Source organism: Capsicum annuum, chromosome 10 (genome assembly GCF_002878395.1).
Source record: "Capsicum annuum cultivar UCD-10X-F1 chromosome 10, UCD10Xv1.1, whole genome shotgun sequence".
NCBI classification, from domain to species: domain Eukaryota; kingdom Viridiplantae; phylum Streptophyta; class Magnoliopsida; order Solanales; family Solanaceae; genus Capsicum; species Capsicum annuum.
In genome coordinates, this window is record NC_061120.1 from 53889748 (window position 1) to 53961836 (window position 72089).

Here is a 72089-nt window from a genome sequence, read left to right on the forward strand (position 1 = left end):
TTCCATTACATCTAGAAAACCTTGAGGATCCTTCTCTACCTTAAAACCGATAAAGGTTGGAGGACTCATACTCATGAACTGGCCAACCCTTGTGGCCTCAGAATATGGAGTAATAGGTGCACCACGCTCAGCCTGAGAAGCCACCAACTAAGCAATCATATAAATCATCTGAAGAAACTTAACATTCATCTCGTCAGCTAGAGGAACTGGTGAAGGACTAGAGAAAAATGGTGTCACTTCAGAACTATCAGGAATTGGACCCCTAGACCGTTTAGAATCCATAAGTAGAGTGTGTCCCATCAATGTTGTCCTCTGTCGGGATCAAAGGGTTTACAGGAACTTCAGATCTTTTTGAAGGCATGATCTGAAAGACAAGTAAATAGAAATTAGAAGAATCCAAGACCTTAAACTTTATAGCTTGAAATAGAACCATAAGAAAGGAAAATATTCTTAAATACCTCATAGCCTCTCTCTTATGATTGTGGCATACTACACTCCTTTAAAAGAGACTACTCAACATGGCTTTGTAGAAACCAAACTGACCATGGACCTAGTCTCTAATACCAACTTGACATGACCCGAACCCGATCCATGTCATAATAGGCATCTCGAGCCTAATAAGGATCAGAGATCACCCTATTAACCCAATCCAATCATCACACCAATTCACAAGTGTCGTATGAACTCTGAACATATATCATGATAGAGGAAGCAAGAAAATTTAATCATAACTTAAGAAACACCTAATCAATTCATTAATGTCAACATATTAGACCAATATACCTAAGTCAATATTCATCCACACAGACTCTACAAATACGGAGACAATGATACATCGGGACATGCCCTTGACAATATCCAAAAACCAAGTCTAAAATAAGTCTATGAAATAAGATAGAAAGACCATGAAATGTATGCATTTTGATGTATGGAAGCTCACCACTTCAAAGTCAACATGCGAATCGCTCAAATATCTAGTCACTGTGCAGGAAGAGAAGAAGAAGCTCCAGCCCCTGTGTCGCATGGGGACACAATGTCCGAAGATGGTTAACTATTGGAGCACTAGTATGTAACTCAGGGTTAAGGATAAAATAGAGGCTTTAGTCAAAACCAAGTCAAACCATCATCAACAACCATATCTATATACATAGCCATATAAGTAGATATATAGCATCCATAGATGATTAGTAGTTGGAGCGCTAGTATGTAACTCAAGATAAGGATAAAATTAAGCCTTTATTCAAAACTAAGTCAAACCATCATCAGCAACCACATCTATATACATAGGCATATAAGTAGATATATAGATACATTAGGTGTTGGGAAAGGGAACAAGGCCTTAGTATATATTTCCAAGCATCCCATCATAAACAATAAAGTAGAGGACTCTAACCTCCCACTCACGTAGGTTAGGGAGTTTAAACTTCTCGGTTATATTGAGCAAGATGACTCTAACCTTAAGCCATTTCATAAGGATCCAAGACCTTAGACTCTACAGTCCGAAATAGACAATAAAAAAAGAAAACATTTCTAAATATTTCATAGCCTCTCTCTTATGAGAGTGGAATGCTACACACCCATAAAAGAGACTCTACTTAAAACAGCTCTATGGACACCTAATTGACCATGAACCTAGGCTATGATACCAACTTTGTCATGACCCAAACTAGGGCCTGACCTTGATGGGTATCTCAAGTCCCACCTGGACCAAGGATTACTCCTTGCCTAACCCAAACAACACAACACCCTCTATTATCGGATGAATTGCAAACATATAACAAGATAACTATAATGGAAAACATAATAATTCAGTAAGTGTATATACCATCCACCGATAACCGAACAATCGTCCATTATCAAAACAATATACCAAACCACCCAAGTCTATAATAGTCTAACAAAGCCTTTACAAACCTAAAGTCAATGAAATAATGGGCCATTTTACTGATAATAGGCAAAATGAATATCCCTAAAGATAGTCAAAACATAAAAGAAATGAAACCACAATACAAAATGGGGTCATCGAAAGGATTAAAGCTCGCCAGTTCAATCTGACTCTCTAGCTCATCCTAAATTGAAGTTATCGAGCACAAAATATGGAAGTATTACCAGTCCCTAGATCACATGGGGATACAAAATTTGAAGATGGTTAGCATTGGAGCGCTAGCATGTAACTCAGGGATAGAGGAATAAAATAATTCCATAATAACAGTTCAAAATTAGTACAACATCCAAAGCATAATATCATATGAAATATATATACATGTATAATATCACATGATAGGGTAGGGAACAAGTCTTAGCATGAACTTTGGAAACCTTAATATGGGTGTGTAACATAACTGTCATATAATAATGCACCCACAGGCTATATCAGTCCAGCTCTCACCTAGTTGGAAGGGCCCCAATGCATGTAGCTACATCAACCAGAGAATATTTATATCCATAAATTCTTTCTCAAGGCAATCGAACCTCCCGACATAGTTAAGGTGACTTAAGCGCCAAAGTATACGATATGAAGGACTCAAACCTCCCATTAATATATTCAATATGGGGACTTAAACCTATCGAACATTTTGATACCCATACCGGCTAGCACGATTTCCATTATTAGTCCTTTGTACTTCTACTTTCATGGCTCATCTATACATCTCACTCTTAAGCCCAATTTAAATTATTTAACATACATTAATATTTATTAACCAATTATACAAATAGGTACCCCATTAGTATCATCATAAAAACCCCACTTGAAAATATATATCATGCCATACCATGACTTGATCAATTTGGGAGTCGAACCCATTGTCCAAACAAGGTCATCAAGTTACTTCAATATTTGGGACTTGGACCCATTTAGCCAATTAAACCCAAGGTTACAATTTAAATCAATCTGTGGCCATCAAAGCCTTTTCAAATTCATTCATCAATCATTATCATTCTTATGCCAATGCCTTAGTTTAAAATACAATTTAGACTTGTGACAAGATCATTCTTATTGACAACTTCACAGAAAGGTTGTAGGAATGCCATTATCAAAGCCAAGAATCATAAAGTTTGGGGTTTAACCATGACCCCTCAATTACATCACCATTCCTGTGCAACCATATGTGCAAACCCATAATTAATATATGCATAATCAAACTTTAAATCATAGAAAAATAATATTTAATAATATGCATCCAAACCTCTCAACCTTGGTTTCAAAACCATCATTAATGACTTATGAACATTTCTTACATCATATGATTTTAGTGAAATAAAAATGAGAGAAGATTCATATGCCTAAATTACAAAGATTTACAAAGAATTTGACTCTTGAACCTTGAGATGACCACTTTTGAGAAACACTGCCCTATCTTGCTTGAGAGGATTTTGAGAGAGTAAAGAGGATGTTTTAATTTTGTAAAGTGTAGAATGAATGCCCAAAAGTTGCTTTAAGGTCATGGTGTATTAAGGGTTTTAAGTGGGACATATCCAAAGTATCCCACAGCTTAAAGTTGTAAAAAGGCTGCATGTGTTTACGAGTCGACCCCTTGACTTGTGGCCACAACATAAGACTCATAACCTCGAGTCGTAACCAAGATAGTGAGTTGGACACCCATACACTATCCACTTTAAGACTCCATTATCCTTCTCGTAACCTGACCATATGAATCATAAATTCTAGTCATATCTAAGACAAAACCTAAGGGATTAGATACTGAACAACACATGAATCAACCCTACCACTCGTAACATAGTTATACGACTCATTGTGAGCCACTCATACGTAGAGAAAAACTTAGACAATTCCATACTAGTTTGGTTATGACTTGGGTCCATTGAGCCATAGATACACCATACGACTTATATGGTGATTCGTTAACAGGGCAGTGCGTTCAAAGCTCAAGGAATTTTCAAGAACCGAAAGTCCAGGGTGTTTCAATAGATAACCCCAAAATAATCAAACACCATATTCTATAAGTATCCATAAGGCATACTATGTCTTCCATTATTCTCAAGGATTACTTTGAACATATGTTGGATCATCAATGCAAGCAGACTAATCAACTCAAATTTGCTAAGGTACTCCATCATATAAAAATCTATGCCAGAAGTAATGGTTCTTTTCTCAAATATTGGCAGCACCACTTTGTTAATAAACTCAAACACTAATTGAAACTCACCCTTAAGAAACTTAATCCTTAGACCAGCTATAGAAGTTCCTCCCACTTTTGAAGCATCAACCATGAACTCTGTTAAGGGCTGTTGTTTTGAGGCAATCCTTACACCTATAATGTGCACATCCAAAATTTTCTCATGAGATTCTTCATCTAATTTTATTTTTATTTCTTTGCACTATTATAGTTAGGATCTCCTTATCTTTAGAGAATTTCATAGTGTAGAAGAACTGCCTTACTTAAGCTTCATAGACAGAGGGAACCGGTTCTTCTAGGAGATGTAACCTGCCCTGATGTGTAACATACTTCACTAGTTGAACCATTCCTGGTTTTATAAAAATTTTAGAGTCAAAGACCCTGCCAGTCAGCACTTTTTGATTTTTGAGCGCTTCATTTCTCTCCTATCTAGACACAAACTTTTCTTTTTCATCCTTCCTTCTTCTTTTAGAACCATTGCTTTGTTCCTCCTCTGTAGGTTTTTTATTGTTGTAACTAGGTCCCTTAGAGACTTTCTTCTTCTTCTTCTTAACTACAATTTGTTTTTCTTTCATCCCAGGCTTTTAGACTTTGAAGCGGAGGACTCGGTCCTTCCTTCATCATGAATTTCTTTTCTTCTCTTTTTAGTTGTAGTAGTAACATCCGAATCAATATCTCTACCTTCTTCAACATCTAAAACTTCTACATTTTCATCCTTAACTACACTAGATTTCCTTATTCAACTTTTCTTAGTAGTAGATGATTTTTGATCCTTCATAGCATCCCTAAGCAGCTTCTTCTAAGAACCCCTAGTTAGTATATCCTAGTAATTTTCCCAACGGTATCACAACGTTCTGTTTACCTTCACTTATCATTTGTTTCTACACTAACCACCTCAGTGCTAGTTCGTCATCATTTGGCTCATCCTACTCATTTGAAGGTTGTACAGACACACCCCCTTCAGTATTATCTCTTTAAGAGAGGAGTCTTCTATCTTTTTACCCACCACTTACTTTTTAAAGTCAAAGGTACCTTCTCTAGGATTAATAGTAAGCAGAATTAAGTTTTAAGCCACCCAAGCATCACTAATGGAGAGATTAGACCTTTTTACTAGGATTTCTTCATTAAAAAATAGAGAAAATATGGGATTTGATTCTTAAGGAGTAGCAGAACCAGGTATGGTTAGGGTTTTAGAGGGATCAATTCTTTTAGGTTTTCTAAGGAAAAGGAAATTTGAGAAACTTTAGGTTTAAAAAGTGACCCTAAAGCTTAATTTTGGTCCACCGTTGATTCAGCAAAAATTTGCATGGTTCTTAAAGTTCCTTCTAGAGTAGGTTTATTTGAAGGAACATGCATTTCTAGAGAAGATGTAGTGGGTGGAGTAAACTCAAATTCTTGAGAAGTATTAGAAGAAGAGTATTCTACCGCTTTGGACAATGAAGGATCGAGATTTTTGATTTCTGGACTTTCTGATTAAAGTAACAGGGTTTAAATATTTTTTGATTCTTTAGTGGGCCTTGAGAGAGTAGGAATTTCAGCTATTTGGACCTGTAGTGAGAGAGGGAAAAAACTTTTTTCAAGAGGACAAGTTTTGAAGAAGATGATTAGAGAGTTAATTTGAGAGAGAATAGGATAAATAAGATTTTATTTTGAAATTTAAGGGAATTAATCATTGTCATTTTAGGGACCTTTTGGGGAAAATGAAGTGTCTGGTCCTAATCGGTTCAAACCTTCAGCTTTCTAGGGATTTGATCGATTTTACTTAGAGAAAGGTATGCAGCTTTTTTAGATGGACTTCTATGATTTTAAAGTTCATAGTTTTGGTACTAATATGAGAGAAGGGACTAGATCCCTCCTTTCTTATGTGAATTCTCAGAATTGTGTCTGACTTATCTATTCTATTTCAAAGAAGATCACCATGAGTGTATACCTGTAAAGGACTGGTACTAAGTTAGACCAACAAGTGTATACTTTATCAAGGATACATGTCTCCTATTCATAGCAAATTAGTGGAGGAAAATTGAACTATTAAATAGGTCAGTTCATTTTGATTAGCCCCAGCCTCAACCTGTTCTTCACAAATTGCTCCTTGTGAAGAGCCTTTGTAAATATATCTGCTATCTGATCCTCAATCTTGCAAAACATCATAAAAATAGCTCCTTCCTCAACATTGTCTCTCAAAAAATAATGACTTACATCAATAAGCTTACTCCGTTTATGTTGCGCTAGATTTTTTGCCATGTTATGAGCACTTGTATTGTTACACATCAAAGGGATAGTGTTCGAAACACTCCCAAAGTCTTTTAGTTGGTGTTTGATCCATAAAAATTGATCACAACATGAGGTAGTATCTATATATTCAGCTTTAGCTCTGAGTTCTATTTCTGAGACCCCCGGGAAATTAGGGAAGAACCACAAAAATGAGCCATTCCCAAGGTATTTTTTTATCCACCAAATATCCAGCATAGTTAGCACAAAATACTATTAGATCAAAATAATCTCCAAATGGATAGTACAAGACTAGGTCCCTGTACCTTTTAGATACCTGATAATTCTTTTTGCAGCTTTTAAATGAGACTCCTTTGGACAAGCCTGAAATATAACTCATATTCCCACACTTAAATATAATATTTGGCCTACTTGTAGTGAAATATAGTAGGATCAAATAATTCCCCTATACATGGTCTCATTTACTGAGGGACCAAGTTCATTATTATCCATCTTTGAACTGGTTCCACTCGGAGTAAATCAATTGGCTTGGCTTTTCCCATATTATATTTCTTCAGCAGCTCCTTGATATATTTTTTTTGATAAATCATTGTCCCTTGAGAGGTTTACTTGATCTGTAGTCCAAGGAAGAAACTCAATTCACCCATCATGCTCATTTCAAATTCACTCCCCATTAGTTTTGTAATCTCTTTACATAGGGATTCAGATGTGGCTCCAAAAATTATGTCATCAACATAAATCTGGACAATTAGCAATTTTCTACCTCTTGACTTCAAAAAGAGAGTATTATCAATTTTCCCTCTTTTAAATCCATTTTATAGAAAAAACTTTAAGAGTCTCTCATACCAAACTCTAGATGCTTGCTTTAACCCATAAAGAGATTTATCCAATTTGGGCACGTGATATGGACAATCTGCATTTTCAAAACTCAGAGGTTGTTTGACAAACACTTCTTCGTTTAGATTCTTATTTGGAAAGGCACTTTTAACATCCTATTTGAAAAAGTTGAAATCTATATAGTCAACAAATACAATAAGAATCCTGATAGCTTCTATCCTTCAAACTGGAGCAAATGTCTCATTATAATTAATTCCTTCCTCCTATTTATAACCTTGAACAACAAGCCTTGCTTTATTTCTGTTGATAGATCCATGTTTAACTTGCTTATTTCTATACACCATTTTAGTCCCAGTAATTGTTCTATGAAAAGATCTGGGGACCAAGTACCAGACTTTTTACTTCTCTTAAATTGTAGAAGCTCTTCCTGCATTGCATTGATCCAATTGCATCTTTAATAGACTCTTTGTAATGCCTTGGGAGTACACCCTGAACGCCACACGGTGCCTACGGTCATAAGTGACCCCAAGCTAACCCATTAGCTGGTACCTGTTGTGAGCACTGAATATACAAATAATACAGATACATGTGTGGAAAGAAAGCTAGATATGCCATAAGGATTAAATTACTAAAACAATCTCTAGAATAATGAGCCTGAAAACAACTTTATGAAAATAATACTATAAAAACTGTTAATAACAACTGAAAAACTGACTAACTATCTGAAAATATTTGAAAGCTTCTTACTGGCTGAATATAGAGTTGATGGGTCAAGTACTTAACTAACTTCGACTGACTACTGAACTGAAATGTTGAAATAAATATAATTGGCCCTCGAAATATGAGAAATCACTACTGCTACTGATGTTGATGCACTGGAATATCTAAGTGCGGATGGGAACCTGAGCGTTCAAACCTATTATATGAGACATCAATTCGCAATAAATGAGTATGCAGTTAGTACTTTGAATATACTAGTATGCTAAATGAGGTTAGGCTGATATGCATGGGCTTATGTACATGAATAGTAACTAACTGAATGAATAACATGAAATAACTGATGCATAGTATCCATAAAAGCTGTAAAAGCTAAGGATGCATGGCCAAGCATATAAATAATACTAAAATGGTCTATGAACTAAAGTCCTAAAATACTGATACCGAATAACTGATATTTGTATGCTGTGGTGAAAAGGGCCCATGAATGAACATTTAACATACCTTAAATCTTTAATCTTGCAAGAGAAATAACTTTCTTGAACGTTATTGGGTTGTAAATCTTGAATTCTTGAGTCCTCTTAAAGGAATAATGACTGAACTTAATTGATGTGGGTGGTGTCTAGGGTTTATTTTAGAGAGGAAATTTTGAATATAATGCCTTAAATGGTGAAAAATCCTGTGTTGTCACGAATTGGGGTAATAGAAAAAGACCAGACTGCCCCTGTAGGATTTAAATTCACAACTGAAATGAGAATTTGGCTACCACCGCGATGCGATGAACTCCTCATTACTATACCCATCGCGATGCGGTGTAATCGTGGGGAGTTTCTGGAAATAAAATCCAAATGTGCCTCAATCCTCAGCCAAAAAATTTAAAACTTCCCTGAGATATGCTACTAACACACCTAAACATGAATTAACTTCGAAAAAATTATCTCAGGGTTGGGAAGGTCACTTTAAAAATCATCAAAGTTAAGAGGCCAAAAATAAAACTAAGTCCCCAACACTTAGCTAGATTTTCAGGTGCTAAGCCTCTTATGCATGCTTTATGGGCTGAATTGGGCTAAGATTAATACGTGGTTTTACAATATCTCCCCCTTGGGAACATTCATCCTCAAATGAGACTAATTAAGCTAAGAATATTGAGGGGACTGAAATCACATACTGAACATGCATAACCGAAAACATGGTTACATGACTTAGTCTGAAACATGATACATGGCTGAACTAATTCATGAATGCATGCAATGACAGGAAGATCCTTATATAGCTGAGATTGAGAACAAAATAGAAAAATCTAAGAAAAACTGTTACCTTATATTGAGTATGAGTTGGCAGAGAAAAGATGAGGGTACTTGGTACGCATGTCCGCTTCTGCTTCCCAAGTGGCTCATTCAAAAGACTGATTCTACCAAAGAACTTTGACCAAGGGAACTTCCTTGTTCCTCAGTCTACGAACCTGATGATCAAGGAATTCAATTGGGACTTCTTCGTAAGAAAGGCTGTCCTAGACGCCTGTACTTTATAAAGGGACTACTACAGCTGGATTGTCAATACACTTCTTTAATAAAGAAATATGGAATACTGGATGCACTGATTCCAATCTCCAAGCAACTCAAGATCATAAGATATCTTCCCATAGTGACTCAAGATCCTGTAAGGGCCAACATATCGAGGGCTAATCTTCCCCTTTTTGGCAAATATTTTCACTCCCTTTATGGGAGAATTTAAAATAAACCAAGTCTCCAACTGCGAACCCGAGATCTCTCCTATGTATATCTATATAGAATTTCTGACGGCTTTAGGCCGTCTTAAGACTCTCTTTGATTAGCCAAACTTTCTCTAATGCATCAAATACTGAATCTGGCCCTATCAACGCGGTATCACCTACCTCAAACAAACTAATATGATATCCATATCTCTTTCCATAGAGATCCTCAAATGGAGCTATTTGAATACTTGAATGATAATTGTTATTGTAGGAAATCTCAATCAATGGAAAGTGATCATCCCAAATGCCCTTAAAGTCAATAACACAATCTCTCAATATATTATCTAGGGTCTATATTATCCTCTATGCCTGACCATTTGTCTGAGGGTGAAAGGCTATACTGAGATGAACTTGGGTACCAAGAACTTTCTAAAAAGCTTTCCAAAAATGAGAGGTAAATTGAGTACTTCTTTATGAAATGATGGACAATGGGACTCCATGCAACCTAACCAACTTTCTAATATAGAGCTTGGCATAATCCTCGGCTGAATAAGATGTATAGACTGGTAAGAAATAGGCTGATTTGGTCATTCTATCCCCCAAAACCCAAATTGAATCTTGCTGGCAACGTGAATAAGGCAACCCTATCAGAAAATCTATGTTCACCTCTTCCTACTTCCAAGTGGGAATGATGAACGCTAGCCCTCTGGTGCTCAACCTTAACCTGCTGATAGTAAGCACATTTAGCTTCAAACTCTACAATATCTTTTTTCATACCACTCCACCAATAGATGTCCTGCAGATCACGGTACATCTTTGTGGCCCCTGATGAATAGAATAACATGCACTATGTAGTTCAGTAAGAATCTGCTACCTCAAATAATCAACACATTGAACACACAGTCTACCGTGACAATGCAACACACCATCTCCCCCTTGGGAGAAAACCTTAACTTTCTGATCTCTTGTGGATTCCTTCAACTTAACTAAATTGGGATCCCTATCCTACTTCTCTTTTACTTCGACAACCAATGAAGATTTCAGACTACTCCGAACCCAAGCACTACCCTCAGCTGAATCAACCAACCGAACATCTAATCTAGTAAGCTGATGAACCTCCTACACTAATCTCTTTTTATCATTTCTCAACATGGGCATCACTACCCATCGACAATCTACTAAGGGCATATTCTACTATATTGGTATTGCCTAGATGATACAACACACTCATATCATAGTCCTTCAATAATTCTAACCACCTTCTCTGACAAAGATTTAACTCTCTGTGAAAACACATACTGTAAAATTTTGTGATTTGTGAACACATCAACATTTTACCCATACAGATAATGCTTCTGAGTTTTAAGGCAAAATAACAGCTGCTAACACAAGATCATGGGTAGGATAATTCTTTTCATAGGGCTTAAGCTATCTAGAAGCATAGGCTATGACCTTACTCCTCTGTATCAAAACACAACCCAAACCAACTCTGGAAGTATCACAGTAAACAACAAACCCATCTGAACCATCGAGCAACATCACAACTGGGGCTGAGGTTAGTCGAGTCTTCAGCTCCTAAAAACTATTCTCACAAGAATCTGACAACTGAAACTTGAATTTATTTTTAGTCAATCTAGACATGGGGGATGCAATAAATGAAAACCCTTCAACAATCATCGGTAGTAGCCAGCCAAACCCAAAAAACTCCTGATATCTAATGTTGAAATGAGTCTTGGCTAGTTTCTCACTACTTCGATCTTTTGAGGTTCAACTCTAATGCCATCTACAAAAATAATATGGCCAAGAAAATCTACAGATTTGAGAAAAAATTCACACTTACTGAAATTGGTGAACAACTGATAGGCACTAAGAGTCTGTAATACTATTCTGAGGTAGTCTATATGATCATTTTCATTACGAGAATAAACAAGAATATAATCTATAAAGACTATGATGAACATGTCCAAGTACTGCTTGAACACTCAATTCATCAAGTCCATGAAGGTTGCTGGGGCATTAGTTATACCAAAAGACATGACTAGAAATTCAAAGTGACCATACGAAGTTCTGAAAGCTATTTTTGGAATGTCACATTCTCTGACTTTGAGCTGATGATAGCCAGATTTGAGGTCTATCTTAAAGAAATAACTGGCACCCTAAAATTGGTCAAACAAGTTAGCAATTCTGGGGAGTGGGTACTTATTCTTAACTCTGACTTTGTTCAACTAACGATAATCAATGTACATTAGGAGAGAACCATCTTTTTTGCATGAAAAGAACTATAGTGCCTCATAGGGAAACACTGGGCCTGATGAACCCCCTATATAAGAGATCTTTCAATTGTTCTTTTAAATCCCTAAGCTCAGCTGGATCTATTCTATAGGGCAGAATAGAGATAGGCTGCGTATCTAGAAGGTTGCGTATCTAGAAAGAGGTTTATTTTGAAGTAAATATCCCTTTTGGGAGGAACTCCGAGAAGATCTTTAGGGAACATATCTAGGAATTCCCTCACTAATGAAATTGACTCAAGATTGGGAGGCTCTAAACTAGAGTCTTTGACTCAAACAAGATGGTAGACACACCCTTTAGATATCATTTTTCTCTCTTGAAGGCATGAAATAAGTTGACCCCTAAGTTCTGAAGTACTACCCCTCCATTCAAGGACTGGTTTATTTAGAAACTATAAATGAATGATTCTGTTTCTATAGTCGATTGAAGCATAGCATGAGAGGAGCCAACCTATGATGAGAAGGACATCAAAATCCATTATTTCTAACTCTACAAGATCAACTAAAGTGAATTTTTTGGATATCATGACTGGATAGTTCCTGTATACCTGCCTAGCTACAATAGAGACACCTGCTAGAGTGGACACAGAGAAGAGTGCTGCTAGACTGACACCAAAATTCATAGCTATATAAGGGTCACAAAAGAAAGAAAAGCTCTGGGATCTAACAAAGCATAAATATGTAAATTAAAGACCTACAACATACCCATAATAACATCAGGAGAGCTTTCATGATCATGATGGTACTGGAGTGTATACAACCTATTTTGGCGCTGAACGCTGGTGGCACTGGAAGTGGTGCCCTACTTAATTGAGCGACCTACTGGTGTTGCTGAAGAATTAGTCTGACCCTACTAGCTTGACACATCCAAAGAACATATCGCTGCCAACCCTACATACACCCTGATGATTCTTACCATAATTCTGGCAAAAAGGATTAGTCCAACTACTATTCATGCTACCATGAGTCTTAGAGCCTAGCGCCCTGTCCTTACTACCATTTTTGAACCTTATCACTGGAGCACTGGCTGAAGACAAAGCTGGGGCTGAATATTTCTAATGAAATTAAGGACGGTTAACACACTCCAACCTCTACTGAGCATAATTGAAGCTACTTGTTCTAGCCCTCTTGTTCTCCCTTTCTCTTTCCTTAAAATTCTACTCCTCAATCTGTTGAGCATAGACCATCAACCTAGACAAGTCTATCTCCTTAATCAGTATCATGGTCTTACACTTCTTGACCATACTATTAGCCACACCAAAGACAAACTTACTCATCCTAGGTCTATCATCAGACACCACATTAGGAGCATACTTGGCTAGCTAAGTAAAATTAAAAGAATACTCTTTCACATTCATATTCCCCTGGTTTAAATTAATAAACTCCTACACTTTAGCCTTCCTTAAATCCAAGGGAAAGAACCTATATAAAAAGGCTATAGCAAAATCTTCCCATTCAATCGGCCCTATTTCTGCGCCTCTATCTCTCTTCCACTTCTTATACCAGGAGTCAGAAATATCCTGCAACTGGTAAGCACCCAACTCTACTCTTTTACCAAAACTCATACCCATAATGCAGTTACCTTTTGAACCATGTCAAGAAACTCTTGCGGATCATCATTAGACTTGGATCCCGAAAACAAAAAAGGGTTCATTCGAGTAAAGTCTTGAATCCTAGTTGCGGTAGTATTAGCCACTGGAATGGCTGGTAAAGAAGCTTGCTGATTATTCTGAGCTATTACTGAGTGCGGTAAATTAGTGAATAAAGCTCTGAATTCAATATGAAAGACATGCTTGTTTAGGGGATCTTTCTAAACGGGCGGATATGCATGCTGATTCCTTTTCCTTTTTCCGTTATTCTTTATGAAAGGCATGTTCTATAAATAGAAAGAAGATTAAATTAGAAAGAGAGTTTGAATTGACCTCATGCTTATTTATTCGACCTGAATACTAAAAGAAGCAAAACTTTTCCTAAAACGTTGGGTAGCCTCTTGTCCATAAGTGTGGCGCGCTTCACACCCATGCACCAGACTCTACTCAATGCAAGTTTCAGACTCCCTAAGGAACTTAAAACCTTAGTCTCTGAGAGCAAGTTTGTAATGCCCCGGGAGTATACCCTGGATACCACATGGTGCCTACAGTCACAAGTTATCCCAAGCTAACCAATTAGACGTACCTGCTGTGACCACTGAAAAATACTGATAATAAAGATACATTTGCAAAAACAAAGTTGGATATGCCAAAAGTTTTAAATTACTAAATACAATCTCTGGAATAACGAGCCTTAAAACAAAAATCTAAAAATAATAATGTAAAGACTGCCAATAACAACTGAAAAATGGACTAACTATCTGAAAATATCTGAAAGCCTCTAACTGATTGAATATGGAGTTGATGAGACAAGTTTCCAACTAACTCCGACTGACTACTGAACTGAAATGCTGAAATAAATATAATCGGCCATTGGAATATGAGGACTCATTACTGCTACTGATGTTGATGCACTGGAATTTCTAAGTGCGATCGGGAACCTAAGCATTTAAACTTATGAGATGAGATATCATAGCATAAAAAATATGTATGCGGTCAGTACTTTGAATATACTGGTATGCTAAATGTGGTTAGGCTAATATGCATGGGCTCATGTACATAAATAATAACTGACTGAATGAATAGCATGAAATAACTGATGCATAGTATACATGAAAGATGTAAAAGTTGAGGATGCATGACCAAGCATATAACATGATACTAAAATAGTCTGTAAACTGAAGTACTAAAATGCTGATACTAAATGACTGATAGCTATATGCTATGGTCAAGCAAACCTAAAATTGTACTCTGTATTGAATACTGAACTAAGATTGTGGGAGTGAACTATAACTGATATGCCCTAATATACTGTCAGAGTCCAACTAGTAACCCTAATTGGAAGGGTGTCAGTATCATTCCACGGGTACTAATAATGATTACGTAGATCCACTAATATGATGTCCTGAAGGGTTAGGGTGTCAAGCCTAACTGATGGGGGACCCCTCATATCCTACACTATCTACGTAGTTCTAGAACACAAGGACTTCTACTAATGTCTCATGCCTACTGATGGGGGAGACAAGTGACTTATGCCTATTAATGGGGGAGACGCCATCCCTATAATTACTCAGTACTAAGGTTTACTCCTAACTAAAAGACACTAAATTCTGGACTGATCTAAGTTTAATTGGACCTGATATCTGACAGAACTAATGACGCTCATGGTTTATCTAAAACCATTCTGAAAAATATTGATACTATGTAAACAACTAAGTTTTTGGGTATTCATAATCCCCATGATTCGATAGAAATAACAATAAGAACACAAGAGCATTTTAAACCATAATAAGTAAGCATTACTACAAAATCATTACTTAGGCATTTCATCAAACACCTGTGGGTAATGAATTAAAGCATGAAATTGTTAAAACATGTGATGGTAGCATTACTTTAATACTAAAACCATGAATTAATGATTCAACATGACAAATTCCATCATTCAAACTTGTAAGGTTATTTCAATCGAAAATCACTTGTACACATCATGTATATTCAAAATTCAAAAAAGTTTCATGAAGATAATTCGTGTAAACATGTGAATTCATGATTTTAAACATGAAAGTAGGTTTTGGACTCCATGGGTGAAAAGGGCCCATGAATAAATATTTAACATTCCTTAAAGCTTTAATCTTACAAGAGAATTAAGTTTCTTAAACGATATTGGGTGGTGACGCTTGAATTCTTGAGTTTTCTTGAAGGGATAATGATTGAACATAATGAATGTGGGTGGTGGATAGGGTTTATTTTAGAGAGAAAATTGAGGAAATTTTGCATATAATGCCTTAACTGGTGATAAATTCCGTGTTTTCATGGAATGAGGCAATGGAAAAAGACCAGGCTGCCCCTATAAGATTTAAATTTGCAATTGAAATGTAGATTTGGCCACCATCACGATGAAATGAACTACTCATCGCTATACTCTTCATGATGCGGTGCAATCGTAGTGAGGTTCTGGAAATGCAATCCAAACGTGCCTTAATCCTCATTTAAAAAATCTAAAACTTCCCCGAGATATGGAAATAACTTCCGTGAACATGAATTAACTTAGAAACCATCCTCTCAGGTTTGGGAAGGTCACTTTAAAAATTATCAAAGTTAAGAGGCCAAAAATAAAATTAAGTCCCTAACACTTAGCTAGATTTTCAGGAGCTAAGCCTCTTATACATATGCTATGAATTGAACTGAGCTAAGAGTAATATGGGGTATTATGCTCTTTCATATATTTGGGATCAATTTATGATAAGAAGAATGAGAAGGCTATGAAATTTCTAGCTTGAGCTCTTGTTTGGCCTCCTGATTCCAAAGGAGACATCATATTTTCAAGAGGGCGAGAGGTTTTTGTGCTTCAATTTGTCATTCTAATTTGAGTTTTGCTTGGAACAGGTCCTTAGAGATTTTGACTAGAGCCTTTTTTCTCTTCTTCAATTGTGGTTAGAGTCTATAACTGAGATCCTAATTCAACATTAGATTCATCATTCTCAACTGTATTAGTTTGTCCTTGACAAATATGTTCGGCTATGTCATCCCTTAAAATAGGAATAAGTTCTTTTGTATTAGAATCTTTATTTTCAGCAAAATTCCTCAGATTTTTTGACTCATAAAAGATTCTGTATGCTTTACTTGTTGAGGAGTAGCCCACAAATGTTGCTTCATCACTTCTAGAGTCAAACTTTCCTAGCTTATTCTTTCTATTATTTAGAATAAAGCATTTGCACCCAAATGGTTTGAGATAGTCAAGCTTAGGCTTTTTATTGAACACAAGCTCATATAGGGTCTTGTTCAAGAAAGATCTGATCAAACACCTATTAGTCACATAATAGGCAGTATTAACAGCTTCAGCTCACATTTTTTTTGGAAGCCCACTATTAATTAACATGGTCCTGGCAATCTCTATGAGAGTCCTATTTTTTCTTTAAACAACCTTATTTTTCTGAGGAGTCCTAGGAGTAGAGAAATTATGACTAATTCCATTTTCAGCAAAAAATTCTACAACTAAAGAGTTTTCAAACTCAGTTCCATGATCAGATCTAAGTCAAGCAATTTTACAATTTAGCTTCATCTAAATTTTCTTGGAAAATGTCACCAGAACCTCATAGGTTTCATCCTTTGTTATTAAGAACATTATCCAAGTAAAAATTGAGTAGTCATCTATAATAATAAACCCATACCTCTTTCCACCTCTACTTTGGACTCTAATAAGTCCACACAGATCCATATGCAGTAACTCAAGTTGTCTAGAGGCACTACATTGCTTTTTTACTTAAGGGAGGATCTAGTTTTCTTTCCATTGAAATAAGAATCACAAACCTTGTTGTTTAAAAACTACAACTTTGGCATACCATGGACCAGGTCCTTTGAAACCAATTTGTTCAACAAAGTTGAGCTTACATGTCCTAGCCTGCTGTGCCAAAGATCAATATTTTCACCTTTTACACTCAAGCAGAATAACTAATAGTTAGCAATAGAATTCAAATCAGCCAAATACATGTTCCTGCACCATTTATCTCTGAGAATGACTTTTTCATACTTCAATCTTGACACAGTAGATCCATCAGACAGGACTTTACCTCATTAACTTTGTCATAGATTTGATATACACTTAGATGACCGTACTTGAGACCATCTACAAGATACACATCTTCTATTGCATGATCTACATATTTTCCAATATTTCCTACACCATGGATATAACCCTTTTTACCCTATACCTTGAAGTGTCTTGATATAGAGAAAATAGACAGTTCTCCTAATCATATGCTTTGAACATCTATTATCCATGAACTGGTTCTGACTGAATTCCTTTTCTCCTACCTATAAATAGAATTATTTGTTAGATTTGGGAACCCACTTGAGTTTTAGTTCCCAAAAGGAAGATAGAAGTGTGATCAAATATTTCTTGGCCCATCTAGACAGTGGGTTCTTATTCATATATCTCAAGGGTTTGGAACCTTTAGGACAAATTATATCTTGCTGGATGTACCTAGAACTGTTTATTTTAGCTCTAAGCAAACTTTGACATACCTCCTTCAAGTGCCCATCCCTTTAATAATGAGTACATAGAGGTTTATGAACCTTACTTTTAACACCATGACCATCCTTTCCTAGAGACCCAAGTTAGTGGGTTTTATACAGATATCCAAGGCCTTTGCCATTATTGACTGCTTGACTAGTTAAATTAGAAAGGATTTGTGAGGATTTGGTCCATCTTAGGGACTAGTTAAGATCTTATCTTATACGGACTAGGTTCTTTTCTAATTCCTCATACTTATGGAGTGCAGTCATGAGGTACTTTTGTGAATCCCACAATTTATCTTCAAGCTCTATTTGAAGCCTTGAGGGTTCTTTCTTTCCTTTACCATCAAAATCTTTTACTTTCTCCAGTTGACTCATTAAACTCAGATTTTTCAGATTTCAGTTTTGGTTAAATGTATAGTTAAAGAAATTAATTAAAGCTCTTGATTTTATGCTTTCTCTTCTAGATATTTTTCTCAGTAGTTAATTCACACATAGAATCTATCAACATATTTGCAAGTTATTTTTATCTTTCTAGCAGAGTAAGTATCTAAATTTTCCTTAATGTTAGAGAGAGTTACCTTATTTTATTCTTTATCTTCTATGTTTGCCATAAGATTAAATAAGAAATCATAGGTGACGTCACTATCTTCTACAGTTAGAATAGACACATCTTTAGGTTTTTCATCTTTATCATATTCACTGGAGAAATCTCCCTAGACTACTAAAGCTCTTTTCATTGCATAATCTATTGCAGCTTTTCTTCTTGACTTATTAGGGACCTAGTCCTTATTCCTTCCTTTATTATCTCCAAACTTTAGATATTTATGATATTCCATTTCGTGTAGTGGACAATAGTTGATCAAATACTTGGGACTTCTGCATTGATGGAAAACTTTATCAGTACCTCCCTTTTTATTATTACTTTCTTTTCTTTGAAACTGGTCACTTTTCTTCATTTCTCTCATAATTCATTTGGCCAAGTAGGCAACATCAGTGTACTCCTCACTTGATTCAAACTTTGATGCTTTTAATATAAGAGAATTTTCCCTTTTTACCTCCTTCTTCTCTTGCCCTTGCTGCTTCTTGGGTTTATGAGTCTTTAGATCACCAATAAGTTTATCCATAGTGAGAATATTCAAGTTTCTTGCCTCAGTAATAACATCTACTTTGCTTTCCAAAGACTTAAGAAGAACTCCTAGAATTTTCTAACTTGTTTATGCAAATGAATCACTTCTCTTAGACAGTGCAACTCATTTGTGATTGAAGTGAATCTAATGTGAATCTCTTTAATTGTTTCTTCATCCTTCATGAAAAATTTTCATACTGAGTAATCAACATGTCTTTTGAATCCTTCACATTAGTTGTTCCTTCATGAGAAATTTTCAAGCAATCTCATATTTCCTTAGCATTTTCACAAACAAAAATCCTATTATATTCATATGGTTCTATACCACACACAAGCAATTTCTTAGCCTTGTAATTCTTTACAACTTTCTTAAAATATTCATCATTAAATTCTTTTCTTGTTTTGACAACTATTCTTCTTATGTCTCCTTCTTTTATCTCTCTAATAGGCACATATAGACCATCAAGTATTATATCTTTCAGCTTACTGTTCTCAGCCATAATGAAGTCATACATCATGGTTTTGCACCACCCATAGTATTGCCCATTAAAGAGGGGTGGTCTAGTGGTAGATTTCCCTTCTTCCAAATTAGGTGGAGCAATTATGATCAAGAAATCATTCCAAGTGTGAACCTTTTAAGGTGTCCATGCTCTGATACCAATTTTTTGAAATGAGTAGGTGTACCACCGTTCTAGGGACCTGGTCCCTAAGACTATGATAAAGGTAATAAAATAGTAATGAACTAAAATTGGTAGAAAATAAAAGAACATAGTGACTTATGCGGAAACCTCCTTGCTTAAGGGAGAAAAACCACAACTTACCCTCACAAGCACTCAAACCTTACTATAATCAAAACTCATAGATTATAGACTTTTAGAACTTAACTATAAGTTCTAATGGTTGCAATAGCTCTACTAAAACCACCTCTTCTTACTTCAACAACCTCATAATTGACTAACTCTAATCGATTGACCTTAGGTAACTCTACCTAAGCACTCTACTTCCAAGAGAAAGACATTACTCTTATAAAATAAGTAATTTTATTACAAAGCAATACTTGACTCAAGAATAATTAACTTAAAACACACAAAGATTTGGTACTTGAGCAAAAGAGAGTTTTTTCCATTTTTTTGATTCACTAATATTGCAACAACTACTTGTTTAAGAGGAATCTCTTTCTATTTATAGTGGTGTATAAATAAGGGTTGAATTTAATTAGACCAAGTATCACAATGGGTATACTGCACTCCTGCATAGTTACTTGTACTAGCAGACAAAATTGTATAGAGATGTGACAGTTGTACCTCTTTATGATGAGCTAGGGACTGGTCAATTAAAGATAACTAATCATCATCAAAATATGAGACATTAATTTTTTTGTAGTGGATAGAGTGGGTCAGTATTGATATTTCCCTAGGGATCTAGTATTTGGGTTTGAGTCCAATTTATCATGGCATATTGGCTTTTTATGTCCCTAGAGTAGTACTTGTTGTTGATTTTCATTTTTGTACCACCTACTCATTATTGTTTTTATTATTTTCATTATTTTAACATTGCTCGACCATTGCTTGATAGATGATTGGAATATCATTACATAATTAGACTTTTTTTCCTCGTGATTCTCGTTTTTGTCCTAGATGGGTAGCTCGATTACATGGTTTTCTCACTTGTAATAAGGTGATTTAGTTGTTTACCTCTTATGTTGGTGATATTAGATCAATTGTTGAGTGGGCTATGAAAGTGTGGGTAGTTTAGCCTTCCATGATTCTATTATGGTTTCATAGAGTTGGCAATTTAGTTATATTACACATTTCTAAGTTTGAGATTCTAGGACTTACCTTCTGGTTTGTTGAGATTTTTGGATTGGCTATCTTTCTTTATAGCCCGCTTATGAGGTTGATATAGGTATTTGTGTGGAGTTTGATATCCCGTTCTTTATGTGGTATGTTTCTTTATTTAGGAAACACCCTGAGTTTCTGGCCCTTAGAAAATTTCCTGGATTTATGGTCTTTGGAAAGGATACGACTAAGTGAAATGAATTGTACACTGGTATACGAGTGGTATGGGTTAGTCATATGCTGACTAGTATTAGTTGGTGGGTTAGATTTGGGTTTTAGAATGGATATGACTTAGGCGGTACGAGTCATATTAGTGGATACGAGTTGTTTGGTTACTTCAGTTAATATTAATCTTGGTAACTTAAGTTAGATCTGAGTTCGAGTGGCTCACTAAGAGTGGTAAGCCAGGGTACGAGTCATACCATGGGCTCGTAAGGTGGTCAGTGTTCAATCCTTTTGGGATTCTATTCTGCCAGGGGTATGGATCATGGAAACTAGTCATATACTTGGATATGACATGGTTTGGGGTGATTCGTACCTTTGATAGTGTTGGGTCTTAGGGAGATGGCCTTGGGTACGAGTGATGGGTATCACTCGTATTGAAGGGTACGACTGGTATGGATAGTCGTACCTACTTGAGGGATTTTTTGGGAGTTTAAGTGAGGGCAATCTGGATATTTCCGCACTTAACCTAATAAGACTCACGACTTATATTCCTATTGGGAGGTTATTTTCCCTATTAATCTATACATTAACACATAGAAACTTCTCTTAAACACTCTACAATTCTCTCTAAGGCTTTTGGGTAAAAAAATACTATGATTTCATCTTGATGATTAATTTGGGGCTTGTGTTGGTGATTTCTCTCCAGCATCCTCTTGGTTTAAGGCATGTTCTCTTTCCTCATTGTTAGTTCCAACTAAAGGCATGGTTTTATACTATGTTTTCATGGTTTGATTATTGTATGGTTTCGGATTTTCAAATATGATTTGGGGGTTTTGGTTATAAATGCTTGGTTATGGGTTTCCCATGTTTTAGTTATGATTTTATATGCTTTAATGGTGGTTTTGGATAATTAGTTGTATGGGAATGGTTATTTGGTAATTGGTTTTGGTTTTATAAATACTATGCCCCCAATATGTTTGATAATATTCCTATGAGAATGTTTTCACTACATTATTAGATTTTAATGGAACTATAGCAGGGTTTGAACTTGGTAATGGAACCCTAAATGGTTTAGAATTCATAAATGAAATCGATTGGTTTAATAAACATCCTTGTGGGGTACAGTGAAATTCGCCAAGTAAACTTGTAAATGAAAATTTTTTGGGGTACAATGGAATCCCCTAAGCAAATATAACGGATCACATGCGGGGTACATAGGACACTACCAAGTTAACTTAGTAAATGGGTACATGGGAATCCCTTTGCCTTAAAAGGTTTGGCTAAGGACAATACTTGCAAGTTATACTTGGTATGATGATACCACTATGTATAGCCTCGGTTAATAAAAATGGTTTTGTTGGATGGAAGTTGTTTTAATTGGGCAATAATGTAGGGGTGTGATAACTAACCGTGAAGGTGAGAGTTCAATGAACGAACACTGGAAACTCATGCTTGCTGGTATAAGAGGTAGGGTATGGCAACCCTTTTATGATGCTATAACGTATGAGGGAATTCTCTATGTACATTGTACATATGTATCATGGAGACTGAGGGTACTTGGGAATCCCTTACTCTAATGGTATCTCTAGTTCATGTAGCTACATACATTGAGGCCTATTTAGAGAGGTACACTAGACCTATATAGCTCGTGGGTAGTTAAGGATGGTTAAGCTTTACATACCCAGGTAAATGATTTTAAATGCATGCTAAACCTGATTCCCTTTCCCAACATGCTTATATATATCTGTATGGTTTGTATGTATATGGTAAGTTTACTTGGCTTTTCTAGTTGGCATTATTTTATCCTTATCCTGATTTTATGCTAGCATTCACCCACTAACCTGTATTCTGGCGGATGTATCCCCACGCGATATGAGAACTGGCCTTTCTACTTCTCCTGCTTAGCTATCGAACATTTGAGATCAACTATTTGATTAAAGTGGTGAGCTTCCATCTTTCTGAAAGGCTCCATTTCATGGATGTTATTTCATACTTTGATTATACTTTGGAGATTGGTTTTGGCTACTGTTGGGGCATATCCCAATCAGATTTTGGTATTCTTTTGGTTAGAGGATTTTGTGGAACTACTATGTGTTGGTATAGGTAGGATTGGTATTGGTATCATCCTTGGTATTGGGACTGATACCGTAGGACTAAATTTCTCACTGTTCTATCCTCTTTTATTATAGGACTATATATAATTATTATGGAACTTATATAATTATGGTTTGTCATTTAGTTTGGCTATTGGTTGGGTTAGGATGGTTGGACTCGGTTGGATCGGTCTCTATAATAGACCTATCCCAGTATTTCTAACCTGGAATGTTATGCTATCTTGTTATTTTCTTAAAATTCATCAAACTCAAGGTAGGCGGTTGGAGGTTGGGTTGGGTAACGGGGGTAGTCTCTGGTCTCAGTCACACTTGGGACATCCATCACGACAAGGCTCCAGGTTGGGTCATGTTAAGTTGGTATCAAAGCATTAGGTTTATGGTCAATTGAGAGTCTATAAAGTCATGTCTAGTTGATTCTCTTTTAGGGGTGTGTAGCGTCCCACACTCATAAGAGAGATAGGCTATAGGGCATTTAGGAATGTTTCACTTTCTTGGTAATCTATTTTCAAGCTTGGAGTCTAAGTCCTTGTATTTCCTCTATTCCTTGTTTTTTTGCTTTTCAAATCATGCCTCGTCAATATAGAACAAAAGAAAATCCTTCTGTCCTATCTGGGGAAGATGTTGCTGGAGTATGCCCTACACCTACAGTTTCCACTCAATCTTAGGAACCTATCATCAAGGTGAAGTGACTAATGTGGAATTTTGTCAGTCAATTCATACTATTGCTTAGTTTGTTGCTGCTCAGGCTTAGCGTGATATGTCTGGTGTTGTATCTGCTGAGGCCACTAGGGTTGGCCAGTTTATGAAGATAAACCCTCTTAATTTTACTGGTGTGAAGCTGAAGGTGGATCCTCAGGGTTTGTTTGATGAAATAGAGAAGATATTTAGAGTGATGCAATCCATGTGTAGATAGCCAGGAGGTTATCATAGAAGTGATGACCATCTGATGTGAAAATTACAGAATATCTACCAAAGTGATACTAACATCTTTTAGGTCTATTAAAAAACTCAAACTCACTCAACTCACTCTTGAATGCTTTGGGGATCTTTACAACCATCCCCATAACTTATAAGTGATATAAATATACAATGGGGAAGACAAAATGGTCAAAATACAATAAAAACTAAAAATACTAATAAGTGTTGTTAAAGTTTGGGTCATAATGCTTTCGGTTTGATTTTGAGCATTTCAATGAGATATTGGAAATTTATATCCTAGAGTTGACTTTGGTCAACATCTACTAATAACGATCTTCATATGTGAATATGATGGTTCCATTAAGTCTAAAATATCAATTTTTGTTTAGTGGAATAGTTGGATTGTGTTCACGGGGTTCTAAATGAATCTCTAGGGTTTGTTTGGGGATTTCTTTTTATACTTGGACTTTTGATTTTGCTGCTTGCTAGTGCCAATCCATCCCTTCTTCACATTCATGAACATTCCATCATATTTGCAATGAAGGAAGACTCTATGCAGTGCTACATGGAGGGACAATCATAATTTTTAAGTATAGCCCAATCTAGGTTAGAGTTCCTTCACCATTTTCATTATAAACAGTCCACGTTCATGATGGGTAGTGGGACAATTCAGTAGTCATGTCACGACTCAAGACTACCCCTAATCATAACATGATGCTCGAAGTTACAATTGACCCCAAGCTAACCCACGTCCTGACAAAATACTAAGAATACTAAAGCATATGATGATATACTGAGCGTAAACTAAAATAAAATGACATAATCATAATAAAGGAAAATCAATACTTGATGTCACACTATTGCTGATATAATGCGGAATCGTACTAAGAGCAATTTGGATTCTGAATGTTAAAACCTATAGTATAAGACAATATAGCCAAAACAAAGTACACGATCAACACTTTGAATGTGCTAAGTATGTAAGATGGGAAATAACTGATATAGGCTGAAGCTAATGCATATGACATAGTAAACTGATGCTAGACCAAGTAATACACACGTACTATATAATAAACTGAACAAATGAATACAAGGTCATGCAAGTATCTAATTCTAAACTATGAACTGTGGGACCTACTATTAACCAACATACCTTAATCTGATCTAATCAGGGTCCAACTTATAACAACAGTTGGATAGGTGTTCAGTACCTTATCGAGGGTACAAATACTGACTAATGTGGATCCACTAAACTAATGTTCAAAAAGATAAGGTGTCAAGTAGGGTCTGATAGGTGAACCCTTAGAAGATACAACAATGTTGTAGTTTTGTGACTGAGGCACTTCTACTAAAGGTATTAACCTAATTGACGGGTAATCCTTCATCCCTGTATCCGCTCTATGCTAAGTAATATTGAATGACACTAATAAGTAAAAATGCTTAATAATAGTAATGTAAAAAATAAATGTACTACCTAAGGGAATTCAACACATGTAAACTGGAGTACATAATAAATATAAGTATATGCATGAAATCCTAGGTCATGGTAACACCCCAAGAGTACACCCTAGGTGCTACACGGTGCTTACAATCCTGAAGGACCACAGGTTAACACATGACTGATATCTGCTGTGAGCACTGGATAATAATACTAAAATAAATACGGAATTAGGATGGAATTCCATAAGGTTCAAAATCTAAAATAATGATAAAATATAACATCGAAAATAACAATCTATAAAACTAAATGCTATTTGAAAATCTAGTCTGAAAGCCTCTAATCTGAACTGTCTGAAAATGGAGTTAATGGGACAAGCCCCTAACTAACTCCAACTACTAAAAGAATGAAACTACTAAAATAAATCATATCCCTGATAGATGAGGACTCACTACTAAATTTGCAACTACTGACTGGATCTGTCTAAACGCGGTTGGTATCTTGGGCGTCCGAACCTATGATATGAGACATTATGGTGCAAAGAAATAGTATGCAGTCAGTACATAAAATATACTGGTATGCTAGATGAGGTAAGGCTGAATGGAAGGGTTCATATACATGAACAATAACTAGCTGAATGATATAGAGTAACTGAGTATAAAAGTACATGGATAACTGATACTACTGAAATCACTGAGCATGCAATACTGTACATATACGTATAGACTGTAACTGAGATTTTTTGAAGCTGAGCACTGAGTTTTGATAAATGAGTAACTGATATATGAAGTTACTGATAACTGATTTACTAATACTGATTGATTGTGTCTAACAGTCTTGATTTTGTAAAATAAACTAAGTTCTAAACTACAGACTAAAACTATGGGAGGTAATCACCTAACCGACATGCCCCAAATAAGATAAGATAACTGAGTTGGGGTCCAATCTGTAACCCCAATTAGAAGCGTGTTAGAACCATGCCACGGGTAATAACAACTACTGTGGAATCAGTCCTAACTAATGGGTGACCCTTGAAATTAGTCCTAAGCTAGTGGGTGATCCCTGAGTATGTCAGTCATATCTAACGGGTGGCATCTAATAACCTATGCTAGATACGTAGTTATGGAACTTAGGGATTGCTTCTAGGGACCCAGTACTAACTAATGGGTAAGCCCTCATCCCTAGGCTTGCTCGGTGCTGAATCCTATCCTAACTGAAAGACACTGAATTGGAATGGACTAATACTGAGTTTTCCTGAGTTCTATAACTAATCGAGTTCTGTAACTAATTAAGAGTACTACTAGTCTTGACATTACCAATCCTATTCTATAACTGACACTGGATCTAGGTAAACAACTAAATTATCTGGTATTAAATACACCCAGGACTCGATAGTATGAAAAGTAAAGCATCACATGATCTTGCAAAGCATAACAATGTACACATGTTCATATTTCCTCTATAGGGATATTTTATCAAACACTTGTAGGACATAATCTTGTACATATACTAATATGTCATGATTTCATCACTTTATTCACATGGACATTCTATCAAACACTTGGGGAACACAATTTCATGCACTGAATCATGGATAACATATAAACATGGCAACTGCAATGCCCAAACTTACAGTTTCATGGGTTTAGCATGAAATTCACATAATTCCCCATAAAATACTATCTAATTTCATAAATCATATAATAATTGCTATGGCACTGGAAATTGACATCTAAGAATTTGGTCTGTGATGCGATGTGACACAATTACGGTCCCTCACTGGAAGCTGAAAACTGGGAACTGGGACATCAGCACGATGCGGTGGTATCGTGAAGGAATACTAGAAATGACAAATATGAACTGAGCCTATGGCGTAATGCTCCAATATCGCGATGGAGCATTGGAAAGTGACAATTTCCATTTGGCTTGGCTCTGCGATGCGCTGACGTTTCAGGTGATACACTATCTTTCAAAAATAGCTCTAACTGCTCTAACTTTTCACTCGGGTATCGAATTTGGGAAAATTTTGTATCGTTGATGAATACGGTAGGTCGGTTGGTAGAGCGGAGGACTGTAGTTATTGCTGAAATCCTTAGGTCACTGGTTCGAATCTGGCTGGTCAAATCCTTTATATTTTGTTAATAGATATGAAATCAAGAGATGATGTTTCTTAGATATTTCAGATCTATGGAATTGACTAGTTTTCATCTGTCAACCTATAACAAGAACACATTAGGAATGTACCTTTAATTGTGTTTTCACCTTTTTAATTTAGGAATACATAGTGGTACTAATCTATAGCTAGATTCAACCCATCATTCTAAAAAAAGGGAAAATGCAGTAAAAGGAAACTCAAATACTTATCTTAGATGAGGAGGGTACCGAATTTGATGCTATGAAGTTTGTGGATATGTTTCTTGCACCAGAAAAGAAATAATGCAAGTGACATAGCTAAAGAGAACTGACCGACCGAGGAATGGATCATTCAAAGATGATAATTTAAGTTATTAGGGTTCGTCGATTGAATGAAGAAGGAAGGGATGCCTGAGCTAATGGAGAAGATGAGAAGCTTCTACAAATGGTCACTTTACTCTTTTAACTTTCCTATTCTGTTTTTTAATTTTAGAAAGATTACATATTTGCTCAAGGATTTTATGGTTTAATCCTTTCCGATTTGATTAAGGCCTGGTCACTTTTGGACTAGGCCATTGTAAATTGTAATATTTCACTTTTAATTCAATAAAGGAGGTTTGTGCTCCAAATTTAAATTAAAAAAAAATTTACTACGCAATGAAAGTCTCTAAACTGAATAATACTGAGCATTTCAAATTTTTTTATATAGAATAACTCATGGACTGAGAGTTAATTTAAGCTAGGGAAATATAGGGTATTACAATATCCCCCCTTGGGAATATTCGTCCTCAAATAAGACTGATTAAGATGAGGAACACACTGATAGACTGAGTTTACACACTGAACATGCACACTAAAACATGACTACATGACTGAACTATTGAAAAGCTGATTTCTTATACTGAACATGCATATCTGATGCATGAAATACATGACTAAAGCTACTGATAAGTTGAGTTTCATACTAAACATGCATATCTGATGTTGGAGTACATGACTGACCTGATTCATGAATGCATGACTGAATATGCAACAGTAATGGATACTAAGTTTATAACTGTAACTGGATCATGGAACTGAGTAACTCTAAGGAAAACCGTCACCTCAATTTGGGAATACTAATGAACCTAAGATCAGAACATGTATGAATGGGAACATGACTGAGTTTGAAACATGATACATGAACTGAATAACATGAACTGATTCCTTGAATATATATGCCATGCCATAAGAATGTTCATATGACTGAGATTGGAACAAGAGAGTCAACTTATGAGTACCCGTTAATCTAAACTGGATTCATTATGTGAAGAGAAACTGAAAGGTTTAGGACATGAAAGCTTGGGGGTTATAGTGCATCTCCCCCTTGTGACATATATCCCTCAAAGAATGCTGACTTGGATGAGATCCTGAGGAAAACTGAGACGATGCACGGAGCACCTACGAACTGAATCGTGACTGAGTATTTGGAATCTAAAAATGAGGCACGACACATGAGCTGGGCTAAAATCGTAACTACTAGGATGGTCTATCTTGGAAGGTGAAAATTTGGAAGACTTCAGATAGGGTGACTGGGCGAAAAGATGGGAAACCATGCGAACTTGTCTACTTGACTGCTAAACTAAATTCCTGGCTTTACAGACTAACTCATACTAAAAACTTATACTCAACTGGAGAATTTCTTGACACTTTTTCTATAAAGTTCTACTGACTTTAGGGAGCAAGGAAATCTTGGCATGGTCTGAATGAGAAATCGCATGGCTAAAATTTTGTAATATGGGCACTACTAACTCTACTTACTAAGGTCTAATCTATACTGAATTCTCCCACTATGTTCAAGCCTACTCATATCTCCGAAATACATTTAGCTACTTACACATCAACATTCAAGCCTATCTTCATAACCACAGCCTCGTGTAAAACTAGAATGTAACAATATTTTCTTAACATGAAACATTTACTCTCTCCCTTCTAAGAAACTTCTCATCACTACATTATTTAATAAGCAGAGTTCACTGAAGGTTAAATATAAGGACCTGAAACATGAATGACACTATACTGAACTTGACACTTAACTGAGGCTTGAGGAATAAAATATAAACCTCATGGATTTATCAAGAGATCTAGACTGAGGATATACATGACATAAATCTAAATTTAACTGATCATTAGGAGTATAGCATGTCGTAGAAATTGAGCATGCTATAAGACATGAGTCATGAGCTGCATGACTTGAGTTTGGAGTTTTTGTATTTATGAAACATAATTCATAATACTGAGGAAACTGGAACTTTTTATACTAGAAACTATAAATATACATGATTTTTGATAATGTGCAAAAATAGGAACTATGATCATAGAAGTGACATATACTGCGTAAGTAGATATCATGATAGATGAAGTACAGTACTTTGCACTGAGGTAAGGACGGGTTAGGCATCAATCTCTCCCATTGCTTTTCTACACATACTGATATTACTACTAAAATCTGAAGGCCTAACTTTCTAAGATATCATAATTGGACAGTTCATGTATACCTGGTGGGCTATGATAGATTGACCCACTGGGGTGGAGACTGAGAAAGGTTCAGTTAAGGTTTTTTCATCTGACTTTCAAATTGACTGCTATGTAAGGAATTACAAAAAATAGAGAAGCTCCTGGGTTTAATAAGATAAAACATATAAATAGAAGATTCGTAACGTACCAGTAACCATGTCAGGAGAACTTTTTTGATCTTTTCTGGACTGAACTGCATAAAGCCTATTTTGGCGTTGCCCACTGGCGGCACTGGAAGTAGCACTCTGCTGATTCAGGCGACCAATCTGAGCTGAAGAACGGTTGTACTAACCCTGTTGGTGCAAATCTTTTTCCCTCTTAGCCATAACTCTACACTCCCACATCCTGTGTCTTGGCTTACCACATCCAAAACATACATCACTGCCAGCTCTACAAGCACCTAGGTGATGTCTACCATATTCTTTGCAAAGCAAATAGGTACGACCATTGCTCATACTACCCTGGGTTTTGGATCCTGGCGTCCCATCATGACTACCAATCCTGAACTTTGATACTGATGCACTAGCTAAGAACAGAGCTAGAACTGAAGATTTTGGATGAAATTGGGAACGGTTACCACTCTCTGACTTAGGCTAATTGAAATTGAAACTACCTATTCTAGCTTTCTTGTTCTCTTTCCCTTTCTTCTTAAGCTTCCGATCTTCAATCTATTGAGCATATACCATAAGCCTAGATATGTCTATTTCCTTAATCAACATCGTATTTCTGCACTCCTTAACAATACTATTTGACACCCCAGGCATGAACTTGCTTTTTTTAGACCTATTATCTGCTACAACATGGGGAGCATACCTGGATAACTGAGTAAACTTAAGGGAATACTCTTTCACACTCATACTTCGTTGCCTGAGATTAATGAACTCTAATATCTTGGCTTCTCTCAGCTCTACGAGAAAGAATCTATCTAGAAAAGAAGTAGCAAACACTTTTCACTCTACGGGCTCTGCATCTGTGCCCATGTCTACCTTCTACTGCTTAAACCACATATGATCTATATCTTGTAGCTGATAGGTAGCTAAATCAACACTCTCACTGTAAGTCACTCCCATGATATCTGTGACTTTCTTAACTTGATCAAGGAACTCCTATGGATCTTCTTCTAACTTAGATCCTGAGAATAGGAGAGGATTCATTTGGGTGAAGTCCCGAATCCTGGCTACAGCAATATTGGCCACTAGGTTGGCCTGAAAAGCAGCTGGCCATTCAATTTAAGTTGTTATAGAATTGGATAGAGTAGTGAATTCCACTCTGAATTCTGCATGGGAGATATGCTCATCCAGGGGATCTTCCTAAACAGGCTGAGGTGCTAAATGATTTCTGATTCTCCTTTTATTAGTCCTTTTAGGAGGCATGTTCTATAAATAAAAAGGAGGAAATAGATTAAACTGAGAGTTTAACTTGAGCTCATGCTTACTCGCATGACATGAATATTGAAAGCAAGGAAATATTTCCTAAAACATCTCATAGCCTCCTGTCCATAAGTGTGGTGCATTATACACCCATGCACAAGACTCTACTTGATACGACTTTCAGATTTCTTAGGGCACTGTTGAACCTTAGGCGCTAATATCAAGTTTGTAATGCCCCGAGAGTACACCCTGGGCGCTATACGATGCTTACGATCTCGAAGGACCACAAGCTAACCCATGACTGATATCTGTTATGAGAACTGGATAATAATACTAAAATAAATGCAAAATTAGGCTAAAATTCCATAAGGTTCAAAATCTAAAATACTGATAAAATATCACATCTGAAATAACAATCCGTAAAACTAAATGCTATCTAAAAATCTAGTCTGAAAACCTCTAATCTGAACTATCTGAAAAAGGAGTTGATGGGATAAGCCCCCAACTAACTCCAACTACTGAAATACTGAAACTACTAAAATAAATCATATCCTCGATAGATGAGGACTCATTACTAAATCTGTAACTACTAACTGGATCTATCTAAACGCGATCGAGATCTTGAGCATCTAAACCTATGATATGAGAAATCATAGCGTAAAAAAATAGTATACGGTTAGTACGTGGAATGTAATGGTATGCTAGATGAGGTACGACTAAATGTAAGGGTTTATATGCATGAACAATAACTGACTGAACGATATAGAGTAACTGATTATAAGAGTACGTGGATAATTGATACCACAAAAATCACTGAGCATGCAATACTGTATATTTATATATAGACTGTAACTGAGCTTTTCTAAAGCTGAGCACTGAGTTTTGATAACTAAGTAACTGATATCTAAAGTTACTGATAATTTATTTACTGATACTGATTGACTGTGTCTAACAATCCTAATTTTGTAAAATGAACTGAGTTCTAAACTGAAGACAAAAACTAAAATTGTAGGAGGTAATCAACTAAGCAACATGCCCCAAATAAGATAAGATAACTGAGTTAGGGTCCAATTTGTAACCCCAACTAGAATGGTGTTAGCACCGTACCATGGGTACTAATAACTACTGTGGAGTCATTTCTAACTAATGGGTGACCCCTAAGATCAGTTTGAAACTAATGGGTGATCCCTGAGTATGTCAGTCCTATCTAACGGGTGACATCTCATAATGTACGCTATCTACGTAGTTATGGAACTTAGGGATGGCTTCTAGGGATCCAGTCCTAACTAACGGGTAAGCCATTATCACTAGGCTTGCTCGGTACTGAATCCTACTCCTAACTGAAAGACATTGAACTAGACTGGACTGATACTGAGTTTACTATGTTTTCCTGAGTTCCGTTAATAACTGAGTTCTACTAAGTTCTATAATTGACTAAGAGTACTACTGGTCGTGATATGGATGATACTATTCTGTAAATGACACTGGCTCTAGGTAAACAACTAAATTGTCAGGTATTAAATACCCCAGGACTTAATAGAATGAAAAGTAAAGCATCATATGATTTTGAAAAGCATAACAATGTACACATGTTCATATTTCATCTATAGGGACATTTTGTCAAACGCTTGTAGGGCATAAGCTTGTACATATACTAACATGTCATGATTTCATCACTTTATTCACATGAAAATTCTATCAAACACTTAGGGAACACAATTTCATGCACCTAATCATGGATAACATATAAACATGGAAACTACAATGCCCAAACTTACAGTTTCATGGGTTTAGCATACAATTCATATAATTCCCCATAAAATACTATCTGATTTCATAAATCTTATAATAATTATGGATTAACCCAATTAACATCATAGACACATTAATCACTTTGTAAATTCAAGGGTTTATCAAGATAAACACATATTCATCACACATGCTATTCAATTTTCAAAAACTTGTAGTTAAATCATGGATTAAAACCCAACTAATATCATGAATATGAATTTAATCTAATTCAAACATGGAAATCATGAATCTAAGATCTTGTATGTTTAAAAAGGGTTTTTGGTCTTTATGGGTGAAAGGGACCCATGAATGAACACCTAACGTACCTGAGAAGAAGAGTTCTTGAAGGTTCTTGAAGGACTTCTTAAGGATTGATCTTGATTCTTGAAGCTAGGGTTTTGTATTGTAGAGAGAAAACTCTTGATTTTGGGAAAAATTGAATAATTAATGACTTAAAATATTTTTAGGGTTTTAATCCCATAGCTGGACGTAATAAAATCATGGGAAAAGACTAATTTAACCCTTCAAGAAACTTTGGATTTTTATTAAAAATTTTTGAATTTACCCCTTGGCGTGACGCGGCGCTATCGTGCCGTGTCACTTGAAATTGACATTTGAAAATTTGGCTTGTGGTGTGACGCGGCACAATTGCGGTCCCCCATTGGAAACTGACAACTGGAAACTGGGACATCGGGGCGACGTGGTGGTATCGCGAGGGAACACTAGAAAATGACAATTATGACTGAGCTTATGGTACGATGCGCCAGTATCACGATGGAGCACTGGAAAGTGACAATTGCCATTTGGCTTCGCTCTGCGATGTGCTGACATTCTAGGTGGTACACTATCTTATAAAAATGGCTCTAACTCTTCACCCGGGTATCGAATTTGGGCGAATTTTATATTGTTGGAAAGCTAATTAAATTTCCTATGCAATAGCAGTCTCTAAAATAAAAAATACTGAGCATTTAAATTTTTTTTTATATAGAATAACTCATGGACTGAGAGAATTTAAGCTAGGGAAATATGGGGTATTACAGTCATTTGGTGTTCATAACCTACTATCTCTAAAAAATGCAACCAATATGATAGTTCTTTAAACTGAACGTATTAAGAAATTTCATAAATCAAGCCCAAGAATCAAGAATTTATCAATATTTTGAGAGTTCATAGTCATGGTTATGCAAAGATGCTTAAATTTATGAGAAAAATATATTCATGGTTTAGTCATTGGAAGAAACTGAAACCTAAAGGAATTCACACTTTTCATGAAAAACCTAGGTTGAAAAATGGATTAAACTTGAGGGATTGAGTTAACTTTGGGAATCAATGGATGAAAGGGTACCCATTGATGAAATCCAACGTACCCGAGGTTGAAAACCTTGATGACACATTTGAATTTGGAGACTAAAGTTTGAGAACCTTAAGGTTTGCTTGAATGAGAAAAATCACACCTTCTCTTTAAATTTTCTAAGTCTCTAGTGAAATACGAGAAATGGGGGACCTAGTGGTGTTTTATAATTATTATTAACAAATTTGGTAGCTTAAACAACTTATTTTTAGGGTTAAAAGAGTGGAAAAAGACCAAATAAACCCTTTAAAATCGTCTAAAAAATTTGTAGAATCAGTGTCGACGACCTTCGTGATGACTCGTCGGGTCTGCGAAAAATATTGGCCAGGGCCGTCATTCGGGGATTGATCTTTTCTTGGAACTCATTGACCACAAGTCACTTGACATCTTATTAGGTCTCCTGGCGATCGTCAGGTCTCCTGATGACTCATTATTGCCGACAGCTTTGATATATGATAGTAAAATAGGAATAACCTTTTACTCTAACATCAAATTTAGGTAAAAATGGATGAGCTTGAAACATAATTCAAATATCTATCATTTTATGGGTTTTGAGATTAAAAATACCTCATAATAAAGGATTTATACTCATTTGAATGTAACTATAGCAAGATACTTCATAAGAAATCAACTGATAAGGGAGGTTTCGACTACATCTATGAGATAGAATTTACTTGTGGCCTAATATATTTTTAAATCACTTCGACTACATCTATGAGATAGAATTCACTTGTGGCCTAATATATTTCTAAATCACTTCTTACGCCATCAAACCATGATATTTGATTTTACAGATACCTTAAGCATGGTCCTAATCTTATCTTGGATTTTTGGGGGGTTACAAGTCGCATTAGGCCCTTCTCGAAAGAAGAAATGACTTTGACAAATTTTAAATCCTGCTTATTGTTCAAAATCCCATAACTCAATTTTTGAATCATAGGAATTCATTTTAGGGAGATTAACAATGTAACTTTTGATATCTCTTCATTGGGTAAGTTCCAAATCAATATTTTAACATACACCAATGATTATTTTGTAATTTCATCTTCAAATCTTGGTTGTTCAAATTGGAATTTTAAGATTTTTGGAAAGGTTAAATAATGATAACTTGATGATTTCAAGGTAAATTTTAACTCCATTTGAATAAAATTTTAAATTTAAACTCCTTAAGATTTGGGTAGCATGATTTTTCAATTAAATACTAATTTTGCTTTTATGGGCATGCAGTTGGCTTTTTGGACCCAGAATCTAAGTATAGCAATATGGGTGTCTATGAATTTATTTTCTTACTAAAAATATGTATTTAACTAAATTTTGATGATTTGTAGATTCCTTAGAAGGGAGAGACTTTGGTATGGCTTTATGGGCATTCTTTAAAGGAAAGTTGAGGTTCCTTTGACTTTTTTAAGTATTTCTATGCTAGTTATATGTATAGGGAGTAATCGAGATTTGTGGGTCTCGTATAGATGAGATGAAAAAGCATATATGTGGGTACTGGCATAATATAAAGGTTTAAAAGCAATTATCTGACTTGTTGGATTCATTTTTCCTATTTGCTATCATGATTGTTATGTATTTTATTTGAATTTGAATTATCAAGCATGCTAGTTGGTGATTTTACATATCACGATCCAATTTCACAGGTCATGATGGCACCTATTATATCCCATCAATAGGTAAGCCAATCCATAGTTTGGATAGATAGCAGCGCACTAGCAAGAGAAATAAAAGAAAATAGTAGAATAATTATGATAAAAGACTAATGTGTATAAAAAGCCCCAAAACTTGGTGAAATAAGTACATGAGGTTTTAATACTATAAAAGCACAAAGTAAAATACTGAATAAATATACATGTATAATCCATCTCTGAATACAACATAAAGATCAGTCTAATCAAGAAGAGAGAAAGTAGTAATGCTCCGAACATCAGGAGCTCACCCTGAATCTCCAGTCCATAGCAACTCTGTAGGATGCACACAACAACTACAAGAACTCATACTATGATCTGCAGGTTGCAGAAGTGTAGTATGAGTACCAAATAAGTGTTACTCACTAGGCATCAACCGCCTGACCTTAAAAGATACTGCAAGCATAAATAATATGTAAATAAGGGATATAAAGTATAACCACACATTCGAGAACCTAAACATAAATATGTTAGTGGTCCAATAAGGATAAACTATCCTATACTGATAGTACTCAAGATCTGATGTGCCACACCGTATTCACTCATCAATATATAAAGGAGTGAAAAAAAGTTTTATAATAGTATACACAACCAAGAATGTATAAACTACATGAATAAACAAGGAAAAGAGGGATATAAAGTGACACCACATATATATATATCAAGAGAATACCCTAAAGAACCAACCTAACATCTCAAGGCATTTTAACCAAGTTATAAAGCTAGTGCTGGCATAATCAGGGTCCCTAATCATAATATCTAACCATGAGATAACTATCCATAATGTAGTTTACCATAAAAAGGAAAGGGGTCAGAATTATACCGCCAACCTCAATACCAGTCCATAATTTGCCTGCTATAAACTAACCATAATAAGTATAATGAAGTAACCAGCTAGTTCAAAAAAAATACCAAATTTGGTCCCATAAGCCCATAAGGTTCAACCAACACTCAGCAAATAACAATCATAGCCTATACCTATGGAACCCCCATAAAGCCAATAGATATAAGCACCAAAGAACATATTGGTGAGAGGAAATGCTCATGAATAAATGAATGCCAAGTAAATTTATAGTATCATCTCTGGTCCATATTCCATAACTTACCAAGTGTATACAAATCCTTTGGATTAATATCTTGTAAAGGCACGACCTATGATGACCTCTCTTCTTCTGTACTATCACTCACGGTTGAAGGATCTCTCAGGGGATTTGAGAATATTTGTATACATTATGTGGTCTAAATATAGGCTATCAATACTTCATTATCATTAATCTACTACCTCCAGTATTAGAGATAAATATATAATAAGTGCACGAAATCATCCATGGCTTAAAAAGTGTCAGCTTATAAATCCACTGCCCAAGATCAACTCGAGGACTAAATCGATATCATATAGTAGAAAGGGATAAAATCTATCTCAATAAAAGTAAATAATAGTGGTTAAAGGAGTTGATAAACCATGGAATGGAGTCAATCATAGACAAATTTCAAAAACATCATCTTTAGATTCAAAATCTCATAAATTAGTAAATAACTTGGTATAATCCCTATTATAAAAGAATCTATCTTACGAGTGAGAAGTAGGAATAAATCTCTTTTTATAGAGTAGTAGTAAAATCATGATTATGGTTGGAATCTGAAACACCCCAGGTGTTGATTTTTGAGAAAATTTTGAAATTTTATCCTTACTATCTAGGATAAACTTAACCTACGAGCGTAGAGAGGTTTGATGAGTCATTGGACCCTCATAGCCTGACTTGTCTATGTGGATATGTCTTCTACTTTGAGTATGAGTGTCTCACTATGAGTCATGAGGAATCATTATAGGTCGTTATTTGCATATCATAGGATGTCTAGTGTATATTCATATGGTGTTTTGGTTGACTACAACAGGACCTACGAGTCGTAAGGTCCCATTAAGATGAATGGTATATGAATCATAAGGTCAATAGTGTGTACCTGGTGAAACTATATTGAAAATGAATCATAAAGATAAGTCATAATGAGTCATGATGAATCTTTATGAGACTCGTAATGACTGACGATTCATTTCCTATCATTTAAATAGGGATATTTTAGACATTTCTCTCTTATCCCAATAATAACGCATGACCTATAAACATACTTAGGTATCTATTTTCAATTATAACACACTCCAAACATTCTTTGTTCTCTCTTAAGTCTCTCAAGTATTCATACTTAGGGTTTCCCAAAGAAGGGTCAGTGAGAGCTTTAAGGGTTGAATTCTCTCCATAATCTTAGGTATTTTAGGCATGTTACTCTTCCTTAGTTGTTATTTTGCAAAAATCATGTGTTTTAAAGTATTATTCATATGGTTTTGATGTTGGTTTGGAACATGGGTTGAGGGTTTCAAATATTTGTGATTGAACAATATTTTCCCATGATTTATATATAATTGTTCATGCTTTAATTATGGTTTTTAACTTGTGGGTTGCATAAACTAAGGTATTCTAATTTCCCCTAATTTGTGAATTTTGACAATTGAATTGGTTATGAAAAGTATGTACAGTGAACAATTCTTGAACTATTGCATAATGTGAAAAGTTAATGAAGTGTAATGATTTTGAATTGAAACTTATGGGGTTGTTTAATTCCCCAAGTCAATGTATAACTGAACTAAAATAGTTGTGAATTTCCCAAAGTAATGATAATTGTTTTGGTATATTGATGTCACCTTGCAAGTGTAGTTGGTATGGTGATGCCATAGTTATATCTAAATGTGTATCATGGTTCAATGAATATGAATGTGTGTTAAATACTTTAATTGGGATTTAATAGGGGTTGTGTAGTTGAGCCATCAAAGTAGAGGTCCCAAGGGATCAATACTTGAAACTGTGGTTATCGATACGGGGGTCTAAATGATTGGGTGGTTTGTGTCCCCCTTATTATTATCTCATGATTGGGAGGTTAGAGTCCCTTATATCACCTTACATGATTATGTGTTTTAGTCATCTTGGTATGTCGAGAGGTTCTAGTCCCCCATGGTGCATATGTATATCCTATGGTTTGTGTAGCTATACGCATTAGAGCAGAGTTGGGCCCATATAGCCATAGGTGCCTTCTTATTTTATGATGATTATGCTATACAATCCAGGCTAAAGATTTAAAGTACACGCTAAGCCTTATTCCCTATCTCAACATATTATTTATATGTGTAATATGATGTGGTTCGTATGGAATTTGAAATGGTTAGACTTGACATTATTTTTTTCCCTATACCTGAGTGCCATGCTAGTGTCCACCTTACTAACCGTCTCTATATGATGTATCCCCATACGATGCAAACACCTAAGATACTTCTATTTTTTTTGCATAGAGTTAGGTGGATCGACTCGATTCGTCCATTCATTATGGTAAAGTGGTGACCTTCCATTGTTCAAAGATTTAGACATTTCATCAATTCCATTCATAGACTAAAATTGAGGGTTCACATTATCATTGGCATTGTCATTGTCATTGTCAGAGTCGGGGACATATCCTGGCCAAGAATGGTTTTGGGTTCTTTTTGTATTGAGGCTTTATTATATTACCATGGACTTGTGTGGTGATGATGGTTAGTGGTGTTTGATCAATTAGTAGTTATCGATTATAGGCATATCTTAAATTTCTTTGACCTTATCTTATGCTATCTTGTTATATGTTCAAAATTCAGCCATTATTGAGCAGTGTATGGTGATTTGGTTAGGTATAAGGGATGGCCTCTAGTCCATGGTGGACTTGGGATACCCGTCATGGACATACCCTGGTTTTGGTTGTGACAAAGTTGGTATCAGAGCCAAGTTTGGTATCATTTGGTATACACAAATCCATGTCAATTAGATTCTCTTTTATGGATGTATAGCATGCCATATTTATAAGGGAGAGACTATGAAACATTTAGAAATGTTTTTCTTTCTTATTGTTCTATTTTAGGATATAGAGTCTAAGATCTTGAAATCTCCTCTAATCCCCCTATGTTTGCTTTTCAGATCAAGCTTCCCAGAAGACTTGGTATTTTTGAAAACTCTGTCCCATCTTATAATGTGGATGAATCACATACTACATAAGATGTTCAGACCCTGTCTAAGGTCACTACTTCTGATTGCCCTAGTAGAGAGTTCAAATGACTCCCCCTAGCCCTCCTCAGGCACCTCAAGTTGGCATATTTAATCCTGAGTTTCATTAGTCTATCCATTTGCTTACCCATTTAGTGGCCTATCAGACTGAGTATGTTACTTTTGTTGCTTCATCTTCTAAGGTCACTAGAGTTGGCCAATTTATAAGGTTGAGTCCTCCTACTTTCACTGGTTCTAAGTTGAGAAAGATTTTTAGAATTTCATTGATGAGATAAAAAAGATTTTTCATATGATCCATGCTAATGATAAAGAAAGTGTGGAGTTCACTGTATATAAATTGAAGGATATGATGTATCAGTGCTACGAGAAATGGGAACAGTCTAGAGGTGTGCTGAGTCTACTTTGTGGGATAACTTCTCTAGTACTTTTCTTATTTTTTTCCTCAGGAGTTGAGGGAGGTGAAGGTTGAGAAATTTGGGAATTTGAAGTAAGGTAAGATGTTGGTAAATGAGTATGCCTTAAAGTTTCACTAGTTATCTCGGTATGCTCCTAGGTTAGTATATATCATAAGATCTAAAATAAGGAAATTTTATTTTGGGTTTTTTTCTGAGTTGATTTTGGAGAGAAAGGTCGCCTTTCTAAATAATGATATTGACATCTCTAAACTTATGGTGTATATTAAATAAGTGAAAGAGGAAAAAAAAGAAGAAAGTGAAGATGAGTGAAAGGCAGAATAAGGATTTTTGATACTCGAATTACGGTGGAGGTCAGCAGTAGAGTGGTAGAGATGTCAGAAAATGGTCTAAGTAGAAGTGGAACAATACTGATTCCTATTCTACGGCTAGTTCTCCTTATCTAAAGCTGTTAGGTGATTGTCATTTTCAAAATAGTATGGGTCCAAGGGTATAGGGTGCCTAGCCTCAGGCTAGTGAGGTTCAGTCAGCTCCATCACATTCCCCTTATAGATTTTGTAATTGGTGCATCATGGTGTTTGTGAAGAGGGGAGGAACAAGTGTTTTAAATATGGTCAGATTGGTCATATGCAGAGGAATTTTCCTTCTAGGGTTGCTTCTGGGGAAAATAATATTCCTGTTGATACTTCATCAACTTTTGCACCAAAGGTTGCTACTTTTATGTTGGGCTTTGACACTAGATGAAACCGTCTGTATGCTCTTACCACTAGCCAGGATTATGAGGTATCCCTCGATGTTGTTACTGGTATGCTCAAACTTTTCTCTCTTGATGTATATTATCTAATTAATCCCTAGCCTACCATCTTTTATGTGACCCCCTATGTGGCTATTCATTATGGTTTTGATCCTAAGTGTATTCCGGACCCCTTCTCTATGTCCACCCCAATTGGTGACTCTATTATAGCTAGAAGGATTTATAAGGGTTGTATGATGACGATCTATGGTAGGGAGACCCTAGTTGATCTGATATAGTTGGACATGTTAGACTTTAGTGTGATTTTGGGGATGGATTGGTTGCACTCATCCTATGCTTTTCTTGATTGTCGAACTTGAAGGGTCATTTTTCACTTCCCTAATGAGCCGATGATTGAGTGGGAAGGTAGTTCCCTAGTTCCTAAGAGAAGGTTCATTTTGTATCTTATAGCACAAAAATTAGTTTCTAAGGGATGCCTCTATCACTTAGTGCATGTTAAGGATTCTAAATTTGAAGGTCCTTTTTTGTATACTGTCCCTGTGGTTTATGAATTCCCTGAGGTATCCTCTAATGATATTTTTGGTTTTCTCTAGATAGGGAAATTAATTTTGGGATTGATCTTCTTTCAGACACTTGTCCTATTTCTATGCCTCCTTATAGAATGACTCTGACTAAGTTGAAAGAACCCAAGAAGTAGTCCAAAGATCTTCTAGATAAGAGTTTTATCCGCCCTAGTGTTTCTACTTAGAGTGCTCTGGTTCTATTAATGTGTAAGAAGGATGGATCTTTTCGAATGTGCATAGATTACCACAGATTGAATAAGGTGACCATGAAGAATAAATATCCCCTTCCGAGGATTAATGATCTCTTTGATCGGCTTCAGGGTGCTAAGTACTTTTCTAAGATTGATCTTCGGTTTGGGTACCATTAGTTAAAGATTAGGTAGGAGGATATCACTAATACTACTTTTCGAACCCGGTATGATCCATTTTGATTTTATGAATCTTATGAACTGGGTATTTTGTCAGTTCTTGGATTTGCTTGTAATTGTATTTATTGATGATTTTTTGGCTTATTCTAAGAGTGAGATGGATTATACCGATCATCTCCACGTGGTTTTGCAAACCTTAAAAGATTAGCGGTTATATGCGACATTCTCAAAGTTTGAGTTCTGGTTAAATGTTGTGAATTATTTGGGTCATGTTATTTCCAGTGAAGGGATCATGATGGATCCATAGAAAGTTGCAGTGGTTAAAAAGTGGCCTAGACCCACAACTCCAACTGACATTCGGAGCTTTTTTGGTTTAGCCAGTTATTACAGAAGGTCTGTGGAAAGTTTTGTTTTATTGTTGCCCCATTGACTAAGTTGACACAAAAAAAGGTAAAGTTCTTATGGTCTGATGCTTGTGAGGGTAGTTTTGAAAAGTTGAAGGATAAGTTGATTTTGGCTTTGGTCTTTACTCTACTTGAGTGTACTGATGGTTTTGTTGTCTATTATGATATGTCCCGAGTGGGACTGGGTTGCGTGTTAATGCAGCATGGAGAGGTGGTTTCATATGCTTCAAGACAGTTGAAGGTTCATAAGGAGAGTTATCCTACTCATGATTAGGAGTTATTAGCTGCAGTATTTGCATTGAATATCTGGCGACATTATTTGTATGAGGTCCATGTGGATGCTTATTTTGATCATAAGATCCTTCAATACGTGTTTACTCAAAAGAAGCTAAATATCAGGTAAAGAAAGTGTTTTGAATTGCTAAAGGACTATCAAATGAGTGTCCACTATTACCCAGGTAAAGATATCATGGTTGTTGATGCTCTTAGCAGGTTGTCCATGGGGATCTTATCTCATGTGGATGAGGAGAAATGAGATTTGGTGAAGGATATTTACCATTTGGCTAATTTTGGAGTCCTTATCTTTGTTCTGAAGATGGTGGTGTGATTGTTCAAAAGGTCACAAAGTTATATCTTGGTGTGGAGGTAAAGAAGAAGCAAGTGTTGGACCCTATATTGATGCAGATCAATAAGTATGTAGGTAGATAGAAAGTGATGGCTTTTGAGATTGGTGGTGATGGTATCTTGAGGTGCCAAGGTAGATTATGTGTTCCTGATATTTATGGGTTGCGAGGAAGAATTTTAGCTAACACTCCTGAGTTGCTTTATACTGTTCATCCTAGTTCAATGAAGATGTATCGTGACTTCACAGAAATTTATTGGTGGAATAACTCAAAGAGGGATGTGGCCAATTATGTGGCTAAGTGCATAGTAATTCAACAAGTGAATGTGGAGCACCTAAGGCCGATGGATTGTTTCAAGAAATTGAGTTGCTTGTATGGAAATGTGAAATAATTAATATGGATTTTGTTACTGTTCTTCCACGGTCTCTCTATCAGTTTGATTCCATTTGGGTCATCGTGGATAAGAGGACTAAGTCCACTCACTTCATGCCAATGAGGACTAACTATTCGGCAGAGGATTATGCTAAGCCCTTCATTGAGATGATCGTGAAGTTGCATGGTGCCCTAGTTTTCATTATAACTTATTGAGGTACTCAATTCTCATCTCACTTTTGAAGTTCCTTTTAGAGAGGTTTGGGGTCTATGGAGAGCCTTAGTACCTCTTTCCTCCTACAAGAGGAAAGACAAGTGAAGAGAACATTTCATACATTGAAGGATATGCTTAAATCTTATGTGATTGACTTTGGTGGTAGTTGGGTTGACCACTTACCTCTCATAGAATTTGCCTACAACAACAATTATCACTCTAGCATTTATATGGCTCTATTAAGGCATTGTACGGTAGGAGGTGTAGGTCTCCTTTTGGGTGGTTTGAAGTTGGTAAAAATAGGTTATTTTGTCCTGATTTGGGTTACCAAGCCATGGAGAAGGTAAAGGTGATTTAGAATAGGCTTACACTACCCCAAGTTTCCAAATTTCCTATGCGGATGTGAGACGAAGGGAGTTGGAGTTTAATGTTGGTTACTCGGTGTTATTAAAGGTGTCTCCCATGAAGCGTGATGTGGTTTGGGAAGAAGGGGAGACTCAGTCTCTGTTTTGTTGGTCTGTCATTTTTATTTTTGAGTAGGGTTAACAATGTTGCTTATGAATCGGAGTTCTCTTCTAGCTTGAGCTCTATTCATCTAGTCTTCCATGTCTCGATATTGAGAAAGAGTATGGATGGCCCTTGGTTGGTTGTTTCTTTGGATAGTGTGGGCATTTTGAATTCCTTATCTTATGAGGAAGTTTCGGTGGAGATCTTGGATCGATAAGTTTGTCGGTTGCGGATGAAGGATGTGGCTTCAGTAAAGGTTATTTGGAGGAACCAAAAGTATGAGGAAGCTACTCGAGAAGCTGAGGATGAAATAAAGTCCAAGTATTCATTCCTATTTCTTATTCCGAAAAATCCTGATTAAGGTATGTGTAATTTTAACATCTTTGTTTTCTATCTTTGTTAAGTGTAGGTGTGTTTTTGTGTTAAATCGTGCTAAGGGATGCCTTGACACATCATTTGAGGATGAATGATCCGAAGGAGGTAGAACGAAATACCCCAAGCGTTGATCTCTGAGAAATTTCTAAAATACCATCCTCACTGTCATGTCTACGGCTTACCCTATGAGTCGTAGGGAGTCTTGATAAGTCATTAGACCCAAATCATAGCCTATCCAGTGTGCGTGGCTAATTCCTCTGGTCTGAGTACAAGTGGCTCACTATTAGTCATGAGGACTCATTACGGGTCGTGTGTAAATCGTAGGATATCCAGTGTTTAGCAAAATGGTTTCTGTGTTGACTACGATTGTACCCTATGAGTCGTAGTGTCCCATTATGCGATTCATAAGGTCAACAGTGTGTGTGCTTGGTGACACTATCTTGACAATGATTCATGGAGACTAGTTGTAATGAGTCATGGTGTGTCTTAATGAGACCCATAACGACTGGCGATTTATTTCTCAAATTTTTAATGGGGGTATTTAGACATTTCCCTCTTATCCCAATAATAACCCATGACCTATTATTTTCAACAACAATACAAGCCAAACATTCTTTCTTCTCGCTCAAGTCTCTCAAGCATCGATACTTAGGGTTTTCAAGAAGAGGGCAAAAGAGAGTTTCAATGGTTGTATTCTATCCATAATTTTGGGTATTTCAGGTATGTTACTCTTCCCTAACTGTTACTTTCCTAAAAACATGTGTTTAAAAGTATTATTCATATGTTTTTGATGTTTATTTTAGAACATGGGTTGGGGGTTTCAAATATTTATGATTGAACAATGTTTTCCCATGGTTTTCTTATGATGGTTCATTCTTCAATTATGGTTTTGAACTTTTAGGGTGCATAGGTATGGTGAATAAATTGAGAGATTGTGACTTCCCAAATTTGTGAGTTTTGACAATTGAATTGGTAATGACCATAACTCCTATTGTGAAATTTGTTTTGAATATGAAAAGTATGCGCACTGAACTACTCTTGAACTATTGCATAATGTGAAAAGTTAATAAAGCATAATGATTTTGAATTGAACCTTATGGGTTTGTGTAATTCCCCAAGACAATGTCTAATAGAACCAATAAGGTTGTGAATTTTCCCAATTGATGATAATTATTTTGGAATGCTGATGTTACCTTGCAAGTGTAGTTGGTATAACAATACCAACAGTGTATTCCTAAATGTATATCATGGTTTAATGAATAGGAATATATGTTAAATATTTTAATTGGGCTTTAATGAAGGTTATGTAGATGAGCTGTGAAAGTGGAGGTTTCGAGGGACCAATACTAGAAACTGCGGTTGTCAACATGGGGGTCTAAATGATCGGGTGGTTCAAGTCCCCTATATTATTATCAAATTATTGAGAGGTCCGAGTCCCCCATATCACCTTACATGATTTGGTCCTTTAGTCACCTTGGTATGTTGAGAGTTTAAGTCCCCCATGGTGTATATGTACATTCTCTAGTTCGTGTGGCTACATGTACTTGGGCCCTTTTAGCCGGGGGAGAGCTGGGCTCATATAGCCTATGGGTGCCTTCTTATGTTATGACGGTTGAGCTACATAATCCAGGATAAAGTTTTAAAGTGCATGATAAGCATTATTCCCTATCCCAACATATTATTTATATATGTAATATGATGTGGTTTATATATGATTTTAAATATTTATACTTGACATTATTTTGTCCCCTATCCGTGAGTTTCATGCTAGTGTTGACCCCACAAACCATCGTCAGACATTGTATCCCCATGTGATGTAGGCACACCAGAGATACTCCAACTTTTCATGCATAGATTTAGGTGGATCAGGTAGGTTCATCGGTTCATTGTGGTGACATGGCGAGCTTCGATTCTCTAGTAGACTTAGACATTTCATCAGTTCTTTCATAGACTAGATTTGACTGTTTATATTATCATTGTCATTGTCAGAGTCGGGGAAATATCCCGACCAAGACTGGTTTTGGATCTTTTTGCATAGAGGCTTTGTTGGATTACTGTGGATATGGGTGGTGATGTTGGTTGGTTTTGTTTGGTCAATTACTGGTTATCGGTTATAGACATGTATTAAATTTCCTTGAGATTATCTTATGCTATCTTGTTATATGTTCGAAATTTAGCCATTGTTGGGCAATGTTTGGTAATTTGGTTAGGTATAAGGGGTGATCTCTAGTCTATGATGGACTTGGGATTCCCATCACAGCCAGATCCGGGTTATGATAGAATCATACCACTACGTATGCATGAATCTACTATAATCTTTGCATTCCATCACCTGTATCCGGATACCACAGTAATAATCGTGTAGGAGTATAGACTAAAGCCACGTCCTTTATATGGATAGATTGCTAATCCGGAGTCCAAGTGGTATCTTAACCATGGTCTCATCCCAACAATATATAAATATCACATCATTAATACTATAAGTCGGTAAATATGACCCAATTCATTAAGTCAAGTAGTAAACCTTATACTAAAGGGACCTTAAAATCAGGCTATGCTTAACATACTTATAATTATAGGATGATAGGATTTTACAACCATAACAGGTATTTCATCTTAAGGACCAGGCCAATCCTTCTATCCCAAAACTCTTAAATTAGGCTAAGTCATGATATTTTAGTCTTAATCACATCCTATAGTCCCTACTTAGAATGCCATCTACATCTACACATACAATAATTCATAGAGAAGATTAGATCGAAGCCTACTTCGATGCCAAATTAAAATCCTTGAATCATCCACGATCCTGAAATGACGCCATGCTATCAAGCTAATAATCTACAATCATTAGGAGTAAAATGAGACCCATATTTCTATATAAAAGGTCGGATCGTAATTTGGGTCAAGAATGGGCCCGCAGAGCCTGCTAATGGAATCCAAAATTGAATCAGTCATGAGGTTTCTCAAAGGATAAGGAATGTGTGCTAAAATGTTGAGAACAAATGGGACATAAATCTGGGCCCAAATCAAAAGTTCTAAGGATTTAAAGTCCTAATTTCCAAGAATTTCTAATGAAAAAAGATGGAATTCGGTGGGAAAAATAATGGAGAATAACTGATGAGTGTTAGGATATCTTACCTCGGCTTCAATGGATGATTTCCCATACTTTCCATTTCCTATGATCTCAAAATAACGGAAAAGGATTAAGAAAAATTAGGGGAAAATTATATGATAAAGGGGATTTATTCCCATGCGAATGACGCTAAAGCGCCCGAGTGATCGGGTAAACAATCACCGGCTAAAGTGACCAAGTGATTGGTTAAGCGATCACTGGTTAAGAGACTGCTTAAGCAGTCAAATGATTGCTTAAGTGATCCTGTACAAAAAAACTTACCTCCAATTAAGAGGTTGAGTTTTGCTTAAGCAACTCCGCTTAAGCAGCGAGGCCATCACTTAGTTGGGCGGCGTCTAAGGTTGATCGTTAAAGTGATACCCTACTCTCTTAAGAGACCACAACTTAAGTGACCATCTCTTAATCGACCAAAGGTCCACTTAAGAGGTTTCACTAGATGATACTAGACACCTGATTTTTCTAAGTCCAAATGGACTCTGACCAGGTGCTCAAGATTCATTGGAACTACGTGTGAGTAAATGAACTATGCTGCCATACAAAATTTGACATTCCGGACTTAAGGTAACTATCAAAATGTTTATTCAAGATCATTTCAAATAAATGTGGGGCCTACACCTATAGTTCCATTTTTCATATAATCAACCTAATTGCCCAAAATAAGTACAGAATCCTTAAAACCTAAACTAAGGGTCCCCATAGCCTAATATCAACATTCCAACGCTGATGACATTTTTGAAATTCTAATATGTTGTTTTTTACTTAGAGTTTTAGTCCGAGACCAATTCCTTAAAAACAATATCTCTAAATTGGGAAATAAGCCTAAAGCCTAGACGAACTGTCCGATAATCGAATCTACAATTCCAGAAAGTAACAAATAACTTGTATCTGTTGTAGGAAAGCTTGAAAAGCCAAAAAGGTGCAAATATCGTTGAAATGACCTAGAGGGTCATTAAAATATCCATTAATAAAGGACTTTCATCCACAAAAGTCAATGGATACGGAGAGCGCGAGATCAAAAAGACATAAGGTATTGGGCTCTCATACCTCGAGCATGACTCTCAAATAACCTCTACGGAAAGTCAATGTTTTTAAGGGATTTTGATAGAGGTATCCATTTTTTAGGCAACCTCCATACTTCACGTTCTAAAAGTCAAAACTCAACTTCAACAACCAACTATCCCCCAAATGAATCTACAACAGTTGAGGCATGAAAACCCCAACCACAACATACAAATATCATACTAATACAAGCACAACCAAGCAAAAATTCTACCAAGTCAAAGACAATACGATCCATGAATTGTCACGAACCAGTTTCTTATGTCATGATGGCGTATACTATAACCCACCAGTAGGCAAGCCAAACCTGTAGTCCAGAACAACTTATAATGGACTACCAAATACATAAAGAAAAGAACTGTGGAATAGATGAAATAAAGAAGCTATTACGTAATATAATCCCAAAACCTGGTGGTATCAGTTCAAATGTTGCTTGTATAATAAGAGTACAAAAGTGAAATATCAAAAGAATTACAGTGATACAACTTATAATAAAACATAGAATCTAGTATAACAATAAGAGAGAGGTAAGTAATACTCCGAACGTTAGGAACTCACTCTACATTTCTAAACCATGGCTGCTTTCCACGATGCAAACATCAATGACGATAACCCATATTATGATCTGCTAGCTATAGTAGTGTAGTATGAGTACCAAATGAATGGTATTCAGTAGGCAACTGCCAACTAAGCTCCAAAGATAAAGCCAATATATATAACATATAAACAGAATGGAAACTACACCCAAGTGTTTAGTAACCACATAAAATAACCAATGAGATGGTAAGGATAACCTACCCAATTCAGGTCCAAGGGACTAATATAATAAGGCTACAAAAGTATCAAGGATGAACTATCCTATTTCATCCATACTTAGAAATCTCAACACGATGTCATATATCCTTGGCTATATACAAGGCCATGGAAGGAATATACAATATGAACAAAGGAAGAAAGGGATATATGGGTTTATCATAGCTACATACAACTATATATATATATATATATAACGTAAACCCGAAGTACAACCTAGATCATCATATTTTAGTTTAAGGTCTCATTATAATCCTATAAGGATTTAGTACTAAAAACTCTGAGTTTTTAATCCATTTTGTCTCATCATGAATTAATCATGCACAAGAATGAAATCATCAGATAGAAGAGGCCAGAATCATACCTCAAATCTTGATATTGAATCAATAACCAATCTATCATAAGCTAGACATAACAATGATAATAGGAATATCAATAACAACATGAGTAACCGACTATTCTGGATAACCAAAAACATAAACGATCCTATGCACTCCCCCACCACCCCAGGCTCAAAAGGTTCAATCAGCATACCATAACACAAGGCATAATCATCCCCCATATTTATGAAACCTTCTTATGTTAGCTGATAGACATAGATGCGTACTGGTGATAGGCAATGTATATGTAAGAATGAATGCAAGTTACAAAAATAATATCCTAATCTTGTTATCATAATCATCTCCATCATAACCGTCATCATCATCATAATCAACCTCCGACCGTGATGGGTATATATATATATAGTTTCCATACATAGGGCTAGCAAAACTTGAACCGATAGATGTAATATAGGAAAATCCATATAATCATTCTCTGGCCTTGTCATGTATCAATATCATCATCACAACATGCCCCGACCTTGTCGAATATTATTACATTATTATAACATCTTTTGATCTTGCCAATTATCATCATATAATCATATATCTAAGTCAATTTCAATAATAAAGAGCAAACCCCATAAGGGATAAAGTAAAGAACAAGTCCCACGAGGTCTAAAGTAAAGAGAGATATCTCTAAGGGCGAAAGTAAATAAACATAAGGAGAGAGAATAGAGGGAGTATATTTCCATAAGTCATCGCTCATCATCAATATCATATTATCAATCCAGCATCTTCCTTCATCCCTTACAGGAGAGATGTGTATCAGGATGTGATAGGTGCACGGGCTCAAGTCGTGGCTAAAAGAGTATAAACCTGTAAATTTGTTGCCTGAGTGAACTTCGAGCTAAATCATTATAAAGGAGTGTAAAGGGTCAAAATCTCTCATGACCTAAATAATTAGTAGTATCAAATCAGAGACTAGAATCTATCTCGATCACATATTCAAACATTATTATTATTCTCTTTTACATATAAGTTATTCATTAAAATAGGTGTTTATTATTATGGAGAAATCCATTTTAAGGTGGAAAGTGTGCTTTAACCATTTGTTAGTGAAAACAATAATAAGATTATAATCTAGTTGGAATCGTATCAATCATTAATGCAACAATCATGAATGTACTGAATCTATGCATTCCATCACCAGTATTCATACAATAAAACCATAAGCATTAATATATCAATAAACTACAATCACATCCTTTATAATGATAAACACGTTTCAGTTGGTTAACTCATATCATAATACGACCTTGGACCTAATAATGTGTTCAAAAAAAATATAATATCATAATCACAACCTTTTGACCACATACATATCTGGAACCCATATCAACATCATATTTATAAATCATCTCATTTTAAATAAGCCATAGCATAGTTATGAGGCATAACATCCCCATAAGCCATAAGACATATCTATAATCATCCCACATATATGAGGCATAATATATCGATAAGCATCTCACATCTAGGAGGCATCCCACTTCTACAGGTCATATATCATGACTATGAGGGATATCATCTCTGTAGGCCAAATATCATATCTAAGAGAAATTAACATCTCTAAAGGCCATTAATCATTATTTAGGGAAAGTCATTACAATTACCAAGTCTCAAAGTAATATTATTCTAAAGGCTCAATCGTCTCAACTAGGCCTAACACTTGCAACAAAGTCCACATTCACAACTAAGTCCACAAGAGCTAAAACTTTAGCCTAAGGTGGGACGAAATAACCCACTTCTAATCCTCAAATTCCATATTTAGGCAATTTATTGTAACACGCTGATTCACTGAACCGGAATGCTACACAGTGCTCATGACCCCGAGGGACCACAAGCTAACCCATGACCAATATCTGTGCCTGTATACTGCAAATCATGATATAATAATGCGAGATACATAGAACTGTGAGGCCATGAGGTTCAACTGAATACAATCATATGGGTGAAAATAACCAAAACAACTCAATCTGAACGTAAATTTGAACATAAATCTAAAAGTCTCTAAACTATTTGAATAAGGAGTTGAAGGAACATGTCTCCAACTAACTCCATAAAACTGAACTGAAGAAATAATTAAATGAATCAAATCATATTGTCCTCGAATCAATGAGGACTCACTGTGTTTCTGTGACTGGAATGCTACCGCTACTGCTGGGCTGGAGATCGTATCTCGGAACCTATGGTGTAACATAAAAAGAAAGCACCATAGCGTAAATGCGTCAGTACAACTAGAGTGCTGAGTATACAAGGAAGGTAGGATGAGCATAAAGGGTTTCATACATGAACAACACTAACTGACTAATATGAACGTAGGAGTGCAAACACACATATATAGAAACTAGGATCGTGAATACATGATAGCATGACCTGTAAGCTAATACATGGTTTACTAATAACTGTCATGACTGATACTAAAATTGATAACATGGATAACTATATCTGACAGTCTTGTATATACTAAAATTTGAAGAATGACCTAAGTTCTTTTACTGAGACTGATACTAAAACTATGGGAAGTAGTGTTTAATCGACGTGCCCCATGTATGCCGTTATGGCTAAGCTGGGGTCCAATCTCTGCACCGACTGGAGGGGTGTCAATACCGTTCTACGGGTAAGGATAGCCTGTGAGTGACCCTTATCTGGTAGGTACAAAATGAGAACGGTGGGAACCCTAACCTGATGGGTTAAGCCACCTCATCAACCCTAATCTGATGGGTTAAGATGTCTCAACCTACACTAGCTAAGTAGTTCTGGAACACAAGGATGACTACTAAGAATCACACCCTGAACTGGCGGGTGAGTTCCCATCCTTGGGTTCACTCGATGCTAATATCTACTCCCATATGGAGGGACTGGACATGAATAACTAACTGTGCATGACTTAATCTTACTGAATTTCGTTGACTGGCAGAATGTTACTGATATCTGACAACTGACTAAGATCATGAGGTTTTCCTAAGTCACATGACTGACTGAAGTCTATGAAATCATAGCTTGAGTTTGGATATCATGAAACATGACATAGATCTAGGCACACAGCTATAGTTTTTGGGTACAAGTACCCCAGGACTCGATGGAAGGAAACTGACACACATAACTGACTTGATCATAAGAGTAGAGTCCATAATTTATAATATCATAAGTAGGGATCTCATACTAAGCATGGTTATCAACAATGTATTGCATGGAAAGGATTTCATATCACATGGAAGTACTTGCACAATCTTAATAGCATGTTCATTGCATAATCATATTGGTAACACATACCAATAGCATGGAAGTTCATGTGGATTGTATGGTTATCATACATCTTGTTCATAAGTAGGATTTGCAAGTAAAGATAGCATAATCTCATAAGAATAGTTCATGAGTATTCCAACAACATTTACAAGGAACATTATCAACATAGAAGTCATTGGAACATAAGGGCATATCATGAATTCTTCACTTAGTCACAATTTAGCTATATTGCATGATTTCTAGTTTCTTAGGCATTTTATCAAACACCTTACATGCACATCTTAAGCATAGGTGAAATCATCAAATTATACATCATTAACAACCAAATTTACATGTTTCCAACTTATATGATATCATGAAATTCAAAAAAAAAACATATAAAGATTCCATCTTGGGAATCACCCAATATAAACAATATAATCATCAACACCCAACAATATAGAAATCATATTTTATAATGAAAAAGAGGGTTTTTGAGCTTTATGGATGAAAGGGATCCATAAATCAATTCACGCATACCTTAGAAGGAAGATTCTTGATGATTGACGGAGGAATTTCCTTGAAATTGGATCTTCAAGCTTAGTTATGCAACCCTAGTTGTTTTTCTGTTTTAGTGCTCTTGGATGATGAGCGTTGAGATGATAATAGGGTTGTAATATGTTTAGAAGCTATATATTTTGTAGGGTTAAGTTTAGGGACGTGTAAAGAGTGTTAAAAGACGTAATTACCCTTAAAATAACTCAAAACGGAGTATTTTTAGCACCTGTAACTGACTTAGGCGGTGCCCAAGTGATTGCCTAAGCTATGTTGGTTGGCGCCTAACCAATCGCCTATGTTTGTGCTGGGCGGCACCTAACCAATCGCCTATCCTTACTGTCTCTCACAAAAATGGGAAAAACTTTTTGCTCGGGTATTGGATTAAGGTGAAATTGGTATCATTGGAAAGCTAATTCGATTCTCTACACTTTAGTGGGTCTAAATCAGCCAACATACCACATTAAAATTGATTTATACTCATTCAAATATGACCCTTGGAAAATTGAACACTAAAACGTGATGGATTCAAAAACTCTTATCTTGTATTATCTTAAGTGACTCATATGAACATGCTTAATGCATCATAAGCTATCCTATCACTAGGATATTCATTGTAAGTCATGTACTCAAGTATGAATCATAGGATAGGATATTCCATACATAGGAATACTTATTCACTTCCTAGCTTAGAAATATGCGGGGTATTACAATATCTCCCCCTTAGGAACATTCATCCTCGAATGAGAATTTACTGAGAAGGGATACATGACAATAGAACCTGAACTGAACATAAAGAACTGAAACTTGATCTCATGACTGATATGCTAAATATACTGAACTTGTGCATATATGATGCACGAACAACTGACACATGAATGCATGACTGAGTATGAAATTGTTAATAGGTACCAAGTTTATACTGGAAACAAAAACGTGAAATTGAATAAGATTAAGGAGAACTGTTACATTAAGCTTGATCTGAATTGGCGGGGAAGAGGTGAGGATACTTGGTACGCATATCTGCTTCTACTTCCCAAGTAGCTCCCTCATGAGACTAATTTTTCCAAAGAACCTTGACTAGAGGAACTTCTTTGTTCCTCAATCTATGAGTCTGATAATCTAAGATTTCTACTGAAATCTCTTCATAGGAGAGGCTGTTCTGAATGTCGATGCTCTGAATAGGGACAATAACTTCTGGGTCACCTATGCACTTCTTTAGCAAAGAGACATGGAAAACTGGATAGACTGGGGCTAGATCTGAAGGCAACTCAAACTTATAAGCTACCTTGCTGAAGCGATAAAGAATTCTGAAGGGACCGACATACCGGGGACTGAGTTTTACTTTCTTGCCGAACCTCTTCAATCCCTTCATAGGAGAGATCTTAAGATAGACATAGTCATTGACCTTGAACTTGAGATCCTTTCTACGAACATCTGCATAGGACTTCTGTCGGCTCTGAGCAGCCCGAAGTCTCTCTCTGATCAATTGAACTTTCTCTAAGGCATCGAATATGAAGTCAAGACCTATGATTGAGGCCTTACTAACTTTAAACCAACCAATCGGAGATCTACATCTCCTACCATAGAGAGCTTTGAATAGAGCCATCTGAATACTAGAATGATAACTATTGTTGCATGTAAACTCAAACAAAGGCAAGTGGTCGTCCCAACTTCCCTTAAACTAAATTGCACACGCCCTTAGCATATCTTCAAGAGTATGAATGGTCCTCTCTGCTTGACCATCTGTCTGAGGATAAAATGCTGTGCTGAGATGGACTTGGGTACCGAGACCCTTTTGGAATGCTTTCCAAAAGTGAGAAGTGAACTGAATACCTCTGTCTAAGATGATAGATAGTGGAACACCGTGTAACCTGACTAACTCCCTGATATAGAGTTTGGCATAATCCTCGGTGGAATAAGAAGTATGAAGAGGAAGGAAATAAGCTGAATTAGTCATTCTATCTATAATGACCTAGACTGAATCATGTTGATGACGAGTTCTAGCCAAACTCGTCACGAATTCCATGTTAAATTCTTCCCACTTCCAAGTAGGAATGGTGAACTCTTGCATGGAACCACTAGGTTTCTGATGCTCTATCTTAACCTGCTGACATGTAGAGCACTTAGCCATAAACTCTGCAATATCTCTCTTCATCCCACTCCACCAATAGATCTCCCGCATGTCGTGGTACATCTTAGTGGCCCTTGGATGAATAGAGTATCACACACCATGTGCTTCTGCAAGAATTCACTTCCTCAATTCATCTACACCTGGAACACATAGACGACCCTGACAACGAAGAACACCGTCTCCCCCTTGGGAGAAAACCTCGACTTTCTGATTTTGAATTGACTCTTTGAGCTTAACAAGGCTAGGATCCCTGTCTTGTTTCTCTTTCACCTTGGAAACTAGAGATGACTTTGAACTACTATGAATACATACACCACCCTCTGAAGAATCGACTAAGTGAATGCCTAGTCTGGCAACTAATGGACCTCCTAAGCCATATTTTTCTTACTATCCTCAACGTGAGAAATACTACCCATGGAGAGTCGACTGAGAGCATCGGCCACAACATTGGCCTTGCCTGGATGATAAAGAACACTCATGTCGTAATTCTTCAAGAGCTCTAACCACCTTCTCTGGCGAAGATTGAGATCTTTCTGGAAAAAGACATACTGGAGGCTTTTATAGTCTGTGAAGACATCTACATGAACTCCATAGAGATAATGCCTCCAAATTTTCAAGGCAAAAACTACCACTGCTAACTCAGGATCATGAGTAGGATAATTCTTCTCATGTGGCTTTAACTGTCTGGAGGAATAGGCTATGACCTTACCATGCTGCATGAGGACACAACCTAAACCCACTCTGGATGCAACACAATAGACTACGAAACCGTCTGAACCATCTGGATTAGCTAAAACTAGAGCTGAGGAGAGTCGAGTCTTCAACTCTTAAAAGCTCTTCTCGCATGAATCTGACCACTAAAACTTAATCTTTTTCTGAGTCAATCTGGACATGGGAGATGCAATAGAAGAAAATACCTCAAAAAACCATTTGTAATAGATAGCCAAACCCAAGAAACTCCTAATATATGATGGAGATACGGGTTTGGGCTAGTTTCTTACTACCTTAGTTTTCTGAGGATCTACTCTAATTCCATTACCAGAAATAATATGGTGAAGGAATGCTACTGATCTTGGCCAAAATTTGCACTTGCTAAACTTAGCGAATAACTGGTGATCCCTAAAAGTCTGAAGAACAATCCTGAGATGGTCTGCATAATCATGCTCTGTGCGAGAATAGACTAGAATATCATCTATAAAGACTATGAAAAACATGTCCAAGTACTGCTTGAACACACGGTTCATCAAATCTATATAAGCTGCTGAGCCATTGGTAAGACCAAATGACATGACCAAAAATTTAGAGTGACCATACCGAGTACGGAAATCTGTCTTCAGAATGTCACATTCTCTAACTCTGAGTTGATGATAGCCTGATTTGAGGTCTATCTTGGAGAAGTAACTGGCACCCTAAAGTTGGTCAAATAGATCATCAATCCTGGGAAGAGGATATCTGTTCTTGACCATGACATTGTTGAGTTGACGGTAATCAATACACATCCTGAGAGAACCGTCTTTCTTGCACACGAATAATACTGGCACACCCCATGGGGAAACGCTGGGTCTGATGAATCCTTTATCTAAGAGATCCTTCAACTAATCTTTTAGTTCCTTGAGTTCTACTGGTGCTATTCTGTATGGCGGAATATAAATAGGTTGAGTATCCAAAAGAAGGTCTATGCCGAAGTCTATTTCCCTTTCGGGAGAAATGCCTAGAAGATCTTTGGGAAAGACATCTGAGTATTCATTGGCAATCGGGACTGTTTCGAGGCTAGGATATTCAGAACTAGAATCTTTAACATGCATGAGATGATACAAACACCCCTTAGAAATTATTTTCCTTTCCCGAAGGTAGGAAACAAGTTGACCCCTGACCACGAAAATGCTACCCTTCTACTCTAGGATAGGCTCATTCGGGAACTGAAACTGAACTATCCTATTTTTACAGTCGACTGTGGCATAGCAAGAATAAAGCCAATCCATGCCGAGAATGACATCAAAATCAGTCGTCTCTAACTCTACTAAATCTGCTGATGTGGATTTCTAAGATATCATAATTGGGTAGTTCCTGTACACTCGCCAAACTATGATGGTTTTACCCACTGGGGTAGAGACTGATAAGGGCTCTGCTAGGACTTCAAGACTGATTCTAAAATCGCCTTCTATATATGGAGTAACAAAAGACAAAGATGCACCTGGGTCTAGCAAAGCATAAATATGAAAATGGAAAATCTGTAACCTACCAGTAATGATACTAGGAGAATTTTCTTGATCCTGCCGGGACTGAAGAGCATAGAGTCTGTTTGGGCGTTGCCCACTGGTAGCACTGGAAATGGCACCCTGCTGGTTTGGGTGACTAGACTGAGCTGTAGAATGATTTTGCTGACCCTAAAGACTTGACTGCAGACACTCTCTAATCCTGTGGCCTGGCTTGCCACAACCAAAATAGACATCACTACCGGTTTTACAAATGCCCTTGTGGTTCTTACCACAAGTATGACAAAGGGGATTTGTTCGGGCACTACTAATACTGCCCTAAGATTTAGAGCCTGGTGCTTTGTCTCTATTGCTGTCTTTAAACTTCAGCACTGAAGTGCTGGCAGAGGAACGAGATGGAATGGCTGACTTGGAGCAAAACTGTGAACGATTTCCTCCATTTGACTTGGGGTGAGCAAAGTTGAAATTACCTGACCTTTCTCTCTTGTTCTGCCTCTCCCTAGTCTTAAACTTCTGCTCTTCTACTTGCTAGGCGTGGGTCATGATTCTTGATAAGGTCATATCACCGATTAGCATCGTAGACCTACACTCATTTACTACGCTATCGTTGACCCCTGACATGAACTTGCTCATCTTAGCTCTATTATCTGCAACAACATGAGGAGCATACCTGGTTAGCTGAGTAAATTTGAGAGAATACTCCCTAACCTTCATATTCCCCTACCTGAGGTTGATGAACTCAAGAACTTTGGCTTTCCTCAGCTCTTGGGGAAAGAATCTATTTAAGAAGGCTGTGACAAATTCCTTTCACTCGATAGGGCCTGTATCATCTAACCTCTAAGACTTCCACTATTTGTACCAATCATGAGCAATATCTTGTAACTGGTAGGCGGCTAACTCAGCACTCTCAATAGAAGTAACACCCATGATGTTAATGATCTTATGGACTTGGTCAATGAACTCCTGAGGGTCCTCATCAGACTTAGACCTATGGAAAGATGTAGGGTTCATCCAGGTGAAGTCCCAAACCCTAGCTGCTTTGGGAGTGGCCACTGTATTGGCCAGAATGACTGGTGGCTGTTCATTCTGTGCAGCCATAGACTGAGCAAGTGTGGTAAATGTAGCTCTAAACTTCGCATGGGAAACATGTTCGCCCAAAGGATCTTCGGGTTGAGGAGCTGGCTGGTTTCTTCTCTTTGGGGCCATAGTCTAGAATAACAGAAGAATGGATTAGACTGAGAGTTTAACTTGTGATTATGCTCACTAGCATGACATGAATAATGAAGAAAGGGGACTATTCCTAAAATATCTTATAGCCTCCCGCACATAAATGTGGCGCGCAACACACCCATGTACAAGACTCTACTAGATGCGGCTTTCAGACTTCCTAGGACTCTATTGAACCTTAGGCTCTGATACAAAGTTTGTAACACCCCGATTTGCTGAACCGAAATGGTACACGGTGCTCATGACCCCGAGGGACCACAAGCTAACCCATGACTGATATTTGTACCTGTATACTGCAAATCATGATATAATAATGCAAAATACATAGAACTGTAAGGCCATAAGGTTCAACTGAATACAATCATATGGGTGAAAATACCCAAAACAACTCAATCTGAACATAAATCTTAACATAAATCTAAAAGTCTCTAAACTATATGAATAAGGAGTTGAAGGAACATGACTCCAACTAAATCCGTAAAACTGAACTGAAGAAATAAATAAATGAATCAAATCATATTGTCCTCGAATCAATGAGGACTCACTGTGTCTCTGTGACTGGAATGCTACCGCTACTGTTGGGCTGGAGCTCGTTTCTCGGAACCTATGGTGTAACATGAAAAGAAAGCACCATAACGCAAATGCGTCAGTACAACTGGAGTACTGAGTATACAAGGAAGGTAGGCTGAACATAAAGGGTTTCATGCATGAACAACACTGACTAACTAATATGAACGTGGGAGTGCAAACACACATATATAGAAACTGGGATCGTGAATACGTGATAGCATGACCTGTAAGCTAATACATGATTTACTAATAACTGTCATGACTGATATTGAAATTGATAACATGGACAACTGTATCTGACAGTCCTATATATAATGAAATCTGAAGAACGCCCTGAGTTCTTTTACTGAGACTGATACTAAAACTGAGGGAAGTAGTGTTTAACCGACATGCCCCATGTATGTCGTTATGGCTAAGCTGGGGTCCAATCTCTGCCCCGACTGGAGAGGTGTCAATACCGTTCTACGGGTAAGGACAGCCTGTCAGTGACCCTTATCTGGCGGGTACTCAATGAGAATGGTGGGAACCCTAAACTGATAGATTAAGCCACCTCATCAAACCTAATCTGATGGGTTAAGATGTCTCAAACTATGCTGGCTACGTTGTTCTGGAAATTCGGTTCACTCGGTGCTAATCTCTACTCCCATCTGGAGGGACTGGACATGAATAACTGACTGTTCATGACTTAATTTTACTGAATTCCATTGACTGGCGGAATGTTACTGATATCTGACAACTTACTAAGATCATGAGGTTTTCCTGAGTCACATGACTGATTGAAGTCTATGAAATCATAGCTTGAGTTCGGATATCGTGAAACATGACATGGATCTAGGCACACAGCTATAGTTTTTGGGTACAAGTACCCCAGGACTCGATGGAAGGAAACTAACACACATGATTGACTTGATGATAAGAGTAGAGTCCATAATTTATAATATCATAAGTAGGGATCTCATACTAAGCATGGTTATCAACAATGTATTGCATGAAAGGATTTCATATCACATGGAAGTACTTGCACAATCTTAATATCATATGCATTGCATAATCATATTGGCAACACATACCAATAGCATGGAAGTTCATGTGGATTGCATGGTTATCATACATCTTGTTCATAAGTAGGATTTACAAGTAAAGATAGCATAATCTCATAAGAATAGTTCATGAGTATTCCAACAACATTTACAAGGCACATTAGCAACATATAAGTCATTGGAACGTAAGGGCATATCCTGAATCCTTCACTTAGTCAAAATTTAGCTATATTGCATGATTTCTAGTTTCTTAGGCATTTTATCAAACACCTTACATGCACATCTTAAGCATAGGTGAAATCATCAAATTATACATCATGAATAATCAAATTTACATGTTTCCAACTCATATGATATCATGAAATTCAAAAAAAAACATATAAAGATTCCATCTTGGGAATTACCCAATATCAACAACATGATCATCAACACCCAACAATATAGAAATCATACTTTACAATGAAAAGGAGGGTTTTTGAGCTTTATGGATGAAAAGGATCCATAAATCAACTCACGCATACTTTAGAAGGAAGATTCTTGATGATTGACGGAGGAATTTCCTTGAAATTGGATCTTCAAGCTTAGTTATGCAACCCTAGTTGTTTTTCTCTTTTAGTGCTCTTGGATGATGAGCTTTGAGATGATAATAGGGTTGTAATATATTTAGAAGCTATATATTTCATAGGGTTAAGTTTAGGGACGTGTAAGGAGTGTTAAAAGACTTAATTACCCTTAAAATAACTAAAAACGGAGTGTTTTTGGCACCTGGAACTGACTTAGGCGGTGCCCAAGTGATTGCCTAAGCTATGTTGGGCGGCGCCTAACCAATCGTATATGTTTGGGTTGGGCGGCGCCTAACCAATCGCCTATCCTTACTGCCTCTTACAAAAATGGGTATAACTTTTTGTTCGGGTATTGGATTAAGGCAAAATTGGTATCATTGGAAAGCTAATTCGATTCTCTACAATTTGGTGGGTCTAAATCAGCGAAAATACCACATTAACATCAAGTTATACTCGTTCAAATATGACCCTTGCAAAATCGAACACTAAAACTCGATGGATTCAAAAACTCTTAGCTTGTATTATCTTAAGTGACTCATATGAACATGCTTAATGCATCATAAGCTATCCTATCACTAGGATATTCATTGTAAGTCATGTACTCAAGTATGAATCATAGGATAGGATATTTCATACGTAGGAATACTTATTCACTTCCTAACTTAGAAATATGCGGGGTATTACATTTATATCCTAAACTAGGCTAAGGTATCTAGTTAAAGTTCTAGATGTCAAATAAGCCATAACCAATCGTAAGATAGGTACTTCATCTTGAAACACAGGCATTTAAGTCAACTCTACTAAAATTACTGTTACAAGATCACTAGACTATCTGAACCAAGGTTCATCATACTAACCATGGTTTCAACACTTAAAGCACATCCCAAACCTACTATCATATTGTGTCCATACTACAAATGAGTTCAATCTAGGGAGAAGGAAATAGGACTCAAAAGGGATACTAAGCATTTTACCTTACGGATCAAAACCCTCACCTAAACCCAAAACTTCAATATTCGATATTAAATTATTCCACCCATAATCAAACTTATCATTCATATTCGCATGCAATATATAGCACACATCATCTTATGAAGAAGAGTAGACAGACGCCTACTTCAAAGTCGATCCGTAAATCCTCACATTATTTACCAAAAGATCAACTTCATTTCATAATCCAAAAATTCCATCACACTAACAAGATTATAATCTACTCATCAATACGAGAATAACGATACCCATATTACACCATTGTGCTTCGTATCCAAAAAAAACACCATGAACCCCAAGTAGGTTCCACATACATAAAATGCATTTTCGAGGTCAACACAATGTTTATACATAGAAAGGAATCATAGCCCTCAAGAAATGGGTGAAAACTAAACTAATTTGGTGCTAAATTCAAGCCCTAAGTTATATTAGCATTTTTAGTCAAGAACCAAGAATTTCAACTAAAAAGTGATAAAATCTCACCTTAATTCGTATGATAATCATGAAAAATGATGTTATCAAGCTCCCAAGTCACCCATAAGACTCAATTTTTAGTTCTCATACCCATTAGGACTTTTGACTCTCAAGGATGAAGAGAAAATAACCAAAATCTCGACATTGGGGAGCTATTTATAGCATCTTCAGGTAAGGAGATATTGCTATCGTAGTCATATAGATCACTATCATGGTTTTGTAATCGCAATGGTATTATAGAAATTGAAATAGTGTGATCACAGTGCCCCAATCACGATTGCACATGTACCAATACTAGCAAAGTCAAAAACTTATTTTTGACCCTCATAACTCATTCAGAGTCTGATTTTCCCAAATGAACTATGTAAACCAACTAAATTCAATATTCCAGGCACCTTGGAGAAGTTGAATTTTCCATATAAGGTCATTTAGATCAAATATAGGTCTCACACCCGTACTTCCAGTTTTCTAAATTTCTAACCAATAGGTCAAAATAAGATTAAGTGCATTGGGACCCAAACTAAAGGTCTATTTAGCCTAAAACTAATATTTTGGAGTTGCTAGTGCAGTTAAAATTTACATCCAAGATCATTTTACTAAAGTTTTCACCCGGTGGACATTTGGAACTATCATAGACTTCTAAACAGAGAATTGGTCTTAGAAACCAAATGAACTTCTCGATAATCGAACTGTCAGTCCCAGTAAGTCATAAATGACTTAGGGCAGCTATGGAAGCCCTAACTATGAAGATAAGTAAAAATAAGAAAAATAACTAGAAAGGTCATTACAATATCCACTACTAAAAGGACTTTCATCCCCAAAAGTCAATCTATAGAAAAAATCTCAAAAGATCAAAAGGATGAGGTACTGGGCCTGCATGCTCCGAGCATGACTTCCCAAATAACCTCAACAAAGAGAGAACACTTCTAAGAGATTTTTCCACAGGTATCCCTTTTCCAACCTGCTCTCACACTTTACTTCCAAATAGTCAAAACTCAATCTTAACCACCTACTGGCCTTCAACTAAATAAAAAAAGATCATATATACAAATCTAAACTACAACACACTAATACCATCTCTATACTCGAACAGATCAACAAAGGCTTATCTAAGACAAAAATAATCCAAAGACATGAGTAGTACCACCTACTCCAATTTAAATATTACCTTTCATTATTGTTTTACACCTGTGATCCACTCCAAAATAGGAGAAAAATCACTCAAGTCCTATTCACACAATCTTATCACACATAAATCAAAGAACTGAGGCTGACCCGCTGAAATTCCATTTGGCAAACATGAGAATAAACTCATAAGGAGTTATTTAGGCACATATATAGAGATAATTAAGGAATACAATCCAAGATAATGCTATAGCCAGTTATACTGATAATCAGACTAAAATTCTGAAGATCAAGGCATAACTACCCATCACTAAACAATCCGCCCAAGATGTCCCATAAACAGAGAATTAAGAAATATTAAATCCAACTCAAGAATATTACTCCCACTGAGTATATCATCCAAAATTATCAAAGAAAACTAAACACCCAAGTTTAAAGATGAAGGGACCAATACTGGGTCCATGGGCAATCATCTAAAGACTTATCAACTATAATCCATCCAAAATTGAGAAGATCAAATTGGTAACCATAAAGTAGGCTCAACTAGCCTATAAATGAAATCAAAACTAAGACAAATCTAAAATAAAGATTGCACTCAACCTCTACAACCCCAAACAAAAATCTCAATAACAAAGCTGAATCTCTCAATCTTAATAATCCAAAACAAATCTAAAGACGGGTAGGCATTAATGCTCCAAATCCATCATAATTTCTAAATTGCCATCCCAAGGCATCAAATTTAAAATTAAGCCAACAAACCCAAACCAAGATCAACTTCTCACATCGACCATACTGTCTAAATCAAAAAAATCTATACTATATCATATCGAGCCAAAATTGAAACATAGCTGAAGAATAAAGTCACAATAGAGGATAAATCATTGGCTAAAAACATAGGAAATCCACTCCATATCCACTGAGGGCATGAATTATCAAGACATACTTAAGAACTCCCCAAGACTGCAAACCATACCAGTAATGAAAAAAACTCTTGCAACTTAGAGAAATCCAACTCAAGTTGGAAATTAACCAATCTAACACTACATCTCAGCAAAGAATAGCTATAGGAACATATCATCGAGGAAAAACACTTCATCAAGCCTCATTAGACCAAAGAACTCTACAATGGAGATTTTTTAAATCCACCAAAGAATCACATCATCGAGGAGAAAATATACCTATCTTGAAACCAAGATCAAGGTCAAGACCACCACCAGAAAACCAACAACTCAAGATAAAAAACTATCAATTTTCCAACTCAAGAAGCGATCATAGAAAAGGACACCTGCCTGTAATTTCAAACTCTGCTTAAAACAAAGACATATCACATGAAAAAAGGTGCATCCAATCTCCACACTAATAAGCAGGGAAACCTATCACAAGGGAATGAACCCAACCAATCTAAGAAATGAATCCATGATATCTAAATCCCAATATCAAAGACGCTATCAAGCAATGAAATGGCCATAAATAGGGAACAAACCCCAAACTAGTCAAGCTCAAAAAATAGGTTATATAGGAAGGAATAGTTAATAAAAAAACTTCTCATCCTAGGAGGCAATCTAAGAATATAAAACTAAATAACGGGAAGTATAGCTAAATTACTACGGGAAGTATAGCTAAATTACTAACTCTAGAACCATACAGAACCATAGAAGGTTTACTTACCTTTAATATGACAACACATTCCTGAATTAATCTAACACAATTAATTAAGAAAAAAAATAATCAGCCTCACTATGCTATGGAAAAACACATCAAATTAGGCTATATCTACTAAAGACACCTAATAAGATCACAAAGAATAAAATTCTAGCTAAATAACACTAGTCAAAATAGCTACCTAGTAAAGATCAATTACATTAAGTAATACTATCAAACAATACCAATAACTTCAAGAAGTGATAGCAATAGTACAATAATATCAATATCAATATAATGAATAAGCAGTATCAAAATGAATCATGAATATCATGTACCACTCAAGGGACACCATAAGGCTAATGTGCTAAGATAAATGGAAATCGAACCCAAATGCTATATCAATAGGGAGAAAATATTAATAAAGATCTACTTTATCCGCTACTAAAAGAAATAAACCACAATGTAGTCACAAAATTATGAATTCAAGAACAAGGCACACAACAACCAATATGAACTCATAATGGCATATAATCATTAATGGGTATGATAAAACACCCTGGGTTTCTGGCCCTTAGAAAATTTCTTGGATTTTTAATCTCTAAAAAGGATACGACTAGGGTAAATAACTCATACACTTTGATATGAGTGGTAAGGGTTAGTCATATGCTGACCAGTTTTGGTTGGCAGGTTGGATTTGGTTTTTGGAATAGATACAATTTGGGTGGATGAGTCATATCGGTGGACACAAGTTATTTAATTTGGGTTTTTCCTTCACTTAATCATAAACTTGGTAGACTAAGTTAGATATGAGTACGAGTGGCTCTCCATAAGCCATAATCTAGGGTACAAATCATACCATGGACTCGTATGGTGGGCAGTGTTCAATCTTTTTTAGACTCTACTCCGCCAGAGGTACGAATCATGGGTACTAGTCATATGTATGGATATAATATGGCTTAGGGTGAGTCATACCTTGGAAAAGGTTAGGTATAAGAGAGATAGCCTTGGATACGAGTGGTGGGTACCACTCGTATTGAAGGGTACGATTGGCATAGATAGTCGTATCACTCTAACGGGATTTTAGTGTAGTTTAAATGAGGGCAATCTAGATATTTTACCCCTTAAACTAATAAGGCCCCATGAATTTTAACTCACTTGTTAGGTTATTTGCCCTATTATTCTATTCTTTAACACTTAGAGAAACACTTTCTAATCCGTTCTAAAGTTCTTGGAAAAAGAAAGCTAGGGTTTTATCTTAAGGATTAATTTGGGGTTTGCTTTGATGATTTCTGTCCATCATCATCTTTATTTAAAGTATGTTCTTTTCTCTCATTGTTAGTTCCAACTAAAGGCATGGTTTGATACAATGTTTTAATGGTTTGATTATTGTATGACTTTGAGTTTTCAAGTGTAATTTGAGGGTTTTGATTATAAATGTTTGGTGATGTTTTTTCCATGATTTAATTATGATTTTATATGCTTTAATAGTGGTTTTGGATAATTTGTTGCATGGGAATGGGTATTTGGTAATTAGATTTGGTTTTGGTAATACTATGCCCCCAATGTGTTTGATAAAATGCCTATGAGAATGTTTTTGCTACATTGTTGGATTTTAAATAGAACTTATGCAAGATTTAAACTTTTTAATAGAACCCTAAATGGATAAATGATTTAGAATGGTCAAAATAGAATGGTTTTGGATTTAACAATAATTATTGGGGGGGTACTATGGAATCCCCCTATTAATCGTAATAATAGAACACTTGTGGGGTACATGCAACTTCACCAAGTTAATTGGATAATGTGATTTATGGGTATATAGGAATCCCTTGATATAAAAAAAGATTTGGATAAGGACAATACTTGCAAGTTATAATCAATATGATGATACCACTATGTATAGACTCGGTTAATAACAATGGTTTGGTTGGTTGAAAATGGTTTTAATTGGGCAATAAAGGTGGGGTATGATATCTAATTGTGATGGTGGGAGTCCAATGAATAAATGCTAGAAACTCATGTTTGCCGACATAAGAGGTATATTATGGAGACCTTATATGATACTATGAGGTACACGGGAAATCTCTAAGTACACTGTACATATATATTATGGATGGTTAAGGGTACTTTGAATCCCTTACTCTTATGGTATCTCTGGTTCATGTGGCTACATGCATTGAGGCCCGTTTAGAGGGTTACACTAGACCTATATAGACCATGGGTGGTTAAGGACAATTAAGCTACACATATCCAGGTTAATGGTTTTAAATGCATACTAAACACGATTCCCTTTTCAAGCACAGTTATATATATATATGGTTTATATGCATATGGATAGATTACTTAGTTTTGTTAAATGTCATTATTGTATCCTTATCCTGAGTTCATGCTAGCGTTCACTCGCTAACCCGTCTTTGGGTGGCTGTATCCCAATGCTATGCAGGAACCAATCATTCTACTCCTTCTACTTAGAAATTAGACTTTGGGATCAGCTATTGGATTAAAGTGGTGAGCTTCCATCTTTCTAGAATGCTCTATTATATGGATTTTATTTCATACTTTGGTATATTTGTTGATATTAGTTTTGGCTATAGTTGGGGGCATATCCCAACCAAATTTTGACATTTATTTAGCTAGAGGCTTTTATTTAACTACTATGGGTTGGTATGGGCAAAATTGGTATTGATGTTAGCCTTGGTATTGGCATTGGTATTGGGGAAGATACCATAGTCCTAAATTTCTTACTATTCCATCCTTTTTTATTTTGGGATTATATGCAATTATTATAGAAGTCATATGGTTATGTATTGGATTATTATTTGGTTGGGTATCAGATAATTGGAATATTTTAGGAGGTCATGACCTATCCCAGAGTCTTGGATTATGCAATAATACTACCTTGTTATATGTTTGGAATTCATCCAACTCAGGGTATGGATTAGATGATTTGGTTTGGTAATGGAGGTGGTCTCCAGTTCTGGTTGGACTTGGGATGTCTATTATGACAAGCCCTTGGTTTGGGTCATGTCAAGTTGGTATCAGAGCTTTAGGTTCATGTTCAATTGGGAGTCCATAGAGTCGTGTCTAGTAGAGTAACTTTTAGGGGTATGTATCGCACCACACTAATAAGAGAGAGAGACTACAAGGCATTTAGGAATGTTTCACTTTCTTAGTAATATATCTTTAAGCTGTAAGGTCTTAGGTCTTTTCTAATCTTGGTTTCTTCCGTTTCCAAATCATGCCTTGATGATATAAAACATAAAAAAGTTTTTTATCCCATCTAGGGATGATGTTGATGGGGTACTCCCTACACCTGGAGTTCGCACTCAATCTCAGGGTCCTATCCCTGATTGTTCTGGAGTTCCCCTAATTGCTACTAGTCCTCCTCAAGGTGAGGTGACGAATGTAGAATTTGATCAATCAATTTATGTTATTACTCAGTTGGTTGTTGCTCAGGATAAAGGGGATGTATCTTGTGTTTTATCTGCTGAGGCCACAAGGGTTGGCTAATTTATGAAGATAAATCCTCTTACTTTTACTAAAGTGAAGGTGTAGGAGGATCCTCAGGCTTTCTTAGATGAAATGGAAAAGATCTTTAGGGTGATATAGGCCACGAATATGTAAGGGGTATACTTTGTAGCTTATTATATTAAAAATGTTATGTACTAGTGGTACAAGGACTTAGATAGAGATATAGGTGATGTTAAGGAGTTGTTTTTATGGGAAGCCTTTTTCAATGCTTTTCTGGATCCCTCTTTTCCTTAGGAGCTGAAGGAAGAAAAGATAAAGGAGTTTGTGAATCTTAAGTAGGAAAGAATATTTGTCAAGGAATATGCATTGAAGTTTTATCAGTTGTCAAAGCATGCTTTGGACTTGGCATCATATATAAGAGCGAGAATGAGAAATTTCACTTTTGGGCTATTTCAAGATTTGATCCTTGAAAGCAAAAATGCTTTGCTGATTAAGGATATAGATATTTTGAGGTTGGTTGTCCACATGCAGTAGGTAGAGGATGAAAATAGAAAATAAGAAGATTTTAGGGAAAGGTAAGGTAAGAGGAACAGGTTCTCTAAGTAGGAGGTGCTCAGCAGCAGAGTGGTCGAGATTGGCGGCAAATGGCCAAAAAATAAGTGGGGCAGTTTTGGTTCCATCTTTACTGCTAGCACTCCTTACTCGAAGTAGTCGGGTGATAGATGTTTGCAAGGTGGTGATAATTTTTGGACACAGGGTGCCTAATCTCAGGCAAGTGAGGCTCAGTCAGCTTTTTCATACCCTCCTTGCCTGTTTTATGGTCGTCTTTATCAGGGCTTTTGCAATGAAGATAGGGACGAATATTGTAAATATCGTCAGTTAGGCCATATTCTCAAAAACTTTCTGGTTAGTAAAGGTTCTTTGGGAATGGTCAAAGCTCCAATTACTTTATTTTCTACTCATACACCTAGTAGTGTAGCTTCTGCATCTGCTTTTATTTTTGGTAATGGTACTGGACAGAATAGCTTGTATGCCCTTTCATCTTAGTAGGAATCTGAGGTATCACCTGATGTTATTATTGGTATGTTATAACTCTTTTGTCATGACGTATATTGTCTGCTTAATTTAGGGTCCACTCTTTCCTATGTAACCCTAATATGGCTATATGTTTTGGTTTTGATCCTGAAGTTATTTTGGATTATTTTTCTATTTATACTCGGTAGGTGACTCGGTTATTGCTGAAAGAGTCTATCGGGGATGTGTGGTATCTATTGGTAGCAAGCAGACCTTGGTAGATCTATTTGAGCTGGATATGGTAGATTTTGATATTATTCAAGGGATGGATTGGTTACACTCTTGTTACGCATCTTTAGATTATCGAAATTATAAAGCTATCTTTAGGTTCCTTAGTGAACCAATTATAGAGTGTTAGGGTGATTCCCTAGCTCCTAGGGGAAGGTTTATATCTTCTCTTAGAGATCATAGATTAATCTCCAAATGGTGACTTTATCACTTAATTCAATTTAAAGATTCTAACTCGGAGGGTCCTTTTTTTCATTCTGTTCTGATGGTGAGTGAGTTTCCTAAGGTCTTTTTAGATGATCTTATTGGTGTTCCTCCATATAAGGAGATTGAGTTTGGCATTGATTTGGTTCCAAACACTCGTCCAATATCTATTCCTTCTTATATAATAGCTCCATCTGGGTTGAGGGAACTCAAGGAGCAACTTAAGGACTTTTTGGATAAGGGGTTTATTCATCCTAGTGTATCCTCATGGGGTGGACTGGTGTTGTTCATGCACAACAAGGATCATTCTCTTTGGATATACATTGACTATCAACAGTTGAATAAGGTAATGGTTAAGGACAAGTATCCTCTTCTAAGGATAGTTGACTTATTTGATCAGTTGCGAGGTGCTAAGTTATTTTCTAATATAGATATTCGGTCTGGGTATCATCATCTTAAGATTAGGGAGGAGGATATCCCTAAGACGACTTTTCATACTCGGTATGGACAGTTTGAGTTCTTAGTTATGTCATTTGGCTTGACTAATGTCCTAATGAGATTTATGGATTTGATTAATAGGGGTTTTAGGCAGTTTTTTGATCTTTTTGTCATTGTGTTAATTGATGACATCTTGCTGTATTCTAAAAGTGAGTTGGATCATGCCAATCACCTCCATGTGATGTTGCAGACCTTAAAAGAGCAGCAGTTGTATACCAAATCCTCCAAGTGTGAGTTTTGGTTGAATGCTGTGACTTTTCCTTGTCATA